Source organism: Passer montanus, unplaced genomic scaffold, assembly GCF_014805655.1.
Source record: "Passer montanus isolate IOZ18808 unplaced genomic scaffold, ASM1480565v1 scaffold37, whole genome shotgun sequence".
Classification (NCBI taxonomy): Eukaryota; Metazoa; Chordata; class Aves; order Passeriformes; family Passeridae; genus Passer; species Passer montanus.
The window spans coordinates 1,310,398-1,374,593 of NW_024368485.1; the positions used below are offsets into that span (position 1 = coordinate 1,310,398).

Here is a 64,196-nt window from a genome sequence, read left to right on the forward strand (position 1 = left end):
GTTGTTATGTCTCTGTAAATTGAGAACATAGCAGGGGAAAAAAACCAACCTGAATCACCAGAGGCAGTGGTAATGGGATATAATTTTTCAAAACCCTCATTGTTACGTTACTGACAAAAATACCAAAGGTTGAGCATCAGAGCTATCACAGCTTTGCCTTGCTTTTATTAGTATATTTAAATGATCTTTTCTGTGGCTGCAATTGTGCTGTGTTTCATGAGTTTGATCCTTGAAGTATGTTTATCCTTTTTAGTTCTTGAGGGAGGAAAACCAAGCATCCACTTCTTGTGGAGAGGGAGGAAAAAAAAAATAAGGCTTAGGTCAGCAGACTGGATTGGTGTCACTGTGCATTGAGCTTAAGAACTTGGGATGTGAAAGAATGAACACGTTCCATCTGGGCAGAAGAATGATGTCTGCTAGGGTTCAGTTTGCTATGGTTTTTGAGCTTTTTGTATGATCTCATCACTGGAGGAGGAAAGTATATTCTCCCATAAGAATAATCTTATACTTATGATTCATTACTACTGTGGTTTTTTGTGTGAGCCTTTTGAGTGCCAGACCTCCCCCCACTCTTCCACCCCAAATAAAAACCAGCCACCCTGTCGTTGGCTTTATATGGTATTGCTGTAGGTGGACTTACCCAGAATAATGGCTGGCTTTAACAATCAGAGCCTTACATCTTTGTCTGGAGAATAACTCCTCCTAACATATATTTATCCAGCTATTTGTCAAGCTTTACATTTTGGGAAGAGAGCTTTGTACACTTTGTCTCCTAAGGTTTGGTAAGCACTTTTTTGCATGAATGCTCCCTCGTAAGAATTTTCTGCTTTCTGCAAATAATTTTATATACTTAGTTTAGTAAGTTTACCTAGGAACATACAATTTCTCAGATTTTCTTTGTTAATATTTCACTGTAGTTCCCCAACACACTGCCCTAATAATCTAGCAATCAGTTCTTGGAGCAGCTGTGCATTTTGGCAGTAGCATGTGAAGCTGGAGATGCTCAATCTCCCGCATCCCCTAATCAACTCGCATATTGAAAAGGTGCAGGCTAATCCAAGTCTGATGGTTTTTGGAACCATTACACCCCACCAGGAAGAGAAAAATTTGTAGATAGGCAAGTAAACCCAGTAGGATGCTTTTGAAGGCCTAATGACATGGCAAAGAGATGAAGACCCATTTTCTTTTCTCTTGCGACATAGCTGGAGACAATTTGTTTGTTTTCCACCAGTGTAAGGTAATATGTAAAAAATCTGCTTTTGTGATCAGACCAAAGTGATTCTGGTGCAGTGAATGAAGGAAGCCATCCTAGCTCAGGTCATGTAAGGGACACACGTGTCACAGCAAACCCTGGGGACTGTCAGGAGCTCATGTATAAATACTGAGATGGGTGAAGACCTGTTCCCTAATACAAATAAAACAGGGAACTGTTGTAAGGGTGAAAAGCAAGAAGTATTATAAATTATACCATTCTTATTCACTTGACTCTTGTTCTTTTGCACTGAAGTTGATATGTATTTGTAGAATACAAGAGGCTGGTTCAGGTTCTAGTAACAGTGTGTATGCTAAAGTCAGAATTTTCCTAGAAAAAAGTGGATATTTGGAAAAACACCTTAAACTGTATTTTTTGTTAGATCTGTCCAAGATAGTCATGGGCTGAGAGTGTGGATTTTTGATTTGGTGTAACCCTTTGAAGTGAATAGATTTCTAGTATGCTTTTTTTTTTTTGCATTTTTAAGTACTTTATGGTGTCTAATTATACTATATTCAGATGCTAAACTATCAAATTGCCATTGAAGAGCAGAACTAAAGATTCTTTTCACTAAAGCTCATGCCTCCATGCTTTTCTTTTTTTCTTCATTTTAGAGAACTTATTACTAAGAGAGAGTAATTGAATAAATCACCCTTTCACCTGATAATTACTGAACCCTGGAAATAGGTTAGCATCCTGTGATGGTTTAATTTTTTTCTGATAGGGATCTTTTTTCTTTCATTTTTCTATCTTACTGTTGCAGTCTGATAAACAAAGTGCTGTGTGATAGGAACTGTTGGCAGGAGGGGAGCATGTCACCTTCAAATTGATACCTGGATATGAAAATTGCACGCTTGGAACACTGAAATTTTAGTTACAGGACTTGTATGAAATGAAGGCAGAAGGTTTATTATGTAGTGATTGAAAAGGTCAGCTGGAAATTGTTTGTAGTTGTCATTTTTAAAACTTTGTGAATCATCTCATATTTTTATATGAATAAGCCTAATTCCCTGTTATGAAAATTGTTTTATTTTAAATGGACCATGAAGTATCTGAGATCTGGACTTGGTTAATACTTCCAGTTACAAGACATGGCCTGAGAAGTGGAACTAAAAATAGTTTAGCAGTTGTTAAAGAAAAGCTAGAAATTCAATTCAAGGTCATCTTATTTGCACTTGTGAAGAGTGCCACTTGAATACTGAATAGTTCTAAAATGAATAGGTTTTTCTACTTTATTTCTTTATTTTTTTAGTATGTTCAATAAAATAATGTAAAAAGTTTTATAACCTTAGGCTGAATAAGAGCACCTGCAATTTGGTGGTCTGTCCTGTGAAGTCTCCTGCTCACTGCACCATTACTCAGTGACTCTCTGGTTCTACCTTTGTTGTAATTGGAACATTTTAGCTTAGAATCATAGTCTCACTTTTTAATAGAATATTTTTTTTTTTTTTGTAATCTGTCTGGCACATGACTGAGTAGAAGTTACTTTTTGGCAAGAACTCTGTGAACCACATGGCTCTGCTTCCAAATCAGTATCTAGGCCTGTCACCTATGGTTTATCATGCCTCTGATTGATCCAAATTGAAATATAGCAAAAATTTATTATGGGTTCAGAAGTTTTCCAAGTTTACAGTCAGGCATTTTAGAAAAACCACATTACTGTTTGTCATGTACTTTGTGAACTGTACAGAATGTTTCTAGGTTTGAACTTTAAGATGTGTGCCAAAAATATCTAAAAATAAAGAAATCCAGTAGGTTCTTGCACTGTCCTCAAGTGAGTGAACCATATTTCACTGTGGCATGTATTTAATGGGACTGCAAAATGCCTAAAAGCTGTACCAAAATTTATTTTCTTTGCATTTAATCTTCCTGGTTCCAATGTGCTCCTTCCAGTCTAAGCTATAAACTGTGCTTAGAAAAGAAGCACTTTAGTCATGTATATTATCACTTTAATATCCCTAAATTGAACTAGAAAAAAGGTGGTCTAATTAGAGGTTGTAATGCCATTCTGATCTAGTTGTTGAATAGGTGATGGGGTTAGAACACATGCATTTTTAAAATTAAGAACCTATTTCCTCATTTGATCATGAATCTTCCGTGTGCATGAGAGACACGATCTCAGTATTCTCTTCTCCATGAGCCCTGAAGAGCATCCCAGTATTGAGCACTTTTATAATTGTTAGAATGCCATGGAAAGTGTGATAGAAATTGATTCTGTTTTCTCAAAAATGTCAGTATTGAAAATTAACAAAACAGCTGGATTTACTTCAGAATTTTCTTGTGTTAGGGGATGTGAATAAGATACTGGGAAATTCAGCATGGTGTTTGGAAAAAAACTCCAACAAACACACACACCCCTTCCCAAACCAATCAACCAATAAAAATCACAAAAAACCCAAGATGGGTGGGGGAGGCATCCTTTCCCTCTTTCATCAAATATGAAAAATATTCCTTTACTTTCCTATGAAGGATGCATGTCTGCTCAGCCTTCTCAGTGTTCCAACTGGCAGGCCACATTCCTTGCAAGCCAGGCATCATGTGCTTTCTATAATGTTGGGTGTGCTGGAGTGGTATGTTCACAGAATCCGACTTACTGATAAGAAATCATTCCTTTCTATTTTTGTTTCCTGTCTGCATCTGGATATTACCCCCAAAGACAACCTGCATGGTATCACCCTTTCCTCTCCTAATAAATAGTCTGTTTCTGGCATGGTCTGATTTCATGTGTTTCTTATATGATGAAATTCATGATATGCTCCTTTTTAACTTCAGGCTGTAGCTCAGCTTCCAGCTGACTGGCATAATCAGGATTAGCTGCCAAAAACAATCTCCTGATTAATTTGCACTTTCTGGTGATCAGTAGAACCTTTACTCAGGGAGAAAATGTTACATCTGGGTGTTAACTGTTGTAAAATGTGTCAAAACCAAAATGTGTTTCATTTAGGAGCTGATGAAATTTTTGTGCTGAACTTTATTCTGTGTTTGTTTTCTTGTCTGTGTGTTAAAAGGTACAAGGGCCTTCCAATTCTCATCTCCTGTAGGAGTAATTTCCACTGGGAAGTGTAGATTGTATGAAGCTAGTGCAACTCCAGATTCTTTGCTCTTTGGTCTTTGCAGAAAGCTTTGTTTATGGTTATGGCATTTAATGAAAATTCATGGCTGGTGGTGAGGAAAAGGAGGGGGAAAAAAACTGTAAGGGGAAAAAGTGCAAAAAGAAATAGTGAATACCTTCTTGATCTCTTTTATTAGTTGTTAGGCCTGTCTGTCTGGACCACAGCTTTTCAGAATGAACTCATGTAAGCAAAATCTCAAAGTCCTTGTGGTTTTATATTCAGAAAGGTGGAGTTTCAGCAAGTTGCAAGGACTATTGCTTTAACATTTTAAATTTAAGAAAAAGACCTTAACCAGAAAGATGGTGCTTTGCCACAAGTAATTTTATTTTCTTCTCCACTTTGTATATCAACAGTGAACAGAGTATCTGCCAAGCACGAGCTGCTGTAATGGTCTACGATGATGCCAACAAGAAATGGGTACCAGCTGGAGGATCAACTGGATTCAGCAGAGTTCACATATATCATCACACAGGCAACAACACATTCAGAGTAGTGGGCAGGAAGATTCAGGATCATCAGGTGAGGAAATCTCTGAAAATCTAGAATATTAAGTCTTCAGCAAAATTATGGGACTAATTTTAAAAGAATCACTTTTTTAACTGAAGTAGCAGAACTTTTATTGCTTTTTCCCTGTGAACTAAGCACTTTGCATACCCCCAAAGCAATAGTCCTTTTGCCATTCCTTCCTACAGGTATCTGTTTATAAAGGCTAGTGGTGTACATAGAAGTCATCTGGTTTTTTTTAAGGCAAAGTGGCAACCTGGAAGCTTCTCTTCCCCCACTCTGCACTGTGAGCTGCAGCCTGTGTAGACACCAGCAGTTCTTTTAGCTCTTCCTACCTCATGGAAACTTGGATGCGTGATGTCTCATTTCCCCAGGTCATTTTGTTCAAAAAACCTTCTCATGTTTGCACTTTAAGAGAGTGCAAAGGGAGTAACAGGGATTACATCTTTATTTCCTTGATGAAGTTACTTTATCATGATTAAATGTCAAATTAGCACTCTGTAAATGTGCTCTGTCATATGATACTTGGGATGGGGTTAAAATGTAATCTTTTCTTTGAGGAAAGCTTCTTATATTTATTTCCCTCCTTCCCAGCATTTAATAGAATTCTTTTGGTCTGTTTTTGGTCATTTATTACACACCTGAAGGCTATACTGGTAATCTCCTGTGTGATTTGTTACTAAATATTTACTCCAAGTAATAAATGGTCTCTGTGCATTCATCTGAGAGGCAATCTGGGGTTTTTTTTGTCCCATTATTCAGCAGAAAAAGGTGAGAGGATGTAGTTATCCAAGTGCAATGGGATCCTGTTAGTGGATGGCTTGTAGTAAATGGTTGTCCTAATAGCTCAAATTTTCATCTTTTGTGTGAGCCACAACAATCTTGCAAAATGATACCCTGTGATCCATGGTACAAATCCAGTAAACTGCTGCTGAAAGCCCTGCAAGCCAAGGGGTGCAGCAGCCACAGGGAGAAGGTGATATAACTTGGTTAAAAAAGAAACCCAACAAGTACCCTGTGAAATTCATGGGAAAATGAGTTTCTGATTTTCTGGTGCATGTTTTCACATCAAGCAGTCTGCTGCTGGAAGTCAGAGCTGTGGATGTTACTGCATTGCTGTTAGGAAACATGGCTGCATCTTTTGAAGTGAGAACACTTAAACTGCAAAAGTTGCTACAAAATATCTCATTAGTCCCCTTGTGTATTCCCACCACTGATTACAGACAGTGTTGGAATTAAAATTGTGAAATGGTTTTGTGCTTTCAGCCTTGTGTTTCACGGATTATAGGTCGTGAATTAACCCGTGTGGTGGAGGAATAAAATCTACACAAAGCTGAAACTTCTGCTGGAACAGCACTTTTAAACATAAGTAATTTTTTTTTTTTTAAATGATTGTAGGTGGTAATAAATTGTGCCATTCCAAAAGGGCTGAAGTACAATCAGGCTACACAGACCTTCCACCAGTGGCGTGATGCTAGGCAAGTGTATGGTCTGAATTTTGGCAGCAAAGAAGATGCCAATGTCTTCGCAAGTGCCATGATGCATGCCTTAGAAGTATTAAATTCACAGGAAGCTGGTAAGAGTCTCTTCACTATTTTTTCCCCTAAGATTGTTCAAATAGAGAAAAATTCAAATGTTTATGTGTAAATGCCTATAAGTCTTGTTTCTAATCATAAATAAGCCTCTAGGTGTTTTAATTATTTGGATGTTTTGTCTAACTAATTACTGCTTCTTAACAGTGCTTCTCAACTCAGCTGACATCTCTGTAATTGCACTTCCTAGCAAGTAAATCAATTTACATATTTCTATATTAGATACAGAAACTGCTGGCTTTGCCTTTTTTTTTTTTTTTTTTAAGGAAGCAAAACAAAAAGACCTGCCCAAGAAGCATGTACCTTGTAAGGAGGATACTTTTCAGGATTTCTAGAGACACCCATGTTCCTATTATGTGTTGGTATTTTTGCTTCTCATTGGTTACTGGTTTATTATAAAATTACTGCTGGCTTTGCCTTTTTTTTTTTTTAAGGAAACAAAACAAAAAGACCTGCCCAAGAAGCGTGTACCTTGTAAGGAGGATACTTTTCAGGATTTCAAAAAGACCTGCCCAAGAAGCATGTACCTTGTAAGGAGGATACTTTTCAGGATTTCTAGAGACACCCAGGTTCCTATTATGTGTTGGTATTTTTGCTTCTCATTGGTTACTGGTTTATTATAAAATTGTGAAGGTTTTTTTCCTATAAACTTTGGAATTCAGGTAATCTTCTCTGGCAGTTTTTACCATGCGGAGTCTTCTAGCTCAGGGACCTTGAATCCAGGGTTAACATTCAGATGAGCATCAATGTAGACACCAGGTTTATAATTTCATTTGTTTGAAGATCAGGGTGACAGGCTTTAAAACAGTGGTGGAAAAATTCCTGGCTTTCAGTCTTCTGCTGATATCTGTAACAGGTTCTAGGTAGGCTCTACAGCAAATTGATCAGTGTAACACTGTGACACACACAGAGGGAGTTTCTTTTAAAAGACTAAGAGTCTTTTGTGTTCTTGTAACCAAATAGAATTCTTTTGTCCTCATTAAACTTTAAAGATTGCCTGTGTAACAAGAGATAGTGCTTGTGTGCCAGTTTTCTTTCTCTTGTGTAGAAGAGAGGCTGTAGATAACTATACTAGGGCTGTCTCTACTACAGCAAAAAAGGTGGTTTTATCAAGTTGGTGTTTTTTCTGGTTGTCCTTTCAAGACTTACCTTTTGAAACTAATATGTCTAGGTTGTGGCTGATACATTCTGCAGTGCTTACATTGTTAGACAACATAGGAGGCCAAAATAGAAATGGTAGCTAGAGTTAGCTGTGATTCCCAGTCCCCTACCTCTCAGCTGGGTGTTTTCCCTTCTACATCCCTCAGTTCTGCTTTCCCAAAGGGTTACTAAACTGTAAACTTTTTATGCATTCTGACTGTTCATCACCTGTCTCCCAACCAGTATTTGGGAACATATGAAGTGTTGGTTTGTACTCTTGTTGAAAAGCCCTGATTGATGATAATTACCACAGATTTGAGGGGTTCAAATTCTTTCCCATTACCTGTACTTGAAGAATTTGTGTTTCAGTGTGTATATATGCATATACATACCTTTGTAGTTCAGTTTAACTCCTCATAACCCTGAGCCTGAGCTGTTAGAGAGGCTGAAATTACATAAGCAGGCATAGCATTGCTCATTTTTTTGTTAGGCAGTGTGTCCTTTTTAAATTTTGTGGCTTGTAATTTGTCTAATGACTTGTTCTCCTGCTACTTTATGCAAGGTGTTTGTGGGCTGCTGCATTATTCTATTGTTCAGTAGTAGAAACTTCATTAATGAACAGAGATGCCACTTCAGTTTGTAAAGACTTGGATAAAACTAAAATTTTATGACTGTAAATTTCATAACTGTGTGTGACTTACCACAGCCTGGTTGCTGACTACAGTGCTGTTGTCCTCTGGTTTGTTCTCAACAATTCTGACATGGACACGAATTAATGTTTGTGACTGTGTTTGAAAGTGACTCGGTTAACCTTTAAGTTTTTCTCTGAATTACAGCATTGTCACTTTGTTTCTCCTTGTTGTGAATTTAATTTGGTGGTAGCAGCAGGCACAAGTCAAAATGCATTAATTAGCTGCATCACAAGCTAATGGTGAGCACAGGAGGTAATTGTTCTTCCCTGGCTCCTGTCAGCCAAGGGGTGTGGTGGTTTAAGATGAGCTGTCACCTGTGCCACAGACAGATAGGTGCTCCAGCTTCCATCAAGATGAAATAAAACCAAAAATAAAACCAAACCTTCACATTATCAGCGTTGTTTCAGCAGATGAGCAGTTTTGCAGTGCTGCCTCTAAAACAATTCCTAATAAGGCTCATGGAATTGCTCTCTCAGCCTCATATCACTTCCAGACAATGTTTAAAGAGAAGTGTTCATAATGTTTCTGTTAGACTACTGTCAACAAGTGTTCCCAAGTTTTATCAACTTGGAATTTTGTCACTGTCTGATCTAGATATTACTGAATTTTCCTGACCTGTTTCAGTGTAAGAGGTATCTTTCTGAACATGCTGCATCAATAATGGAAATAGGTTGCTAAGTGGCTTGCAGTTTAGAAGCAAACTAATTGTGCTCCTTGCTCAAAGCTCAGTGAATTTTGTTTCTGTGTAGTTGGTATAATTTCCTAAAGGTGCAGCTAGAAATGAATCCTTGGTGTTAGTTTCCTCCCTCCCACCCGCCAGCATCTCAGAAATAGATGAATATTTACTTAGACAGGTCACTGGCGCTGAGGTTCTAATATTAGCTCTTCATTTTAGGAAATGGATTGCAACTGCCTCTCTTCTATAAACAAATTACTCTTTCTGAAAAGGTGTTGGGAGGGTATGTGTCATAAAATAACCTTGCACTGATATATGATGATCAATACATTATATATGGTTAATTTTGTTTCTTTCAATGTATCTGCTTGGGTTTTAAAAATTTCTAACCCATGTTGTCTTCATTGGTATTTTGATGATACTGCTTCAAAAATCTGTGCTTGAAGATGACAACTTGTCTTAGTTAAATAAATTGCTGTGTTTCCTAGTGTATCCAAAATGGCATACAGAACCTCCAACTCAAATAAAATTAAAGAGTTCCTACATAGATAGCTTCCGTTTTATTATAGAATTGCATCCAGTTAAAGTTAGATTCTTGCAGTATCCTTATTTTCTGCTGTGCTTTCTCATTTTGGCAATTTCTTTTATTAGCTTGCTTATTTTATGTTGTATTTTATTCATAAAAGGAAAGCAGTTTCAATGTTAGCTGAGCATACTATTCAGAAATTCATAAAGCTGCAGATGAATTTTAAATTTTATGCAAGGGTTCACAGAAATCTAAACGACTTCTGAGAGATATTAAAGATTAAGTTGTGTACATCTTCTTGGTTTGCAAGTCAGCTGTTGGGTAGGGCTCTCTCACTCTTTTTAAAATTAAATCATGGTCTCCTTCTCTTGCATATATTTGAAAAATGTCATTGATCTTTTAGTTGGCATCCTCAGCTGTTCTGCTGGCTGCTGGCAAAATTGGAGGTTGTTTAATTTAGGATCTCCCTCTAGTGGATCTGCTGGAGCTGAGGCACTGCTGAGCTCACAGGGATGGGCTTTTTGTCCTTCTGATGAGTTCAGAATGCAGTGTGAAAGTCTCTGAGGTTAAGAGTAAAGGCTTTACTGCAAGTGGCAGCTTTCTGCTCCACAAGCAGTGCAGGTTTGTCTCAGAGGGCTGGGAAGCAATGGATGCCTGATCAGTGAAACTGCTGCAAATGCTCTGCAGATGTAGGACTTTATCCCCCCTGAGTTATAGGACTGGTTAAATGAATGTGCTAACTTCTCAAATGGTTGAACTCTGTTTATTTAAATGAATGTCAAAGTATTTTAGCTGTGTTCTGGTTTGAATGATTGCATTAGCAAACCCTATTTTCCTGCAGGCTAGTTGGGCAGATTGTAGGCAACCAGTAAATGCAGAAGAGTAGGACAACACAGGCCTGCATTTTGTCCTGGAATTTAAAAGAATTAAATACTGCAGATACTGTCCCATACTGTTTCAGAAATGCATTAAAAGTCAACCAAGGTTTTATTCCCAGCCCTCATTTGGGAAAATTTTGGAAGACTTACTACTCATTACATTAAATAACTGTTTGACATGGTCAAAAGTGACACCTTCATCAAATGACAAGTGCATGTCATCAAGTTTAAGAGGTCAAATGAAGAGGATTTCTGGCTCTAAGGCTGTGTGCAGTGTGTTCAGATATTCAGTAATTGTCTTGTCTGGAGATGACAGCTTGCTGCAAAGGTTTTGCATTGCATTACAAAGAAAATTTTCATATCTGCATTAAGTAGGGCTCATTGTTGCAATCAAAGTGGTTCTGGAATGAGAGAAGAGCTTCAATGAAGGGAAATCAGACAGCTGAGAATTCTCTGATGTGTGAGACAATGGATTATTTCTTTGAAGGAATAAGGTCACGTAAGGGAAGCTTGTGTTGGGAGGAACAAAGGAGCATCATATTCAGCTTTGCTGCAAAAAGCACCTTCCAGTTCAGCTGGAATCCGTGTTTCTTTGTGTGGCATCTGTCTTCAACCTCAGGAAAGCCTTGCTAAGAGAATAGGAAACTAAGTGTGGGATTTCTAGGTGTGTGATTTGCACCTGGGGAGGTCCTTGGAGTTGTTTGTTGCAGAAGATGAAAGCGGCAGAAGAACTGAACGAAGGATGTCACAACAGTAAATAAGTCTATTTTCATTCTTTCTAATAGAATTGCATAGATGTAAGATTTATGATGGTTTTTGTGCTAATCTGTAGCAGTTATATATTGGTTCTTGAAAAGATTTTGGAATGTTCTGGATATAAAGGCAAGGTCATGAAGGGCTTCAGTGAATCTGTTCCAGTATTGCCTTAGATCACAATTTAATTCATAGGAAAATTGGGAGTAAAAAAAAAAGAACCAAAAGGCTTTTTTTTTATTTCCAAGGTCTCATTATTTTATTCTTCTGACCTTGGAGGGGAAAAAGCCCCTGTGGTTCAAGTTTTTTGATTTCCTCTTGAATGAGTAACTCTAGAAGTTAGGTTGTCCAGTTATTAAATAAACAAATCTTTATTCACAGCTGTACATTAATGTGCAGTCCTTTCTCTTCCAGCAGAGATAGGTAATTAAATCCTTGCTGATAGGGGAATGCACTCAAATAATGGATTGAATAATTTAATATCTTTGGGAAATACAAACTGAAACGAAAATTTGGGTTGCCTAATTGGAATATATAGAGAGACTACAGGAGACTGAAATGAGAAAAGTATATGTGGAGCTTGGGGGGTGCTTTTCTTTGTCCTGTTTTGGTTCATGTCATGCTAAAACTTGTTTTGGGAGAATAAAAATTCTACAGCAGTGAAGTAATGATGCTATACCTGTACTTTCAGCAAGCCTCTGGAACAGGCTGTCAGCACTCCCTGTCAGAACAGGAGTAACATGATGGTATTTTTATTACCTGTGTTGTCAAGAGTTGGATATCATCTCTGGTCTTGCTAACAAGATTTTTCCCTTCCTTTTAAATGTGGGATTGATTAAATAATTTTTTTAGGTCATTACTAGGTGTTTATAATAGCTAATACTGATTAGGTAATCCTGATTTATGTGCCAAAATGCTGACCCTGCAGGAAATAAAAAACCTGTTGATTGGGCAGAGTACTTCCTCTTTATGGTAATTGCAGATAAGATTATTGAAAGCATCATCAGTGTTAGTTGTGGTGTTTGGAAGTGAAGGGGAAAGTTGCTAAGTTTTCAGAGTCATACAGACTTTCAAGGGGCCTGTATGGTGTTTCCTTTTTCTTTTTTTTTTTTTAATCATGTAAAAGCATTAAATTATAGGTGAACAACCTATGCATGGCAAATACAAATAGAAGTACATTAATTTATGGATAAAGTTTTGTTTAATAAATATAGAGGAATGTCAGCATGTTTTACAGTTCAGGGTTTATAGTGTTGTCTTTAAAAATATTATCAGTAGAAGTTGTAGATAGATTAAATCTGCCTTTTGGGAGCAGGGTGTTTTCATAAAAGTCATGAAGATAGTTGTGAAATATACCTTGGTTAGGCTCATTTCTTTAGTATTATCCCCCAGCAGTGACAGTCATCACCTATAACATTGCTATTTAAACAAATTTTAACCCAGCTAAGGGTGGATGGGGAGCTCTAAATATCCCACAGTGGATGGTATTGATAGATTTAACTTCAATAGTTGCTCCTTTATGTTTGTGGCACTGTATTTTCATTCACAGCTGTAGTTCCCTGCTGGTGAAGCTGTGTCCCTGGGCATGAGAGGATGGCAGAGGGACACTGGAAGCTGCTGATGTCCCCCAGCACGCTGGGGCTGAGCCAAGCCTGGCTCCCAGGTTATCAGAGCCTGGTTCCCAAGGCACTGCTGGCACTGATAGGAGGCTTACCTCTACTTCAATTCATGTGTGTTTTAATGAATGGTTTTGTTGTTCTTGCTGCCTTTTATTGCCTTGATCAAGTTAAAAGAGCTTGTGGATTGAAGTGGAAAGTGTTTGGTTTTAAATCTGGAGTGATGAGTGAATTAACTCAGCTGAAGGTAGCTGTGAGTGAGGAAGTAGGTGTTGGAAGGGAGGGGAAGCCTTGGCTGGGAGATGATTCACCCAGACAGAAATACTAGAGAAAATTTCATCACTAGTTAATGCCCTAGTTTTTGGCCATCATGGTCTTGCATAAAAACCCATAACACATGTCCAGGGCTTGAGGAGTGTCACATTCATATTTTCTGAAAAATCCCTTTGCCCAAGATTTTTCTCCTGGGAAGCTGAGAAGCTTCAGATAAAAAGGAAAACAATAATTACCTGATTTGCTTCTCTTGTCTTTTGCTCCTTTGGAATGTGTTTGGAGATTGTTTACCCACAGGGGATTGTTTCACTGGATTCTGGTGTGAGTTGTTTTGACTCTTTGGCCAACTGGGGCCAAGCTGTGTCGAGACCCTGGAGAGAGACACAAGTTTCTTTGTTATCTTTTTAGCCTTCTGTAAGTATCCTTTCTGTATTCTCTAGTATGGTTTAGTTTAGTATTCTTTAATATAATATAGTATGTTAAAAAATTAATTAGCCTTCTGAGAACATGGTCAGATTAATCATTCCTGCCTTCATTGGGGCACCCCACAACTACAATAGAGGAGTGGCGTGGTTTTGGTTCTGCTCAAGGCTGGTTGGCAAATCAAACCAGCCTTTGTTCTGGCATGGCCTGGAGCAGGACAGGCTCTGAATGGGGGAAGGAGCTGGAGACGCTTCAAAGAGGGATACCACAGTTGTTGTTCTTACTGCTTCCTGCACAGATCTCTGAAAAGCCTGCTTTCCATTCATTCAGAAAACCTTTAACCATGTAGTAAAACATATTTTTTTTTTTTTGCTAAGTTCTTATATACCCTAATAGAAATACATCTTTTTGGCTGTAGCTTTGAACTCTTGCCTGGGGTGTGGGCTTTGTTTAGTAGGAGTATTCAAACTGTCCTCAAAGAAAATATTTTCTAAAGATTATAATTAGTCAGGTCACTTATGTTTATATCATATAAATGTATAAATAAATTTGCTGTCCACTTTCAGTCTTTGAAAAGACTTCTAAAAGACAAGTCACACTTTGATTTGGATATCAGACTGTATAATTGGAACACTGCTTAGTTTTGGCACTAACATACTGAGAAGTGAAGGAGTAGAATTTCTCAGTTATTGAGTTGTTTATATGAGCTTTTTCTCTGGGGAGAAAATTGAGATCTTCACCTCAAACTAAAAATCTTATGTGTGATAGTTGACCAGCTTTAGTAGATTTATTCAAAAATTAGGGCTTGTCTTTTATTGCTGTACTCTGAAGTACGGTAATTGCAGGTGGGAGGTTTTCTGTGTGGTTTTGCCTTCTTGATTTAGGGCATGTGAGGTTCTGAGGAAGATTTCACATGATTTGGCTGCCCCTGGTCCCCCCAAACCCCTTTTCATCCATCCTTGTGTTGCCAGCTCCCAAGTGAGCCTGTCCAGCCAAAAGAAAACCCCCACTGGGGCTCAGTGTCTAATTTGCAGGACATGTGTTGTGCCAATCTTGCAGCTGATGCTTGGGGTTTTTTAGGGCTACAAGAATGTGATATTTTCAATATCAGCCAGTGTCAACACTGATAACATACAATGCAGCTGGCATGAGAAGAAGTGGGGTAGGGTGTGGTGTGACACTCCAAAACAGACGAGGTAACTGAAAGAGTGAAGCAACAGAGGAACAAAAGGCATTGAGGGGGGAAAACCATGTGTTTGCTTCCCTAGCTTGCCAGTTATGCTTTCATAGGGTTGTGCAACTGAAAATGGTTTGGTTTTTGAATAGAGATACAAAGTAACCAGTCAATTAGGGCTAAAAAAAAATTAAGGAGTTTGATAAACTATAACTCTGGTTGTGGTTTAAAAGGGCAATGTTGGGGATGCTTGATATGGTTCAAGCAGTCCCCAGCAGTCTGATGTTGATATTCTGATGTTGATGCCAGCATAATTGTCTGTGTGTCTGCATGAAGAACCAGGTCTGTCTGTCATCTAGCTGGTGGAAATGCTTAATGCAGGCTTTTTTCCCTGAGATTTTTAATGTGTTAGATTTCCAGTCCATCTCTCACCACACAGTTGCCTGAACTGTCATAGAGGAAGGGTGATGCAAAGGTGAGAATAAGCTGAAAAACAGAAAGCACTGAAACTGGAATGGCTGCTGAACAAATTAGTATAAAATTATATCCTCTGTCTGTCAGAATGTGCTGCCGAGTGCACCATCTGTGCTTTTTTAGAAAAAGAGAGATGTTAGGTTTTCTTTAAAACTCAGAATGAATAGACCATTCAGCCTCATCTCTCACTTGGCTTATATTGGCTTCTGAAGATAAAGTGATCCTGTAGAAGGATCAGAGTTCTTTTCCAGGCAGTATCTGAATATTTCTCATGGGGGTTGATCTTTCTGAGGTATCTAAAAGTGTTCAGAAACATCTGAGAGAGGTTTTTATTAGCTAGTTCCTGTTTATTTAATATACCACCTGTTCTGCTACCCAGACAGTTGTATTTTATTAATAAAGTGGTAGTCTTGCCTTGCTGTAATAAACCTTCTAGGATAAAACATACTTTTCCACCTGGCATGTACCTTTAACGGTGTAATGTTCATTAGCAGGGTGGCTGCAGAGGGAAATTTCATGAAAAAACAGGAGAGATGAGTTGGGAGCTGAACTTCCCATTCTTGAAAGCCTTTGGTACACTCAGGTTGCATTTCCTTGAGTCAAAAATGTGTAAGAAGTACTGGAGTCACCAGGTTAATTGCCAGCAGGTGATTTTGTTCTGTCTCCTGTGTGCATAGCTGTGAAAGAAGCCCATCACTGAGTGGGCTGGCCAAATAAAGCTGGCTTGGCTTGCTTATATTTCCCTTGTGCAGAATTGATGGATAACATGGTTTTCTGAAGGATAGTGCTCTGGAACAAAGTTTGAGGCTACAAGAATAGGTTTTCTCACAGCTGGATGTGTTGGAATAGCCAGTGCAGGTGAAGCTTGGTGTTTACTTTCTGGGGGTGATGGCTAAAGAATGACTAAGGTGGAAGGGTTGGAGAGTGGTGGTCTGCATGCTACTGCAGCATGATAATACTTTCTTCAAAAAGCCCTGTTAAATACTCTTAAAGATTAAATTGGCTGAAGCTTGAACTTTCCAATTCTACTGCATTTTCAGCACGAAATAGTTCTGGTTGGTATATGGACACATTGTGGCCATTTCTTTTTATTTCTGTTCTTCATTATTAATCCACCTACCACAACTCAGGCTACCAATAATGTTAAATTTCACTCCTTGGACTGCAAAGCTTTTTTGACTGTCTTTAACTTCCTTAAGCTAAGTTGATTTTTAAGGCAATCAATTAATTTTCAGGTCAGCGTGTTTCATTCTGAGGAATAGGATGGGAATTTCATTCCGTGTCTGATACTTCAAGTGTTGCTTGCAGTTTGCAGCTCAAGCTGTGAGCCTTGACTTACTCCAAGTGCTCTGCTGGGCATGGCAAGCAGCAGTGCTGGTGTTTATAGCACCTTTCACTGCTGCTGGATTGTGTCTGCTTGTGAAAGGCCATGAAAGGCTGCAGCCTGGTGCAGGCAGCAAATAGCCCAGCTGCCTGCGAGCTGCAGTCATGGCTTCATGGGCATTCAAGCTTTCCACCTGTCACACAGGGGAGAGGAGAGGACGACGTGTGTCTTATGGAAGTTTTAAAGCAGAAGAGTTTTCCAGATGAGCCATGTGGAAGATGTTTCTGCTTAATGATCATTTAACAAACTGCAATAATTAATAGGTTTTTTTTTTTGCATTTAAAACACTATAGGTTCTATACCTGGGGGTGTCTCTTGGAGATATTTCAAGCAATAATAGTGCATCCCAAGCAACATTAAGGCATTAGGTATAAGGGCCTAATGCTTGCTGAAAGAATAACTAAGGAAGACACCACCTCAGTAGTGCACTGTCTGCTTTCATCCTCCACAATTAAGTCCCATTACTTTTTGTAATTGTAAGGTACATAGATAGTGTACACTTTTATGATTTTCATGATTAAAGATCACAGTGGACACAATACTGTGGCATTCTGAGGAAATGAACCTTTTTGTAGGGCTTTTAAGACACTTGTTGGCTGTGTCTCAACAAGTTGCCTGTCCTTGATGTGTCAGTGTATCACACATGGTCTTTTTATGGGTTTGGGTGACTTTCACAAATTCAGATAGCAAAAAATTTTGTATTTTGATATTTGAGATGGGGAAGATCTCATTACAACTCCATAACTCTAGTTTGATGAAATATCAGTGGGAAATCACTGCTCTGCTCTTGGACATTTTCAAAACTTGATGTTTTAATTGATTTTAATTCTTGTTTCTTAAAAATTCCATAAACTTGAGCATATTTATAGTCTAAGTAATTTCCTGGATTACTGCCTGACAGCAGCAATGCATCCATTAGGTCTCCTGTATTCTGTTCCACACTTTGTTATTCTTCACTTGTTTTTACACAGTTTTGTGCTGTAAATACATTTGTGATTAAAATGGTAAAGCTTTTTTTGTTTCTGGAATACAGATCTCACTTAGACAATTACATGAAAGTTGTATGGTTCAGAATTTCCCATTAGTAAAGGCTGAAGATGATTGTGCATGAACTTCCCTTTTGCACTCTTCTGCTTAGCAGAATTCACAGTTTGCACATTTGTTATATGCCCCCATTCCTTTGGACACAATACTTATCTATGCAAAAAAGGTCTTTGATCCAAGCTGATGACCTGAAATCTGAGTAAATTTTGGTGTGAGCTGTAGAAACATGCTTTATCTTCCTTCTCTCAGTATGGTGGTATGGTTCTGATGGTTTTTCTCCTGTTCTTTTGTTTTTTTTCCTTTTTCTATTTTCTCCCCCTTTTCCAGTGTTCTATTTAGGTGAGTGTTTTAATTTTTTGAGCATTTCCTGCTCCTCCAAGGGTATTTGTTCATTGTTTTAAGAAAAAAATCAGACTTGGAGTGCTTTTCAAAGCTTTTGTCAAATTCCATCGTAGAGAAAGTTTGTTTTGCATTTTTGTGAGACCTTTCCATCCATGTGAAATAAATTCATTCTGCAGATGCGTGAGGTAACATTGTACATGTGTGAGGTTGCAGTTTTTATTTGCTGCGTTATGTTGTTGAGCTTGTTTGGCTTAAAAAGCAAAAGTGAGCAGTTCTTAAAAAGTTGTGTGATGGCTGGCTTTTTTCTTTGATTTTGTGCTTTTTTATTTTTTTGCATGGTAAAAATTCAAACTATTAATTTAGGATCTGTCTTTACTCTTAGGTCCTACATTGCCTCGACAGAATTCACAGCTTCCCTCTCAAGTACAAAATGGTCCATCACAAGAAGAAATGGAAATCCAGAGAAGGTATGGTACTAAAAGTCAACAGCTGTTCAGTTCAAGGAAGTGACAACTCTTAATGAGGAGAAAATAAATGCTAAGGACTTCTAATTCCTCTCCTGCATGAGGGCAGCATTTGTATGTGCACAGTTTTCAGTGCCACTCTGTACAAACTTTGTTGCTGGATCCCTTGTTCGTGCTCTCCACCCATTCAAACAATGCAGTTGGAATTGGCATGCCAGGAAAGAGTTGAAGATCAGAGGGGAAGCCCTGGGAGATTTCACTGTTGTCATTTTCAGCCACCTAATTAATTTTCCAGTGACTGTTGTGTGTTCAGTTTTTGACGCTGAAAAAAGCAGCAAGCGAGGAAGGAAGTTTCAGAAGCAGAGAACTGAGTCATCAGGAATGGCAGGGCTTTTGTCCTGAGTGTGGTTGTGCTAGATCAGAACATTCTATTGGGAATCTTGTTTGCCTTTACACTGTATTCTTCAGCAAAAAACCTTCATTTTCTGCTTTTAGTGTATAAATTGATGGAGCCTTTAGCAGTTTAATTTTCAGCTGGAGCACTGCTGGTTATACCTGTGCTGCTCTCAGTGACAGGTCTGTGTTCCTCTGGCCAGTTGGTGCTTCCTCCAAGTTTAGCTCATGCAATTTCTATCCCTGTGGGATATTTTTTCAGACCTGTAGCATTTTGGACATACAGAGTTTTTCCCCATTCCTTTTAGTTATCATTATGTATTGATGAAGTGCCCAATTTCTACAAACTCTGTGGTTTCCATATTCCCACTTTTGTTTCGTGGCAGTGTGGGGTGATGCTGTGGGGTGAGTGTCTGGGTTATGGGTGTATGACATGGCAAAGGCTTGCAGGACAGTGCTGTCACACTGGGCTAAGAGAAAACAGTGAGACCTTGGGCTGTCCCAAGCACAGTGCCTGTGGTGCAATCCTGGATTATTTTACCATCAAAATACTCCCAGGAGATTAGCTGTTCCCTTCCTGAAGGGATGCTGGGAATGATTTAGGTCACATGCAGGACAGATACAGGGAGCAGGAGCCTTGAATAAATGGGAGGTGGTCCAGACTGATGGTGTAAATGCACCTAATAGCTTTTTTGTGGTGACTGGAAGAATGCTTAAACATGTTGGGTCTAATTAGCACTGAAGCTTTTTCTATTTTGCTGTTCAGCATTTAGTGTGTTTATGAAAAGGTCAGCAGAATCAAATTGCCAATTTAGGAATAATTCATCTGATAAACAAGCTATATATGTTGAACAAAGGGTTGCCATCAAAATTAGCATCATACTTGTCTGTCTTTTTTCTTCTGTGTCTTCTTCAATCTGAGCAGAAATCACTTTATCTGAAAGTTACCTTGTTTAAAAACAAATAGCAAGAACCTCATTACAAATCTGTCTGTTTGATGTGTTTATGTGCAAGTTTGCTGTCATGATAAAAGTCTTTTATGTCATTTCTTTTGACAGACTTTTAAAAAGCTTTTTTTCTTTCAATATTTTTTTCTGTCCTACATTAGTGATTTTTAGTATTTTTATTTGCTGTCTGTTCCTTTAGAAAGCTGCATTATCTTGAAATTTATAATGCTGAAATACTTTTGAGAGAAGCATTGTAGAGTGGCATCTCCTCAGAATAAATGCTGCCCTATATTAAGAGCTCTGAAAGTCTCTTGAAATTTTTGGTATGTGAAGGACATCCTATCAGATGGCATTCTTATGGCTTGACTTTTTTGATCAGTGTGCTCAACTTGTTTCCATTTAATGCACTGTTCTCTTTGAAGTCTGGTTCTGGGTTTGTTTTGTTTTTCCCTGAAACAAGGATGGAGCACTGGAATGAGTGTTTTACTCATGCTGCTAGACAGATTGTCCGTGGAAAGACTATTGCTGTGTCATTAAGCTTAAGAAGAACATGTAATTTTGTTAAAACATTTCACAAATGCCTCTTCAGTCTCATTACTCCTGTAACTACATGGTAATAATGAAGTTCAATTAACTCTAAGCTACAACTTCTCTTCTGTAGTAACTGTCTTGCAGCTTTCAGACTCTAAGAACAAGAGTTACTACCATAATGTAGAGAGTAGTAAATAGTTGGGAAGAAAAGGTTGAAGTATATATTACTTTTAACATATCTCCAAGTGACATTTCCAATCTCAGTAAAGGGTAAAAGCAGTGTGGGCAGACTTGAATCCTGTGGGGAGCAGTAAGACTACAGGGAATGCAAGAAATGGGAATAAATGTTACTGCGTGGGAAGGAACATGGGGTTTGTGATGGATCAGGAGAAAGGCTTTGCCAAGTCTATGGCTTGTGGAATGTGTGTCTGTTGGGTGGGGGTTTTCTTTAAAGTGTGGCTTGATCATAGTTGTCTTTGAGTTCTGCTCTCCTATCCCTCTTAGGTGTGCCTGGATTTAGTAGTGTGTAACTGACTCCTGTGTTGAGTGCAGGAAAATGGTTTTTAAATTATTCTAAGCTGGAGAAAAATATCTGCTTGCATGAAAATTAAAGGGACCCTGTGGAGGTTTAGTCTAACCCTCTGCTCAGAGAAGGACTAATTTCAAAGTTAAATTATGTGGCTTGGAGCTTCAGGGTTTTCCTAGGCAGAAATAGAAACATTTCTTCAGAAGTATTTTGCCAAAGGACTGACCAGTGAAGAGTGGCATAATAAAGAGAGCTCTTCAACGGGTCTGATGTTTTCCTTTGCTTTCATAACCAGTGTTCAGGAATCTTGGGAGAATTGGGAATTGAAGAGTGAAATTAGTTCATTGCCAGCAGAAGTACATTATTTTGGTTCAGAGATTTTTTTCTCTATTTTAGAAAGGATTTAGATGCCCTTACATTTTGGGTAAAACCACTTAGTTTATTTTGCTGCAGAGCCCCATACTTGAATATTTGTGTTGCTTGCTGGGCAGTGATACAGTTTCTAAGGCTGCTAGAACCAGATGTGCCATCTGAAACACTGAGGTTTTTATAAGGCCAAGGTTACACATGAGGTGTAATGAAGTAATTTTTTCTGGTGAATTGATAACTTTGTTACTGTCTTTTAAGAAACCTTAACACATGGTGGATGCTTTTTCCCTCTCAGGGAGTACTTGAAGCTAGCTGTAATTTTCCTTAATTTGCACTCACTTCAGTACAGTAATAGCAAGCTCTAAAACACTCCAGCTCCCATTTTTGATCCTCAAAACTGAAGGGGTATTTTGTTCTGTGGGCTGTTTTTCATTTTGTCAGAGTGGTGGCCAGGCAGTGTTTATAAATTCCACTGATTGATAATGAGCCATCTTCAGTTGACATACATATTTGTTAATAACTGCAGGGTTACCTAATGCCAGAGACCATTTTAAAATACAAGATTAGTTCATGGCATGCCTGTGTGTGCTACTCGTGCATGTAAATTTACCTTCTCTCCCAGCCGTGGTAAATACATTGTCAGGAATATGAGTCACTGAGTTGGTATCTAATATGACACTTGGGAATTTAATGAGTTAATGTTTATAAATAACTTCAAAATGGTCACTGCTTCATAAATAAAGAGCTCCAGGAACAGAGGAACTGTACAGATAGTAAGGAATGATGAGGGTGTACAAGCCCCCTACTGTCCTTCAGGGACGTCATGGACCAAAACTGGACCGAATTCTTTCGTAAGTACCCAAAATTGTTACAGGTTTGCAAAATGCAACAGCAGGATATTAGGAGGGATTGTAATTATTAAATACTTTATTTGCTTTGGTTTAGTTTGGTTTGTGGTGATACTGTTACAGAAAACACAGGGTATGCCTGTGATAGAATTTAGTATTGATATGGTGTGGGTTTTGTAACATCCTGTGGAAGGATTCTTAGTTTTAGTACAAGTTCAGAGACTGTCAAATGTAGCAGTTTCTTAGTAGGTAAGAGATTTGAAGGCAAGATTTTTGTTTTACAGATTAAAACAATTTTTTCTGAATTTTGCTAATCTTATTCTTTAACTACAGTAATTGTTTTCCCCCTTGTAAATTAGTAATTATTACATACTCCTGAGCTGTTTTGAAAACAAGTGTAGAAATGCTGAGAAAAAACCCTGCAATTCAGTGTCAATGTAGCTATTGTAGTTTAAAGGAATAAAAGTTTGCCCATGGCTGTGTGTCCCTGGTAGCCTTGTTTCTACTGATTTCCCACAGCCTGTAATTTTTCCCTAGTTAGTGGCCAGATGTACAGCTTGCAGTTCTCCTTTGCTTCTGAAATCATGCCATTTATCCAACAGCTTCTTTCAAGGAAATAGGATTTCTTTAAAAGGCATATGGATTGATTAGATTATAACTGAACACACAGCTCTAATCTGAGATACAGATGAATATGATGGAGTTGTTGGCTTTTTGGTTTAGGGTTTGAGAAGTCAGTAGAATTCACTCATATGATTGTATTGTTTGTAGTTGGGCACAGACGTGGTTTAGATGGAATGTAAAGGGTTTTTTTCTTCTTCTTTTTTTCCAAATTTTTTTAGCTTGTCTCATTTTCTTTCCATTTGTAGTAAAGTTTCTAAAGGGTTTGGTTTTTTTTTTTCTTCTTTTTTTTCCAAATTTTTTTAGCTTGTCTCATTTTCTTTCCATTTGTAGTAAAGTTTTCAGAGACTTACCTGGCAAAGTGGGTAGGTGTAATGGGTGCTCTGTGGTTACAGCCTAATTGTAGATGCTGGTAACATTAATCTGTTGAGAAGACCACTCCTCCATTAAGCAGTATTCTGATGACATCAGCAGAATTGCTTTGAAATCATTCAGTTCTGTGAGCTTTTTTCTGTTTAATGCAAAACATGAAATTGGAGTTGAAAGTTATTCTACATTTTTCCAGATTTTTGGTTATTGTGGTTCCCTTTTAAAAAGTGTGTTCCAGTTGTACTCACTGGAATACACTACTGAGAAGGGAGTTGCCAGTGAAAGTAGGTTTTTCTACTGCTGAGATTCTTCTTTTTTTCTAAAATTCCATGAGTACAGGTGTCTTTCTGTGATCTAGCTTCTGCCAGGAAGGCTCATGTTTTGTTAGTTTGAGATAATATATTGAAAAGATGGAGATGAGGAAAATTAGGCTTAATGAGGTTTGATCCAAGAGCATTAATAGATCCCTTAGTCTGTTAGAATTTCTCTATCTAATACATTTCAGATTTCTAGTTGTCACTTCATGTCTTTATCATAGTGGCTGGCTACTAATTTTTGTTTGACTGATAAAACCTAGTCCTTGCTACTTCCAGCTAATGCATTTTTACCTTACAACATAAAAGCTTCTTCTTAAACCTTAAATCCCTTTTGATCAAGGAGATGAAAGCCTGCTAATTTGACTTTGGTAACAGATAAAACATTGGACAGTAAACTGGACCCAGACAGTATTTTCTTCACAAAAACAAAAAGGCTGTTCCTGGGCTTTGGTGAAGCATTTGACAGATACCAAGAGGGAATTTTCAGTTAATGTGGAAGAGATGAGGATTGCTGTGGAAGTGTGAGGAGCACAAGAACAGGCATCAGTGCACCGATGGGACCTGTAGCAATCAAATTTATTTTGGTGTTTTGCTGAACAAAGCAAGTCCTTGCTGCTGATGTGAGTTGTGATATGTGAGAATGAAGGAGAACAGGAGGGGCTGGATGATATTGCAGATTTTGATGGTCAGAACAGAATGAGATCATAGTAAGTGTCCTGTTTTTAGAGGGGAGGACCACCAACCTGTAGACCACATTAGTGTACAGGGAAAATCAAATGGACATAGGAAGTGTTACATGCAATGGTGACTGATCAAGAGAAAGCTGCCTGAACACTGGAAATAGCTGTAAAGACGTAGATTTGTGCAGTGTTTCAAAATCATGATAAATGCAGTTAATTACATGCCTTCATCATTTCACCTTGTGTGAAGTGTTGATACAAACCATAATTTGAACCAGTCTCACCTCTCAGTGCTGCTGAAAGAACCAAAGGTCCAGAGCACAGTTGAGTGTGGCAGAATTTGTCAGTTCCACAGCATATACATAAGCTCACTTCACAAGCCTCTCTCCTTCAGCAGTCAGACCTGGCAGATCTTCTGAGTCCCTGTGTCTTGCTCATTGTACCCAGCTGACTGAGTCTTGTCTGGGTTTCTCTGACACCATGTGCATTATGCTCAGGTAGAAACTGTCCTGACTGCCAAGCACTTGACAGAAAATAAAGCTGACTTGGTAAGACATTTAGAGCAGGAGTTTAGTTTAGATAATGCAAAGTGAGGTTTATGCAGCTAAGATTGCTTGGGAAGATGCAAAGAGGTTAAATATTGATCATTTCTGCTGAGCTTATGTTATTGCTGCATCCTGTACTTCTTATTTATGAAGATTCTCAGTCTCTGTGGAGACTGCCTGTGTTTGATGTCAATACAGATTGCATATTTCCAAGATGTTGATGTATTTTCTCTTTGTGCATGAATTATGAAATTTGGGGGGTGGTGTGTGTTCATTCCATGGTATGTAATGTGTAGGCACTGAGATATTGTAAATATTCACTAGATTTGCGTGACCATGCAGGAGAGTGAGCTCTGTGATAAATGCTGAATTTTGGAGTGGTGAATAAATTTTTAATATTAAAGATGGAAGAGCAAGTTTAATGCTGGTGATCCATTTTGATTACTCAGATAAGTCCCTGCAAATTTGAAGGGCCGTAACAGACACACTTTCCTGAACTTGTGCAGAAGATGATCAGAGGATTAAACTGTTAAAAATTAAGCTAAGTTCAAAATAACATGTCAAAGCACTTTTTTTTCCCCTGTAATAGTTTCAACAGGGCTAAAGTAGATTGGCTGTGCCTGCATCTACTTCTGTGCATGTCCAGAGAGAGTTCCTGGTGATCACAAGGTAGAGGAGAGCGTGCTTCAGATGGAGCTGAGGTCAGCCTGCATCTGGTGCTGCTGCTCAGCAGACATTGTGTAGCCTGTCTGCAGCCAGCTGCTCTGTTTGCTGCAGTGACTCAGTGGTGGGAGGAGGAGAACCATCATGTGAGATGTATTCTAGTAAGTAGTGACTGTTGGATTAGATAATGCTATCTGTGCCCACATGCTGGGGCTAACAGCATTTGAGAATAAAACTCCAAACATTGCTGTCTTGTTTGTTGCTCTGCAGTTGGAGGCAGGCTTAGAGGAGCTCAGGGCAGCTCCAAAAGCCTGGGTACACTGAGGCCCCACATTGAACAACTCAGTTGGTTTGGATTGGTGAGCCCAGCTTTAATCGTAGCTGATGTGATGCATTTACTTTTAGAATTTAGCATAGTAGTTATTCCTAGATTTCTTGTCTTTAAAACTTAAAAAAAACACCTAGTGAAGCACAGAAAGAAATATGCATACACTGTTGAGTACTTTCTTAGAACCACATTTGGTTTCTTATACTGAATGCCTTAATAGTAACTTTCAGAACAATAAGTACAGAATATTACTGCAATATTTGAAGCCAGCAGTAGTCTGGCAGACTTCATGCTGCCTTCTGGGTGTCATCCTTATGTCTCTCTTCTGACAGACTTTGTCATTTTAGAAGAAGTAACAGCACAAGCAGGAAACTATTTTTCAAAAAAAGAAAAAAAACACACCATGTGGGACACAAAAAATCTCCCTTCAATTGTATGTTTTTAAGTCCACGTTGTTTTTTAATAACTCAAGTGATGGTTTTTGATGTCTTCTTTCAATACACATATTGAATTTTGTTTTTTCTCCCTCGTTTGCCTTGTTTTTGTATCTTTAAGCAGACAAAACAGGGATAGTGTTCATATTGATCTTTGAGTGATTTGATGCCCTGCTTTGACACACAGTTTTTCTGCCAGGAAAGAATGAAATATGAAATTGCTGTGTTCATAAATGACAACTAACAGCTGTCAAATATTATGAATTATCTGCCTCCAGCTGACCTCTTCATTCAATGCAGCAATTACTTCAGTCAGGTCTGTTCCTCAAGATATTTTGTTTTCTGCAGGCTTTGTCTTGGATCTTTGTTTTCTACAGTGAGTTTTAAAATTAAATACTTCAAACAAGTTTCTGTTCATCTTGGAATGTCTGTCAGCTCAGTGCCTCCTGAATTTGGAAGTGGTACAAAGATGCCTTTGTACTGTTCATGGAAATACCTCTGTTTTTCATGTATCTGGCTTGGTGACAAGAAGCCTTCCAGGTTCGTGGCTGAACTCTGTTATTCAGGTTGATATATGGGCTCCTCAGTGCAGTTTCCTATCATCTTTTTAGGAAAAAATGTAATGGCTTGATCTCACAGCCAAGAGCAAAGCAAGCTGGTGTTAGAATCCTGAAGATTTATGTGAATGTACAGCACAACTTCCACTTGAGGAAGCAAGGTGACCTGCCAGAGCAGGCAGCCCATTGCTTTTGCAAACTGTTTCAGCTCTGGATTTGTTAATCATAGTTTTTTTTTTTTCTCTTGGTGCCCTTGTGACAGAAGCTCTGGGTTTTGATACAATTGGAGTTTCTTCATGTTTCAAGGCATCCTTGCTCTGGTGGAAGGAGTGTTTCCACAAATCCAGTAACTCTGCTGCAGGTGACAAATATATGGAGGCTTAGATGTGGAAAGTGTCTCAGGAAAGGACAGTTTCCCTCTGGCTGTTAAGTCTGCTCTCAAACAGAATATTGCAGTCTTACCAGTAAACACTGGTGTTTCTTAATCTAGTTGAGATCTTTGTCTTCTCTTCAACCTGTATGGTAATGGCCATATTTTAAGAGAATTAACTGAGGGCTCCATTCTTTTGATTGACTATGTAGAGGTCTTCAGTAAAAGGCCCAGAGGATTTCAGTCATTCACCTTCAGGAGCAGAAGTTAAAAAACCCATCTGTTCCCTTCCCCCTCCCCAGTACAGATCAAAAATAATGGATAGTATTAATTTGAGATAGCTTCCTTCACACACACTGGGTTTTGAATGAGGTGATGCTACTTGCTAAATGGAAAGTGATTTCAGTGTGCATGTGGTGCTGGCTCATTTCATATAATAACAGGAGCTGAGACAACAGGACTGCTTAATTGTTATTCCTTTTTATGATCAAGAGCAAGCCAGGAAGGCTTTGTGTGTACCTGGCTAAGTAAATTAGCTGCAATTCTGTTTTGCAGTTGTCGTGTTGGAGAAATTCTAAACACTGTCACCATCACAGAATGTGGGGGGATTTTATTCAGCAGGGATGCAGCAGTGTGTGCTTAATTCTGCTCATTGCATTTTTTTCTCCCATGTGTTATTTCAAGAATGTAGTCATGCTCCTGCTGCTTGGCTGCCCAAAGAACTGCAGGATTAATGCTCATATTAAGTCACGAGTTAGTATTGTAAATATGATTATTTCTTTATCCTCAGACAGTATCTCCCAGTATCTCCTTAACAGGACAAAAGTATAAGGGGAAGAGGGGAAATAATTTTAAAAGCTAGTGCAGTATTAAAGTAAGTTAATTTAAAAACAGCACCACTAAAAAAAACAAACCAAGAGCCTTTCCCAAAACACCCCAAAGTGAAGTTTCCCAAAATGCTTTTGACATGAAGCTAATTAAAATCCACAAAGAAAGTGTCATGAACAGTCACTGTGATAAAGCTACGAGCTATTCTGAGATTCTGAAGTTCCTCTGAATCTAAACATGAGTAACAGTAGCTTGTGTGAGACTGACATGTACAGTTCTGCAGCAGGCTCAGCTATTTCATGTAAATTAGCTGCTAGATTGAGTAAGTCACAGTTCCAAAATAGTTAGAATAATCACTTTGTCTTTGCATAACAAGCATTTCACTATGAGACAGCTCTCTGGGCATTTTTGAGTATCTCTTTAGCTTTTTCAGAAGTTGTCCTGATGGCCAGATGTACTTTCTAAGACTGAAGGATTTTCAGGTATTGCTTTCACAGGGGTCGTGAGTTACCAGTCTTGACATTCAGATGTACTTTAATTGATGTGTGATGACTCTTCTTAATCTGCTAATGCTTTTGTCTAATATAATTTTAAAAATACCATTATACTGTCTAATGCTAGCTAAACCAAACCAGAGGGATTTAATGCCTTTTTTTTAAGATAATCCAATGTGGTTTTGATCTTTTTTAGCTACAACTGTAACACTTGCTAAGATCTAGTGTGTAGCTTATATGGAATTCTTCCTTGCTTATTAAGTTGTGTTAAAGCAACTTGATTGCATTACTGGCATACTGATCTTCTGACCTGTGCACCTTTTGGTTTGCTATTCAGAAGGTTTATTAAAATTGTTAAAATGGCAGCAGAAGTGTAGTGAGTTATGAGGTGTGGTTTTTTGGTCGGGTTTTTTTGTTTGCTTGTTGTTTTGGCTTCTTTTTTTTCTTCTTTGTTGACAAAGGGATGCTTCAGTGACATGTGATGAGAAAGTATTCTCAACAATGGTGTATTTAATCTCATATGTATAAGATATGCTTGCAAGGTATTTTGCTGCCCTCTCTTGGTAGAGCTTTTGTACTGTAAGCAAAGTGCTTAACTTTGTTCCTGGCAAAAAATTCTGGGTTTATTCCTTTTATTTTCTGAAGAAATGGGAAATGGGGATTCTTTTACCAAAAGAAAAAAAAAAGAGAAGAAATGTTAAATACTGCCTTACTCAATATTTACTAAATAATGAGTACTTTGTTATTCAAGTCCTGTGTGGATAAAAGTGGTTATTTCACTGTCTTTCATCTCAATCTTATTTAGCCAATGTAATTTGATAGTGTTCATTGCCAGTTGAAATAATTTTTGCTTCAGACTAAATTTAAACATTTTGTTATGGCACAAACCCTTCTGAGCCAGGCCAAACACCTGGGATGCTTCCCTCTGCTGCTCTCCCATCCTCTGGGCATTCCTTGGTTCAACAGCTTCTGCATGATGGAGTTTCTGTTTTCTAAATGATTTCCCATGGTTGTTGGGTGTTTTTTTTCCCCCTGTGGGCTTTTTTCCTGCTCTTTCTTTGAATCACTTTGGCAAGGAGTTCCACAGTTCATCTGCCTGGTGTGCAGGGCTGCTCTTTTCTTTGGAGCTCTGCCCTCTTTATTTGCATGGACTCTTCCCTCCCAGCTGTAGTGAAGGGGTGTCCCCATCACATGTCCCCAGTGGGTGTGACATCCCGCTCAGGACTTCATACAGCTCCAGTTGTCTTTCCCAGAATGCAGAATTACAGCTTTCTAAATTATTTTTAAATGGAAGGTGTTGGGTACATTTGGTAAGAGTTTTCTGCTGCTCTTCGAATCTTTTCAGTTCTGCTGTTCTCCCTGTTTTGAGGTGGGATGCAGGGATGCAGGGTGGTGCTATTTCTGTCCTGCTCCATAGTCTTTTCTGCTTGTCTAGCATCTGGTTGAGGTTTTTGGACAGGACACTTCAATGAATGGATGTTGTTGTAGAGCTGCCTGTTGTAACCCTTACATCTCACTCCTGGGTCCATAGGCAGCCCAAAGTCCAGCCCTTTGTAAATTCATTTAGCAGATATTTCCATCTCTCTGCCCTGCTTCACTGCAGTTGAGTTTTATTTGCCAATTTTATTCACAGGTTAGTTGGAATTAGAAGATCCATCAGTAATTCTTCATGATCAGCCATCATCCTTGCTGCCCTAAATAAGTAAATATTATTAAGGAGCTTTATGATGAGCACCTTGCTGTTTCCTTTACAGGTTGCTTATGGAAATATGAAATTATGGCAGAGCTCTTGGTATGGCTTATTGCAAACAGCCTTGGCAGTGCTGCCCTTGTGTGAGGAGTGACCTATATTGAGCTTCTATTTCTGTGAAGAAATGAAGAACTTAAGCAAAATAAATTTTCTGGCAGTTGCTTGATGTGTTGTTAAACCCAGGGAATTGATACCTTCCAGTATTATAAACTAAATATCAACATGAAATGTTTATGGTCCCAAATGCCATATCTACATTTTAGGTTTAGGATGAACAGAGTGTACATTTCTGGGTAGAATATGCTCATTTCTGGCAAATGAATGCAAAAGAATGACGAAAATAAACAAAGCTGCTTTGGAGTCTGTCAGTGTTGTCTTCTGCTCTGAACAGTCTTTTAGATACAAACATGTGCATCCACCTCTCCTTTATGAAAAAAGAAAAAGAATTCTAACATGACCAAGCTGAAGTTAGCCTGGATGAAAACCCTGTTTCCCTCTAGTAATAGGTTTTATCTGAGGGGAAGAAAGAGCACATAGTCAAATTAGTTTTGCACAGAACAAGCAAAACTGTAACATAAAAAATATTTTTAATACTTCTTGGAGGTATTAAATTTATATTTCTGTGGTTTGTATTATAGTCATTATATTGTATTATATTAACATTTATAGAACTCTTCTGCTGGTTCCAAATATGTATGGGTCAATCACCAGACATTTTAGTAGACTTGAGATGTTAAAAGTCAGCCCTTTAACAAGCTGGATTGCAGCTCTGGTTTCACAGTGACTCCTCTTACAGCTTTGGTTTATGGCTGAGGGAAGAAATGGTAAAGGAGCAGAACTGGTTTTATGTTTCTGATGAGTTAAGTAGTGAAAAAAGTCCTTTTGTTGTGCATAACAGGATCTTATTTGGTTATAGAAATAATGAAATTTCGAAATTTATAATTTTTTTGTCTGTAAAGTAAAAACAATGGCTGAAAATCTGATGGAGTTCAATAACAATAGTTCATGGCCTGGAGTTTGCAGTGATACTGGTATTTTCTGGGCATGAAAAGGAGTGAAACTGCTGAAGTTCTCTTCCTTTTCAGAATTCTGTTCTTATGACTCTACATATACAGCAATGACTGTCCAAATTAAATTGTCCAGTGACATAGTATAGAAAACACACATCTGGTAGCTTGAGGTGTCAAAATTCAGGTCTCCTCTGCTTTGTAGTTAAGAGCTGGCTGTGCTTTGTGTTTGTTGAGATGCTGTCATCAGTTTGCCTCTGAAACATGGCAGAAAAAATGGCTCTGTACTTTTACTTTGTCAACAAGATTTTCTTTGACTGTTATGTTTTTGTTTTGTTTTGTTTTTTTTTAAACAAGGATGAAATAGAGAACAACAACTAGGAACATTTTCAGTGTTGTGTACTGACAGGAACATACTGGCCACAGCTGGGAGGAGGATCAGCCTAATTTTTGTTTCAACACTGAGTTATCCCCAAGAGATGAAAAAGCTTTGAAAATCAAGAAGCTGTATTTTAATCAAATGGGAAGATAAATCTTTTTAAAAGCCCTAAAAAACCCTAAAGAAAATATAGAACAAGTTGAGAAGAAAGGATCAGACAGGTGGTATATAGCTTTTCCCCCTGCTTTTTTTTTTTTTTTTCTTTCTTTCTTTCTTTCTTTCTTTCTTCAGGAAAGTTCTTTCAGCCAACCCAGTGGCTCTGGCAGAGAATTTTGCAAGATTTCTTCTTACCCTTAGGGTATTTCCACTGCCTGGCTTTTACTTGTTTTCCTCCTCTTCACATCTTCCCCCTCTCTGCTTTGCTTTGCAAAGCCTCCCATGAGCTGGAAGCCCTGCCAGCTCCCTGCAGTGTTTCCTTGGCTGCTGCACCCTGGATTTTTTTGACCATGTCCATTTTTCCTGTGCCTTCAGGGTGTTCTCGTGTTGTTGCCAGTTCAGCTGTGTGTGTGTGTCTGTTAAGATGCAAGTGGGGATGGACACGTGTGCATTTTAATGCTTCTGTAAAGTATGGATAAATTCTGCCTGACTAGTTAATCCAAAAAACATAATTTATTTGAGGTGTTTTTTTTTAATGAGTAATTGTGTTACTGCTATTTCACTGTACTTCTATTCACTGCTTTGAGTATAAAATACCTTGCAAAGAACAAATGTAACTCCATATCCCAAACTAGGAAGATTGTATCAGTTAGTAAATTAGCAGCATCAGCTTTCTATTCTTACCTCTTGAAGTCTGTCTCTCAGAATGTTCAATTAGTTAAGAGGAAATCAGATATGTGATTCTTTTCACTGTAAACATAATAAAACTATTATCCCGCTCAGAAAAGTGGCGTGTTAGGATTAAGACTTCCAGGTAGGTACAAATGCTGTGCTTTTGTTCTCGCTGCTGCCAGGATTGTTGATTAGTTCATCTCCTTGTCCTTTGAGCAGTTGCCTGATGTTTTTGGTTTTCCCTTTGCAGCTTAGTCTCTTTCCTTTTCTCACCATTGCAGACAGTTGCAAGAGCAACAGAGGCAGAAGGAGCTGGAACGGGAGAGACTGGATCGTGAACGGATGGAACGGGAGAGGCTGGAGAGAGAGAGGCTGGAAAGGGAAAGACTGGAAAGAGAGCGCCTGGAGCAGGAGCAGCTGGAGAGAGAACGGCAGGAAAGGGAACGGCAAGAGCGCCTGGAAAGGGAGAGACAAGAGAAGGAGAGGCAGGACCGCGAGAGACTGGAACGGCTCGAACGGGAGAGGCAAGAAAGAGAACGGCAAGAACAGTTGGAAAGGGAACAGTTGGAATGGGAAAGAGAGAGAAGAATTTCAAATGCTGGTAAGAATTTCAAAACCCGAGCGTGTTCTGCCACCAGACTGCTCTTTATGTTGTTTGGGTGATGGAGTGTGAGAGAACCAACAAATGGCAGTGTGTGCAGCTGTGTAGCAACAGGCAGTATTTCAGGCTTTGTTTTGCTGGAATTCCCTTTTTTATGGCAAGAAGTCCAAGATATTTGACTTTCCTGTCATAATTTTCCATTAATTCTGAAATAAATTTTTTGCATTCTTTGCTCACTCCGTTGCCATACTCTCTGATAGCGTGGAAGAACTTGAATCATTTTGGGCACCTCCAACATTGGTTGAAGTGTGATGAATTAAACTTTTTAAATACCTCATTGTTTGCTCTGTTCAACAAATGTATTGTCAGTACATAAGTTGGGGAAAAAAAACCCTAAAAGGTATCAGGTTGAGTGTGTTAGCATAGAAGGTATGTTGCTATATAAGGCAAAGTAATAGTGTGAGAAGTGCTTTTCAGTCTGAAGTCTTGCTTAATCTATCATTGTAGTAACATTTCAGTGAAATGTGTTGTATGTGTTTGTAGATAAGATAATGCACTGCCTGTGGAAATGTATCCAGTGATAACTGAAAGCTTTCTCATTTTGGTAATATAATGGAACATTAGTCAAGTGCTTGGTTGTTCTTCAGTCTCAAACTCAATTTACATAAGTCAGCTCATGGTGAAAGTCAAGGAATACTATGTAAGTCATTTCAGAGCAGAGGATTTTATCGGTAGTTTTATTCCCAGTACTTTCAATATTTGCTATGCAGATTTTTCTGGGGAATAGAGAGATGACACTTGCTGCCTATGGTAGGAGTTGTATTAGTGGAGTTGAAACAAATGTTAAGATCAATACATTTGCTTGCCGTTTGCAACCAAACAAGAAGATAAAAGCTGGTAAAAGATTGATTGTTCAACCCTATAAGTAACCCATCTCACAGATGGGTTTGAGAAACTTTCTCTAGAACGTACTTGTAAATTCAAATGTTGGCACAAAAAGAGTTGATAAAATTTAAGAGCAGCTGTTGATAATATGTAAAACTTTCCTAACAGTATTTTCACTTGTGCCTAATCCTCTGGTACTAACTGTAGTCTACATTTTTACATTTTGTTTGAATGCTGGTTTTGTTGCTTCATTAGCTCCCTTTTTCTCTTTCTCCTTTTTTTATCCTGCCTTTGCTGCTGCTTTCCATCTTCTGTCCAGCTCCATCTTTCGACAACTCCCCGTATAGCACTCCACTTCCTGAATACTCCAGTTGCCAGCCTCCTTCAGCACCTCCTCCATCATATGCAAAAGCAGTCTCAGCGCCAATGGCCGAGGCCACACCGGAGTACGCTGTAGTGACTTCTGCACCACCGACTTCCACTCCCCCTACACCGCCTCTAAGGCACTCTGCATCACGTTTTGCTACATCCCTAGGCTCGGCTTTCCACCCCGTCCTCCCCCATTACGCAACGGTTCCTCGTCCGCTCAACAAGAGCTCCCGGCCCCCTTCTCCGGTCGGTGCCGCGGCCACTCTGCCTCCCAGCACCAAGCCCGCGGCCTGGGCCGCGCCCAGTTTCGCCCCCCTGCCCCCGTCTCCTCCAGTCATGATAAGCAGCCCACCAGGCAAAGCCACCGGCCCGAGACCCGTCCTCCCGGTGTCGGCTTCCAACGCGGCGACCCAGCCGTCCACGTCTCCCACGGCTCCTAACGGGCTTCCTGAAAACCTGGCTTATCCGGTTCCTTCACCTTCTACCTCAGGTCCAACGCCGCCTCCGCCACCTCCTCCCCCCCCACTGCCTTCCTTTCCGCCTCTGTCACTCTCTGGGCCTCAAGCTTCTCCTTCTCCCAACTCCCCGAATGCCTCGACTCCCTCATCCAAGCCTAGTGTTCTCCCTTCTCCCTCTGCAGCTACCCCTGCCTCTGTTGAGAACTCTCTAAACTCTGTGCTGGGAGACTCCTCTGCTTCTGAGCCAGTCTTGCAGGCAGCCTCTCAGCCGGTTGAAGCTCCGAGCCAGCAGGGTAAGGCTTTCTGTTATTGCTACTAATGCACTAAGCATGGGGGTCAGAGCCCTGACTGCCCCAGGCACGAGCACAGTGCTTCCCAGGCTGCACTGATCCCAGTGCCAAACGCAGCTGGGGTAAGGGAATGGAAGAGCTCCGTGCCCAGGAGCCCATGTTCTGTGGCCTGTCATGAGTAAAATTCTGATTTCCTAAGAACTCGCCTTTTGAGAGCAGAGTTGGTCAAATTCTTGCTTGGTGAACCCTGCACTGTTGGTTTGTTTGGGAAGTGGTGTTACCACTTCATGAGTTCGTAGATCATTAGTTTCCTAATGGCAGCCAACATAGAGGAGCACATGTGTGGCTTTGGACATGCAAATGACCTTCTCTAAGGAATAATTCAAATTTAGTAAGTAATGTGTGACACCTACAGCACTTCTTTCTGGGCAGTGGCTGTATTTTGATATATTGCTGTGTGCACATACATGTATCTACACACATATATATGTGTGTAGATACAGAGAGACAGGTCTTTAGGTCTTTCTGCAGTACTTTACCAGTGTAGCTAAGAAGACTTTGGACAAAAAGTTTGAATAAGCAGGTGATAAGCCTTAATGAACACTCCACCAATATGATAGATTTTACATGGTAATACACGTCTTTGTTAACCTGGATCCTCTTTTTACATTGATTTAGCAGATTTAGGTAGATTTAATACATATAGGTCTTTGTACAGAACTCTGCAGTAGCTCCAAAGGTGTGGGCAGAGGGCTCCTGGGGGATAGGCAGCCTGGTACAAGCCATGCAGAATGGACCCTGTTTATATCCTCCTGTCTGAAATGAGGGTCTGGGCTGCTTTGGGATGGAGTGTAAATAGAGTGAATGGCCTCACTTCCAGTATGGAATAAAAGTGTGCACTCAGACACTGAGTGATGCCAAGAGGGTTTAACAGGCTTTTGAATTTCTGCAGTGGTTAGCACAGTAGGAAACTAGGAAGACTCGTATGCGAAATTCCTGCCTTTAGAGATTAAGGTAGTTGTGCAGTATTTTTTCTGCCTTAAGGTGGTTTTGGTGAGGCAGAGGTAGGATTAGTGGAGGTGTGGAGCTGTTGTTTACGTCAAGATTTCTTAAACTCTTCCAATAATAATAATAATAATGCAGTGATCATCAGAATATTCTTTTTTCAAAGTACACTTTATATTTGGATAACAATGTGAATTTAAATAAGTAAAATAGTGATAGATAAAAAATAGAAGGGCTTCTTCCCATTAGCTTGAAATATGTCAGTCTTCTAACTCACTAATTACTGCTTGTATTAAATTATAAAAGTTGATTGCTGGAATTCTTTTAAAGGAAAGATTTACATACAGCTTAGAAATTAGCATTGGCACTCGAACAGATCAGGGGTTCAGGTGTTTGGGTGATGTGTTAGTGCTTGTTAATGCAGTGAGACGCTGTTCAGCACCGTGAGCACACCCTGTTCCTCCTGCTGCGATGCTCATGCCTGACTTCACTCTCTGCCTGTTTCCTGGTGTAAAGCTGTTCTTGGTTGCAGCACAGAACCTGACTGGAGGGGTTTCATGTACACATCTCTGGAACTGTCTGATTTCTCACAGGATACTGTGTAATTTTTTGAGTACATTGGATAAGAATGCTTCTGTCCTGCTGAAATGCAGTGTTTTCTTGCCCAGTATCTTACCAGTTTTAATGTCTCATACACTGAGCAACAGAGCCACCCTTTCAATGGAAGCGAGACCTTTGTTTTCTAAATCCTTAACGCCCTCTGTTTGTTTTCTCTCTGACACTAGGTGCTGTCCAAGGACCACCTGCACCTCCTCCTCCACCTCCCCTGCCCCCTGGCCCAGCTCAGTCTTCGGTAGCAGCCCCACCTCCTCCTGGCCCTCCGCCACCTCCTCCGCTCCCGCCTTCGGGGCCTCCCCCGCCGCCGCCGCCGCCTCCTCCGCTGCCCAGCCAGGCCCCTCCCGTTCCCCTGCCGCCTCCGGCTCCCCCCCTGCCAGCCTCTGGATTTTCAGCGGGATTCGTGTCCGAGGATAATCGCCCTTTAACTGGACTAGCAGCTGCGCTTGCTGGAGCCAAACTTAGGAAAGTCTCACGGGTAAATATAACTCTGGTTTCTTTTTCCCGGTCCTGTCCCCGCTTCTAACCTTTGTTCAAGGTCGACAGCAGGATCCAAGCCATTAGGGGTAGGCTTAATTCATGAAGAAAAATGCATTACAGGATGTGCTGTCAGCCCGTGCCCTTCTTTATGCACTTGTGCCTTTCTTGCACGTGAACTTTGCTGGTTTCATGAAGTCAGCTCTCGTTCTGTTGGCACATCTGCTGTCTTTTTGTGTGCTCTGAAGGGTGAAGACTCCTCCAGTTCGAGTGGAGGAGGAGGAGGCTCTGCTTCATCCAAAACAGACGGTGGCCGTGGAAATGGACCCCTTCCCTTGGGAGGCAGTGGGTTGATGGAGGAAATGAGTGCCCTGCTGGCCAGGAGGTGAGGAGCTGGTCCTGCTCTGCTCCAGCTGCTTAGTCATCACCCAGGTGGGGTTTGGGGTGCCTGCCTGCAGCTGGCTGAGGCTCAGGTGGAGAGCAGCTCGTGGTTGCTTTGGGAAGCTGATCATGTTTCATCAATAGCCATTTTTATTTGAGTGTAATCCAGTACTTCTGTGTAAGCCTTTGTGCAGCAGTAAGGGAGGGCATGCAGACTTCAAATTGCACAGTTGCTTTGGCAGGAGGGCTTTGTTTTTAAAGGTGTTTTGAAAGTACTTCTTAAAACACTTAATTTTCATGAGGCTGTATAAGTCTTTAATTGCAGTAAACAACATTCTTCCATCTTAAAGCCACGATGAGCTTGGTAACTTCTGTCTCTGCTTACAGGAGAAGAATTGCTGAAAAGGGATCAACAGAACCAGAGCAGAAAGAAGATAAAGCTGTGAGTTGAGAAATTTTATCTGATTCACATTACTCAATACAGGGATTATCAGAGAGATTCCAGTGGTGTACAAGAGATTATTAATACTTTACTGTATAAATATACATATAACCACTACTCTGTGAAGTGCTTGCTCATTTTCTGTATAGAGTTGAGCAGAACCATTTTATATATATACACATATATAAAAACTGAAATGTTTAAACAGTTGACATGGATTCTTGTGAATCTAACAGATTATAAAGATTATTTTTCTCTTTCCCTTCTCTCTCCCTATTCCCTCTCTTCTCCATTTTAATCAGGAAGAATCAGAGTCTTCATCTTCTAAGGTTTCTTCAACAAGCACACCTGGTAAGTAGCTCAGGTTTGTGAATGCTGGGACTCTGTAATGCTAAAATCTAGTGACAAGTCTCTGTCAGCTCTGCTGGATTTTGGAGCCTGCCTCTTCTGCCATGATTACAGTAGGGGTTTTGCTATAGAATGGATTCTGGTTCAGAAGACGATGGATAAAAAGAGCAAAAGTGAATAAAGAATATAAATGCAGAGTGTTGAAATTTCTTGCCCATGATCCCTCTGCTGAAGAGGCAGTGTTTGGAGCTGTGTAGCCAACACCTCTGCTGCAGTCAGTAAGGAAAACTTACACATTCTGCAGCTGGCCAAGAGGTACTGTCAGCATGCATATGTATTCATACTGTAAATTATTGTCTGTCAAGAGACACTCAAGACTTTCTTTTCCTGTCCTGTAGTAGTACCTTGCTGTACCCTCAGTTTCCCTGGCCACCTCTCAGTACATACCTGCAAAAAGGGGGGCTGTGCCATGTAACCCTGCAGTCTGTCATCTCAAAAGGCAGTGGAAGCAGAAAGGAAGTAACTGGATAATGAATAGACCAGCTTTCAGTCTGTTCCAGCTTCCTCTGCTGATTGCTTGCCCATGTGTGCACTTTTCCTCTAGATGATTCAACCACTTGATGATGTGCAAACCTTAATATTGAAAACAACTGCTGTAGTGAGCAAAACCCAGGTGACACCTGGCTGGGGAATAGAAAAAGGAGTGCTAGGAGTTGTGTGTCCAGGTGGAAATAACTGGCAAATTTGGTGCTGAGATTCAGGCACTCATCTACAGAAGTCAGACTGCAAGGACATAAATGACATCACACAAATCAAGATTTTCACACACACACACCCCTTTTTTTCCTCTTCTTTTAAGAGAGTCTGCTTCATTCTGTTAAACAGCTTAGGAAAATGATTGCTTTTGGAACACTTCTGATAATATAGGCCCAAATAGAAGGAAATTAAAACCAGTGGAAGTGGTTCATTTAATTGATGATGATAAGAAGCCTCATCAAACCTGTTAAAAATGTAAAATGCATTCAGAATTTGGCCATTCCCTTCCAGTTCAGAAATTTTCTCTGTTTCTGGCTGTGAGATGCTCTGGTAATGCTGAGCCTCACCACTGGAACAGGTCTTTAAAGTGTTTTAAGAGGAATGCTTGGCATCCTTGAGCAAACTGCAGCCATAGCAGAAGTTTCTCAGTTTTGCAGATATAGCTAAAATCCTGCTAAAATAACTCTTAAGGCAGGACAAGTCCTGAAGATTGGTGTATAAAACTAAGTTTAAGGCTTATTACTAGTATAAATAACCTGTACTTGGCTGGGTTACAGGCTGTGCTGGCAGACTTCTGCAATTTAGATATTCTCAGTATCCAGCTGCATCCCAGGGAATTTTCTGGTCAATAAGAGACTCTGAAAGGGCCTTTCTGCCTCTCTGCTTGCCCAGCTTAGCAGAGCTAAGCAATATGAAAGAAAGGGAGAAAAGAATACTCCTTTAGCTTAGAAACCTATTCCTCAAGTATTTGCAGCTGACTGGTTACAGAATTCCATGTTTCACAACTGAAGCCATCCAATACCTATAAATAAATCCAATGTCTATAAAGTGTAGGCAGACCTTCTCCCAGCTGGATAAAGAACTAAATGGCATTTACAGTGTCTCGGTGACCAGTGAGACTTCAAGATGCTCTCACTTGTTGCATTCACAGATGAATGCAACAAGAGGTAACTTAATGTGAAAGGGCTAAAGCAATGTAGTAAAAAGAGCAAAACACCAAGCAGCCGACTTGAGTTGTCAGATGCTTGAAATTCTCTCACATAAATGACACAGTGGATAGAAAAAGACAGTTTTTCATCTCCTCACTCTGTTTTCCAGAACTAACAAGAAAGCCTTGGGAAAGGACAAATACAGTGAATGGAAGCAAGTCACCTGTTATTTCCAGGTACTCCCCTTTTGTGCCAGCTGTTTTTTCATTACATTGGTTCTCGTTGCACATGCTGCTGAAGATACTGGACTGGAATAGTAAAGATCATCTTTAGGGGTTTAAAATTGCTGCTGTGAAACTGCTTTTAGCAGTTTCAAGTAGGAATGAAGAGTTACTTTTGGAGAATGCTAATAAGAGAAATTTTTTACAGTAAAAAGCAAAAGTTTTACCCAAAAAAGTTTCTTTTAACAATTGCTGGTGTATAACCTGAATTAATAATGTCTATATTTGCCTACAGCAATGTTTAATTTTTTATTTGAAGTCTGAAATTTCCTGCAAAGTGAAACCAAATTCAGTGCTGCAGTTCACATGTTCAGTAGTAAATCTAGAGAATAGCTGTTCTTTCTATTTCTCTGCCACTCACAGAATGCCTTTGTGGATATTTAAGTTTTCTTGGTAAGATTTGATTCTGCGACAATTTTCAGTAGCTCTTGTACCAACCTAAGAAAGTCCATCCTAAAGAAGTATAGAAATGTTTTACATCCTTCAGTGCATCAGCCAGTCTTTGGTAACTTGTCAGCTGGAACTCTGTTAGGCAGGGAGTGTTTTGGAAGGCATTTTCAGTAAGTGAAATGGCTGCTTTAGCAAGTTTTTGGAGGTGTATTTAATTGTAATGTATTTTAAGCAAAAGGCTTGTGGCTCATTTAGCATTCCTGTGTATTGTGTGCACTGAGGTTAAAGGGTTCTGACCCCTGATAATCTGAGGAAGTTACCTGAATTTCTTGAGAGAAAACACGAGAACATGTTCAACTTGGGAATGCTGGGTTTGAAATTACTTGAATTCCCATTAAAATCTGGCTGTTGGAAAGAGCTGTAGAAGATTGGGTGATCAGAGTATTAAAAACAATTGTTCTCTGAGTGGCCTCACTTGTAGTTGAGGTTGCCCTTGAGGTCTTCCATTCTAAAATGCAACACTAAACACTCTCAGTGTCTTTCTCTCCTTTAGAATAAATCCAGGGGTTTGAGGTGCCTGCAGCCTTGCTTCTGGTTGCTTGCTTTGTTTTTTGTCAAGCAGCAGGTGCCATTGATGGTGATGTTCTCTCTGCTGCTCTGTCAGTGTAATAAAATACTGCAACACCTTTGGCCTTGGCTTTTCCTGCCCTCTCCCCCCTCCTCCCAGGAGGTCTGACCTGCTTTAACCAAGGTCTCTTGTGCTGCTACTTTGATCTGCTTCAAAATGTGCCATTGAGGGGGAACTTGTCACAGAAATAATTGGTGTAAGGAATCCTAAAGTGCATTTTAGAGTTCAAATTGTGTGAGACAATTGCTGGCCCTTCGGCTGTAGATACTTTGCTCAAATTGCTTATCCATAGGGTAAAGGGATTAATAAGTAGGGCAACTCTGGGTATCTGACTCTTTTGGGGAGTTGGGGTGTTCTGAACTCTTGATTCTCCTACCTGCCCCTACAGCAGTAGGTTTTTGTAAACTGTTTCATACTTCCAGTTTCTCTGATCTTTTTCCAGCTGGTGAAACTCAGAGGTTGCTGTAAGAGATATCTTACAAAACAAAAATGTTTTCTGACCTAGAGGAGTACAGAGGATTTTAAAGATATCTCTTAGATTTATTGGGGCACTCTCTCCATCAAGCTTTTGTCTTCATTCATCCAGTGGAAAATGCAGATAGAATTTACCTTGATGTGAGCTTCCCTGGGTATATACTCTAATCCAAAATAAGAATTCTGTGTTTATTTAACATCAGTATTCTTTCCCAGTGCTGTCATAACCTGCTGGAAGGTGCCATAGCACATACTTTAGGCCTGCTGATACAATTTTCTAGTCAGTGTTGACGGTTTGCTCTGCCAGGATGAGGAAACTTTCACAGAAAGAGAAGCTGTTAGAAGAAGTCTCTCTTGAATATCCTTGTATTTTTCTTAACTCTGCATTTGCTAACTTGCCAAGTCTCTCTCAGCAAGCAGCTTGTTAAACTAGCTTTGTTTAGGCAAGGGGAGCTGCAGTTTGGAACACTAACACTGTGTTTGCCAGGAGGCGATTTCTTTCACCTGGTAGGGCTGGAGAGCTGCTCCTGACCTCTGCAGGGAGGATGTGAGTCACTTACAGGGATTAAGCAAAGCACACTTAAGGAACTGGCAAGTCAGCAAAATTTTCTCTTCAGAGCTTCCACAGAGGTAGGGGATGCAGCTGTTGTTATTCAGAGTGAATATTGAGTATTTTAAAACAAGTTAGTGTCCTGTCTAAAATCAAGCTTTTGCTTTTTGGAGCAAACAGAAAAGGCTTAAGCTGTGGGCTTTTAGTATTTCCTGAATATGCAAGTAGAACTCTTGAATCTGCTGAAATCACATGGTGTTTAAGGTGCTGAAACTGAACAAAATGAAGACCTATAATAGCTTTTAAAGGTAGTGTTTCTCCCCCTAATAGACGGGAATCTCCATGGAAAAATCTGCTTGCTTCTGAAAACAGGTTCTATGATTCATTAAACAGGTATCATCCTGTTGGGATTTGAGACTTCCTAATAACCCCTCTGACCAGTTCAGGGTTGGACTTTTTCTACATGGGTTGGTAATCACCACATGCACCACCAGGTTCCTCCTCCACATTTTGTTTGTCCAGTTGAGCCCACTTTTGCACTGGTTAAAAGCAGATGCTGTCAAAGGCAAATTGAGATGGCTTAAGAACCAGGTATGAATTCATATAAAATACTGGTTTTCTGGCAGTCTCCACCTGCAAAGGTACAAATTCCTCTTGAATATGCCAGGATTTAGTGGACCATTTGCAGTGTTTTAGGAAGCAGGTTTTCAAAACTGTAAGTTTAGATACAGAGGAACAGGAATTCATTTTCTAAGTGTGTTTTCACATCTGCTTTTTGTTTCAAGACTTTGTAAACATAAATTAATGTTTCTACATGGAACATATTCACAAGTTGGTTAACATCACATATATTTTTTGCTGGAGATCTTAAGTTTCCCTCTCTAGTGGTCATAAAGTACTGACATTGAAACCCTTCAAGCTTTGAGAGCTTTCCAGAGGTAAATGTGTTCCAGAACCCCTCAGAATTACTGAGTCAAATTCCAGCTGTGTTTCTCATGAAGGCACTCATTGTGGTGATTACTTAATCTTTTTGTATGAAAAGTTCCCCTTTTAGCTACTTATCTTGGGTGGTGTATTCTGCATGTTGGCATGAATAAGATCTTTCCTTTGCATGCTTGGTTGAAGCTGTGTCAGGGACTGTCAGGCTTGCCTCCCTGTCCTGTTAGGCAATGCTATGAAAAACCACACGGGAGAGCTCTTTAGCCACCTTGGGATCCCATGGCTGGGATGTTTTTATTCACTTAATTCCAGTAGTTAAGGTTTGCCTAAATGACTGCTGCATTCAGGCTGAAAAAAAGGAAAAAAAAATAGGATAACTTAGGGAGGAACACAGCTAGATTGTCCTGAGATTAGAAATTATCTATTTTGCTAATTCTGGTGTTTCAGTGTTTGAATTAAGAATGTCTTGCATTTTGGAAGGAAAAAGGGAGCACATTGTCAAGATTGAGGGGCAGTGTTCATAAAGAAGCTTTCCTGTGGAGATTTTTAACAGGTAGAAGCAGTAGTTATGGTGGGTAAAACTGACTTCTTGTTCTAAAGATATGAAGAAAAAGAAGCAGTCAGTTTGTGTAGATACTTTCTTAGAAGTCACCTTATTAACACATTAAACTCATAAGTAATTTTTACAAAATATTAAAGTATATTATTGGTTGGGTTTTTCCATTAAGGCAGGCACTAGGTGTCTGTTACCAGTTGCCAGGAGCTGCATTTAAGAGGATTTTTTTCAGTCATGTTGGATGAATGCTGTCATGCCATAGTGTATGGGAACAGCTACAGTCAATGGAAATGATCAGAAACTATACATGAAGTATCTGAAAAAGTCAGCTGTTCTGCCTGGAGTAGGTCAGGGCTCACAATTTCAGGTGCAAACTGCAAATAACTCTTTAAATACCAGATACCTGATGAAACAGCAATGGCCAAAGATCTCAGCTGATGAATGTTTTTGAGTAAGGAATTCTTCCATACTGAACTAAGCACTGTAACATGTAAAAAGTTCTGTAAAAAATCCTAAACTGTGGTTTGCTTTCATAGCATTAGTGCACACAGTAGGTTCTCTGGTGGTTGCAAGGTGAATTCTATTTTCCAGCTTCTTTTACTATCAAGTTACTCAATATTTCATCTTCTGTCTTACTCGGTGGATTGTGTGTTTAATTTTGGTGTGTTTCAAGAATAGTAATTAGCAATTTCTCTCTGGGAACTGACATTTAAACTGTGTGGACTTAAGTCTTTACAGCTGTGACAGTTGAGGTTTGTGATCCCTAGAGAAGTATGTGTGCACTCTTTTTTGTTTTGATGTGTGCACTCTTTTTTGTTGGAGCCACACTTTGAGTGGTGTTCTTCAGTTAGCAAGTCAGAACATAGTCCTGTCAGATTGGAAAAGCCAAGACAATCTAGTGTGAGGTTCATTCAGCTCTTACTGAACAAAAGCAGCAGAATGGGATAATTTCCTTATGGATAAACTCCTGTCTTGTAAGGGAAGATGCATGAAAGCTCAACGTAGTGATTTTGTAAAACAAACTAAGAAATAGTCTTTTTTTCATTCCTGTCCACCTTGGTGGCAGTAAATCTGTCTGCACCCCCTTGTGACAAGTGCAGAAAAATGCAGTGCTGAATGAATTTCTCCTATGAGGAATTTTGAAGGCACACATTGAGTGAGAGTATTTTGTTCAGAGATGCCACATGCAAGGGTAATGAGCTAGGACCCAGCTTAGTCTACTTTATACTCTGTCCTCCCTTAAAATTAGCATACTGTGATAATTCTAAACATCAGGGAAACCCCTTGAGATGAATTGTCAGGAATTTTATCAACAGCTTCTTTTTGGCTTGAAGTTTTATAGGTAAGGGTGGGAGAATGCTAGCCAGGATGTAAAATGTATTTAAGAACAGCAGAGCATTCCTCCCTCTTGGGAGAGCTCTTTTGGTGCTCATGCTGTGAACATCCAGGCTCTGTCTCTGCTCACAGCTCTATTAAGTCCACAAGTCTGAATTATCCCTGAAATGAAAGATGGGATCAGGAAAGAGAAGTGGGAAGGCAGGAAAAATCCCTTCTCTTGGAATCTGTGTTAAAAATGCAAGGTGATCTGGGTAAGCAAGTTTTTGATGTCTAAAAGAGAGTATTTCATAAGAAACATTAAATATGACATAGTCCAAAACATTAGAACTGCCTCTCAAGTATCACCTGATAAATCTTGCTGCTGTTACAGTATTTGCTTTCAGTAGTTTTAGAAAGCAACTGATGGAATAAATGAGGTTGCAGAGGAGTTGGATAACATTGCTTAGGTCTGTCAACTGTTGAAAATCCCCAGGGTGATTGCTCAGCATTCATATAGTCAGCATCAACGTGCAGTCATTAGTTAGGGAGTGCTGCCTTGGGAGACCCTCTTTTGAATGAGCAAGGAGTTACAAAAGGAAACTGCTTGACATTTGAGGGCATTCAGCTTTTCATGCCCATTATGAAGAAATCAGAAACCACTGACAGTGAAATCTGTCTGCTGCTTTGAAAGTTCTTGTTTTGAACTAATAACTCTTATGGTAATTAATATTTCCAGTGTGTGGAAAACATTCTTGGGTGTTGCTTTCTATTCTGTGTGGTATTTTGGGTCTGCTTGATTTTTCCCATCCTCCCACTCCCCACATTTTTTGTTTTCCATTCTGATTTTTAACTATGTTTTTGTTAGACAAATGTCAGCAATTTTAATGGGGGAATCTCTTATGTATCCTGTAATAATGAGCAACCAGTAACTCATGGATGTGTGTTTGTGCTGCAGACCAAAATCTACACCAACGGGACAGCCCAGTGCCAACGGAGTACAGTCAGAAGGTCTAGATTATGACAGATTGAAGCAGGTATGTGCATAATGCTTTAAAAAAGGTTGCTGTGGAACTGGATATAAGGACTTGCAGCTGTCCAAAACCAACTTTTAACTGTTTTGTTAGCCAGTTGCAAAGTTAATGATTTAGTAAATACTAGTCTTTAGTTTTGCCCAGGCATGTGTCGGAGCATAGGAGCTGGAGCTGTAGGATGGAGGCTTGGACAGCCCTGTTAGATTCTCCCAAAGTTCCTGCTCTTGCATTAGGCAGCACACACAGGATGGTGTTGACATTATAGGTGGAACTGGGAATTCAGTTTGCCTGGAAAACCTTTCCTTCTCTGTATCCAAACAAACAGCAAGCTCTTGAGGCAGCCCTAGCAGAACAAGTACCACCATGTTTTAATGTCACATGTAACCACCCGTGGTCACAAGTTTGGTGGTGGAAGAGCACCCAGGGATGCTGTCTTTGTGCAGCCCTCCAATTCAAGAGCAGAGGAATCCTGTGGGAGTTATGGAGTTGGAGGTGAAGGATCTCCAGGTCGTGTTTGGATCAATCATCCCCAAGTGGGGGGAGAGATTCTGGTGCAGGCTGCAGCTCAGTGGGTAATTCTAGAGCCACTTCTACTTTGGTAGCAACTTTTAGTTGCTTCTAGACCATGTCCCCACGTGGTGGTTGGCTTTAGGTTGGTTTATGGATCAGTTTTGGTTGGTTCTGGATTGGGTCCTGGCTCAGCAGTTCTAGAGTGGCTTCTGGCCTGGTGAGTGGTTCCGGAGGAGCTTGGAGGAAAGGATGGAAAAAACAGTAAGCAGGGACAGCACTTCACTCTTATCTTCATTCTATCACATTCCTCTGGGACTGGGACCTTGATACCTTGATTATCTTCCCCCCACCCTTTGGAATAGTTCCTTGGCTTGTGGTGTTTAGTGAGCTCCTTTCTTTGATTCCACATCACATTTCACCCGTAGCAAAACTTTCTCATTCTTATCCCTCCTCCTCTCACAAATTCTACGGGAATCAATCTGTGGCACTTCCAGGGACTGGTTTTTCTGCATTGTACCTGCACCAATAATGTTCTAGGGATGCCTTAGGTTTTGAGGATTAACTTGGAAGCTGAGGGGTTGGTTATGATTCTCAAAAGGGTTAAGGATTAATGGGAAGAATTGTAGTGGGATAATTCTGGATTTCTCTCCACAGAAATTTACAGGTGGCAAAAGTGATCTGTTTGCTAATCTGTTATTTATGCTCTGACACATTTTAGGACATTTTAGATGAAATGAGGAAGGAGTTAACGAAGTTAAAGGAAGAACTCATTGATGGTAAGTATTGCCCTGCTCACTGCTGCTGCCCAGTTTTAGAGTAGCTGCAGGTGCTTTAAAATGTAAATACAATGTCTTGGTAGCCTGAGAGTGATTTATTGGTAAAAGTAGCTTTGTTCTTTGTCTGGTGGCAAACCACTGGACCTGTTCCAGCTGATGTGCTTCGGGGATTTCTCTCCTGGGGGTTTTGTTTTAGTAGAACATTGACACCAATGTGTCTTTAATGTGATGCTCTATTTGAGTCATTTGAACTTGTCCTTAGTGTCACGTGGTGGTAGATGGGTTATTTTTAAATAATCCAGAGCTGCTGAGGTATGTATTTCAAAACTAATAATATTCAGAAGAGAGTTGTATTTGTAATGAAAGAATTGTAATGAAAGCTTCCAGCTTTCAGTTACCTCTTTGATCTGTAACATAAGAGTCAAAGAAAAGAAGACTCACAGTTTTCATTTTTATTTTAACATAATCTATTTTCCTGTGTAGCCTTCTGTACTTAAGGGAAATCATTGAGAAAACATAACCTAAAGGGTCACCTGTCAGAATTAAGCAAAACTGTGTATTATTTACTAGCTTGCTGGGCCTTTTATTCTTTTTGGTTTTGTGGCATGTACTAAAACAGTATGGGGAGGAAAAAAAATTATATTAATCTAATATCACTGCTGATAAAATATTGAATGTCATCAACTGATGTTGCAGAAAGAACTGGCTGGTTTGGGACTAAGGAGAATGTCATGCTTTTCCCTATCTTTTGTTTGTGTTGTGTCATGGCCTTTTAGACCAGTAGAGTGCAAACAGGGCCCTGAGGCTGTTCTTAAATAAAAAAAAATTAAAATAAATGAGCCCATACTTACACTCTTTGAAAATCCCAGTGGTGGTGTTTCCCACAGGCTTGCTGGAGGTGGGAACTAAAAATTAAGATTCAAAATAAATTTTACAGGAAGAAAAAAGGTAGTGCCTTGTTGATAATGCCACTTGTGTGAAGCCACACGGGGCTGCCTTAGGTGTTGGCTCTTCATGTTGTGGGAGCAGGGTGAGCCTGCTCTGAGGGGTCAGTTGTGTGCTCCAGCTTGCTGCCCTGTAAAGAATGCTTTATTTGATGTGCTAACCCTGTCTCTGTCTCTCTGCAGCTATCAGGCAGGAGCTCAGCAAGTCCAATACTGCATAGAAAGACTCGTACTAAGCCGATGTGACTCTTTAACTTGATATAAAACTGACTACGTTTTGTGAGCTGTTAGAAGAAAACGGAGACAGACAGACAGACACTTGGAAGGAGGGAGAAACAACCTATTCTGAAAAGCTTCAGACACATCACTCTGGTGATAATGCTATTCCCCTCCTAGTTTGCAGCTTTTTTCTGACCTTTACAGCAGGGTGGAAAAGACTCCTAAAGTTACTGTAATGATTATGCAGAAATTCCTACATCTATCAGACAAGATCACAGTGCTTTGAAGTCTACTCATGTCAAGATAAAATTGCACATGTTTCAGAATTTGTTGTTAAGACAAAAAAAAAAACCAACAGGGAAAAGCTTGGGAAGGCTTTTCAGAGAGGTTTTCTTTATTAATGAAGGAGATAGCAAGTTATACTGTTGTACTTCAAATGTATCTCAGGTTTGTCTTCCTATCATATCTGATATTTCCATGAGTCATTTAAAAGATCAGATGTGTAGAAGTTCGGTTCACAAGACAAGGAGCAATTAGAGACACGTGCTTTTAAAGGGCAATATTTGTAAGTAAGGGTGACCTAGACGGTGATGGCATATCAAGATTTTGGAATTTTATGATAGGAAGCCTCTCTAGTTAGCCTTCATGCAATTTTCTAGGAAAATGAAAAATAAAAAAAAAAGCAAATACAGTCCAGAGTTTAAAGATGTAGATGCCTTCCTACATTGTTACGATGCTTTACCAAATCTAAGACTTCGACATAAAGCGAATCAGCAGTCAAATGTAAATCATTAGTATGTTGTAGATTTACAGTAGATTTTGGGGCTTTTTTTAGATTTATGCATGTGGACATTTTGTAATGTAACACAACACAGCCAGCTTTTTAATTAAAAGAAAAATTGCATGTCACAGAGTAGCCTTTTCATTTGTAAGGCTTAATTTATGCCCAGGAAGATGTGGGAAGAGGGAGGGGGAAGGTGACACATTTTTATTACTTTCTACACTTTTTCTTCATCTTACATGCATGTGTAATAATGAGGAAAACATGACTTTTATCAGTAACCATGTTAATGGAACCAGGTACTTGATCCTTTTGTATCTTTTTTCAGTTTTCTATTTGAAATTCAGTAATAACTTCCAATAATGGTTCTGAAACTCCCAGGTGAACCGAACTCGTTTCTCGGTGAGAGAAAAACGTTGTAGGCATCTGGCTGAGGATGCCCTGTGTAAGTGCATTGTCCTTCACCTTTTCACCATGACCCTCTGCTTCACTCTTTTCTGAGACTCTTTTTTTTTGGTTGTTTGATGAAACAGAACAGCAGGAGTTACCTGAGAACGATCAGGTCACAGTAAATGGCCCCTTCTCCTCCTAATTTATCTGCCACCCTCCTTTCCAAAAAAAACTCAAAGCCAACAAAAAACCCCCCACAGCTCCACACCAGAAAACCCTGAAAAATAGCAATGGTATGCTATTGGTTTTGTTCAACAATTTGAGAATCATTTTTAGGGGAGGTGATACCTCTCTTTTTCCATAAGATTTTCAATCTTATGAGTGTAAATTTTTTATTTTTTTTAAAATTTTGTTTTTTAATGTGGTAAAGTTCAGTGGAATAGAAATTCCACAGATTGGCTTTGTAGTGCTTTGGACAAAGAATATGGATCAAAATCTTCCCTTTTCCTTGCACTGTCCATTTTTCCAAGCCTTGATTGCTTTGGAATCTGTGCTGATCCAGAAGAAAAGTTTACTTACAACTTGTGGAGAGATGTGCTTACGAGTACAGGCAGCTCCATTCGTGGCACAGATGCTTTCAGTGACAGACTGTCTAGAGTGCTGAACACCAAAGCAAACAGCACTTCACAGCTTCAGAAAGGCTTCAATAGGAAATCTTATTCCCATTCAAACATTGCCTGATCTTACAGGGTCAGATTCTAAGGGAAGATGACAGTGGAAATATTGCCTAACTCCTTTTTTTTTTTTTTAGTAAAGAGGAGAAATAACATCACTTTTCTGCATGCATTTATTGAAGGCATTAAAAAGAAAAAATCCATAGTAAGCTTGTCAAGTACTGTTTTTCTCAAAACAAGAGGAGGCATTTTCATCTTTGTTGATGTAGCTTTTTGTTTTACACAGACTTTTTGAGCAGTGAGGATGTTTACCCTTGTCAGAAATCACGTTTGATTCTTTTCTAGGAGGGTTCAGGAGTTACCTAGTGGAATAGCATGGATGGCTATAAGTGGTCCAAAATTACAGGCTGAACTTCTAGATTGTGCAAGGAACTGGCTTATGCACTAAACGTTTTGTGCCTTGGTCTACAATTAACATGATTTCTGTTTAAAAGAAAAAGGAACAGATGTTGTCTTTTTTGTGCTGCTTCTACATACATACTTTCTGTAATCCCAACCTGCAGAACTGGTTCTTTCCAGGAAATTGGATTGAATTAAAGATTACTGTAGACATTTCCTGACCTACTGACAGTTGCACCGTTTCCAGAGATTTCAGTATTGAAAATGAACTGCAGAAGCTACGATTACTTTGCTGACTAAGTCCTTTAAAAACCATATTGTGGTGGTTCTGTGCTTTTGTACAACGGATGTCTTAAGCTGAGGGCAGTTTAAGGGATCCTTCCTAATGCCAGGAGGGCGTTGCTTTCCTCAACACTGTGATCTGACCTGTGATAAACCTGCACTATAGACGAGTGGCTACCGAGTCAACCGCAAACCAACTGAATGTAAAACCCTTAGTGCTGGTGCTGAAATCTCTTCAGACAGTCACAATGATTTCCAGTTCCTTGTTTTAAAGTTACCAAGTGTCAATCAAAGACTGAAGCTGTTCACTAATGAATGTTGACTTTTCATGCATTTAGGTTTACCTTCTTTTTAGTTTCTCAGTTCATTCTCTGCTATTTTTATCATATTGTGTCATTTTAAATTTCTTACATGCTAACGTTTTGTTTGAGCGAATGAAATAAAATTGCAATATATACACGTTGCCACCATTTATTTCTGGAACCTCATAGAAGACTCTCTGATATTTACTATTCAAAGTCCCCAAATTTTTAATGACTGATCATTCCTTACTCCTTGATTCCACCTCCTTTCTGTTTCTCCATCAGAAAATCCAGTAGAGACAGTGAAGACTTAACCTTATAAAGAATGTAACTGCAGGGACTGTGTACATTCATGGACGGTGACTGCTGTACATAAATTAAAATTAATTTCAAATGTATGATGTGATTTACATTCTCACATGGCACATACATACTTTGGTCTCTGTATCCACGGAGAACATGGAGGGGAGAGGGAAATAATTGCAGCCAGTCTGGCTTCTTCTCTTGCTGCTTTTGTGTTCATGACTTATTTTCAATACTGGTAATAAAGCAATGATCTACTGTGGCAGATCATTAGAGGTTTCTGTGCACTAAGGACAGTTTGCTCAATTTATCTTACAGCACAATACTGAGCAGAGCTGTTCAAATGTCCTTAGCTTGGCATCCTTGACATCACTGCTGCTGTTGTTTGGCAAACCTTGGTCCCAGTGTAAAGTTTGGCACCAACCTTAGTGAGTTATAAAGGTTTGGGGTTTTTAAATAAAATTATCTCTAGAATTTAAAATTGTCTGCTGTTCTTGGGGCAGTGTTTAGGCACCAAGTGTAAACATTTCTGATTAGATGTCCTAACAGTGTTACCAGCTCAGTCCATTGGTGTCAAGAGATGGATGGTAGCTGCTTTTTAAAGTTGTGTATTAAAAGGGAGGGAGATTGTCTGTGGTTGATCCAAGTGGGGATTGCCATGGGCTCTTCTTCTCAAAATGTTTAACGGAGCCCAGTTCCAGTGCTGAATATTACTTGCCAATGTCTTTTACATCTAGTCATACAGAGAAAATGCAAAATCAAGAAGATTCCCTCAGTAGGTGAGCAAGATGGGAAGCAAGAAAAATTTTCCCCAAACTGTTTTTTTTTACCAAAGATTTAACAATTCCTTTTGAAGCTGTAAAATTTTCTTGATTCTGTAGGCTGTTGCTGGGCAGGATGTGATGGAGAGAAGGTACAAAGGGAAAAGTTGGTGATTTTGGAGGAACTGGGGCCAGTTCAAAGCTTTTGAAGAACAGGCTAAAGATCACTTAAATTGTTTGTCTTAAGGGATGGTTTTGGGAAATGAGGCTTCTTTTGCACGCTGTTTGGGGGTCTTAAGAGAGAGAGAAGTTGTGTGTTAAATCAGTGCTGTCACAACATGCATTTGCATGTTCAGAAGAGCATGATTTTAAGTCAGCCTCTTTGAGGGCCTACCAGGAGTTAATGTTTATTTGAACACTGTGGAAATGGTCACCTGAGACTCTTGAAATTGATACATCAGGATATATATTCAATTCAGTCTAGGTTTATAATAATTAAAAATGTGTACAATAGAAATGGATGTAATTTTCCAAGATATGGCAGAGGAGGGGTGGTTCTGGGTGTTGGAAAAGCTCAGGCAAACCTTACAGTCTGCAGGATACCTGGTGATCAAAATCTTCATTGCTCAGGGCCTTCCTTGGGTAGTTGGTTGTCACAGTGATGCTGAAAGTGAAGGAGCTTTGGAAACTGTCTCCCTTTTACAACTGGATCCCAGCTGAATTCTGTCATTTTATAACTGTGTTTTCTAACGTTTGCATTGTAGAGCTCTGTGTCCTGGATCTCAGTGAGTATTATTCTCATGTCCTGCTGGTAAATTGTTCAGTGGAGGAGATGTGGAGCAGCTGCTGCAGCTGGCTGTGCTGCTGCTCTGGCTGTGGCAGCTGCAAGCTGACATCTCTGAGATGTTTAATTTTGCCATCATTGTTACCCAGTGATGAGCACCACCTTCTCCTCCCTTCTCAGCCTGTTTTAGAGCTGTCACCTGTGTGACAATTTCACTTCTCTTTGTGACTGCAGGTCTCTCCCTCAGCTGCTCAGGCACAGTAGAGTTGGAAGGGATCTCCCATCATCCCTTGATGTTTACCATCTTTAATGTGACTTTTTATCACCAAACAGCTGGAGCCACTTAAGTCCCCAGCTATTCCCTGAACAACATCAACTCAGCAAAGTTGTCTGTGCTAATGTGCTGCAAGTGTGCTGAACTGCTTTTCCTTGCAGAGTCTGGGAATTGTCCTGCTGACACAGGCAGAGGGGGAAAAAATAGTGAGGAAGTGGGTACAGAAAGAGAACGTGTAGGGAGTTCTGGAAGTGTTCAGGCCTGCTGCAGGGAAGGATGCTGCTGGAGTGAACAGGGCTGCAGGAGGGTGGAAAACACAAACAGCTTTTAAACCTACTCTGGATGCTGGTGGAATCCATCAGTTGAGATAGTCGGGCTTTCTGGGCAGTCTGAAGGCTGCTTGTCCATCACTAGGGCTAGGAAGTTAAAAAATTACCTCTGTGTTGAAGGTAAATTTTCTACTACTTGGCATTTTTTCCCCAGTTCTGTTATTGTGAAACCCATTAGACCCCACATAGCTCAGTGAGCCCTGTGATGCTGCAGAACCAGCCCCAAAAGCCCTCCTGAGGAAAAGGGGGTGCAGACACACTCATTTATAAATGCCTCCTGACTGGATCGTGGGGTGTCTGTCACTGCCAGGAAGCTTTGTGGTTGGAGAAGGTGAGAAACAGAATTTTCTGTGGATTTTAGGCTGAAATCTTTCATTCTGCCAGTGCCAGGCCAATTCTGCTTCAAAGGTGAGCATCAAAAACCAGCTCAGTTTTTAATCTTTGCTCCACTGACGGGAAAAGCTCTGCTTGGCTCTCAGTGCCACAGGCTGGCACTGCAGTGCAGGAAGCTGAGAGGGGTCCAGGGAGTCCAGTGCTGATGGAGCTGCTTTATCAAGGAGTTTTTGGGGTAAGTGAAAAATCCTTGCCCGTGTTCAGAGTGAGTGAAGACAGAAATGCAGCCAGTGCTTGGATTCTCAGAGGTGAGAACCTTTTACAGCCTACTCTTACTTTCCTTCTTATGGGAGTGTGTCAGTCACAGAGCCAGTTTGTGTTCCACCTCCCAAAAGTGACTTGTGGTAGGAGCTGGGCACTCAGAAAACTGAGATGGGCTGTTCTGTGAGCTCATGAAGGGAGGAGGAGGTGACCACCATGCCCAGGGGCAGTGGGACACTGAGGAGTTCAGTCCTGCTGGGCACTGGAGTTCGGGAGATGGAGGGGCAGTGCCTGCTGAATTCTTTGTCTCAGAGGATAAGTGCAGCCAGCCATGGATGCAGGTTCAGGCTTTGCTTGTCAGCAGGCCTTGGTCCAGCAGAGAAAGGAAATCCACTTCTTGTCACCTTTTTTCTTCTGTTTTCACCCTAAAGCCTGTTATTAAAGAGATGAGTGAGACTCAGCAAAGCTGGAGATTGGGGTATCCCCTAACCTGGGGAGTGCTGGAGACATTTTTGGAGGCAGCTTTGCTGAGTGAGGTCTTAAAATTCCCTTTGGTTGTTCTGTTCCACGGGGGGAAACAAAAATCCTTCAGAGATTTAAACACTCTTCTCAGGTACTCTGGAGTCAGGAGAGCTTTTGTGGAGCTGTGGTGGCAAATTTACCCCAAATCTTCACAAGGTCACATGCCCACACAGATCTCAGAGTACAAGGAAGGGGAACACACTGCGTACCAGTGCCAGCTTTCAAGTACTCTTTAAAATAATTACTTTTAAAAGTTAAATAAAAGCATTCTTTGAGGGCTTTTACAAAATCACTTGCAAGCTGAAAACGTGGCAGTTCTGCAATTTATTGGTTGGCTTAGGGCTGGAATTGGGTAAATAGGTAGAGAAGTCACAAGTCCACAGCAGTGGTAGGCAAATGAGAGGACTCCACAAGAGAGGGGTTTTGGCAGCCAAAAATGCAAATTCCTTCCTTGAGAATGAAGGAGTGGAGTTGCAAAAGGCTTCAAAGACGTGGCAGACTTAGCATGGTCAAAACAATTAATGTTGATTGGAGCATCTGGGTTTTGTGTGTTCCCAAGCATTGTGTGTGAGGAAAGCCAGAGGAGAAGAAGAGAAGGGGAATGAGCACTTTAAAATGACTGCAATTTCTTGCTGCATTACTTTTCACTTTTTTGCCTTTATTTTTTCATTAGAGGTGAACTGCATAACCATAATCATGCCTTTGACATATGTGACTAGCACAAGGAGATGAGTTCAGGTGGGAGGCAGAGCCTGGCAGGGGCATGGCTGGGGGGCTGAGCACTGCAGGGTCCAGCACAGCCTGGCCCTGAAGCCCTGAGCACCACCAGGAAATCTGGGCAGCTCCGTTGTGCAATAATTGCATTTTATGTATCTGCTGAAGGACAGCTCCATGGCCATGGAGTCATTGCCCTTCCTCAGTGTCAGCCTGCAACCTTTAGAGCAAATAAGTCAATAAAAAGACCAAATTTACCTTCTATGTTACTCTAAAAGCAAAAGGGTTTGTGATTTGTTTACTGGACCTAAATCATGAAGGTTTCCCTGTATAACGCTCACCTGTCAGGAAGAAAAACATCGCACATGTTCAAGCCCTGAGTATTCTCAGCTTCTCTGAAGTCAGTGCTAGTTTGGGGTTTTTTAGTCTGAAATGTTCCCAGCTATCAGATGTAGTTGTCTTGTAGTTACCACAATCTAGTAAATACTGCCCAGCATTTTAAATGCATCTATGAAAAATATTTTACTGAGTTTCAGTAGCACTAAATTTGCAACAGGTAAGGGAAACTCCTTTTTAGCGAGAGGGTCTTCACCAGAATTTCTGAAATGGCCACAGGTCTGCTTTAAAGGGAATGAAAATAAAAATGCTCCCATTACAAAGTTTTCTCAGAGGGGATTTTTAATGTCATTGCCAAGGCTAATGCTCCCAGAGGAAAACTTCACTGAAGTGCTGCACAGATGCATCACAGCCAGACTGAGATTCTCTATTGCAAACTGGCTTAGAAACAATCCTTTTGTATTTTGTAAACTTCATATAGATTTCATGTTCCAGTTAATTTCAGTTCTTCCTCTTGAAAATACCCCTTGGAGCTGAAAGCATCACTGTTAATGGAACTGTTTTCTTCTGAATCTGGAGAACAATTTCCAAGGTGATTTTAGTCTTAAAACAGCTTCAGAAGAGGCAGGGCGTGACTGTTCAGACTGTTCATGGTCTTTTAAACCTTAAATTCATCTTTAAAGGTAGGCACATGGATGTGGATCCATGTTTTTCCTCCAGGCTTCCTAACTCTTCTCCCTTAGCACCCTCTCACTTGCCTGTTGAGAAAGTTTTTGTGTTGTGCCTCCCTTGTTTCCCTCGGGGTTTGTTTCTCTCTCCATTAGTAGTATACTACTATCAATTATTAAACTGCTCTTATCTCAGCCCACGAGTTCATGGTTTTTTACTTTTTTTTCTCCTGATTCTCCTCCCCATTCCACTGGGGGAGGTATGAGCAAGCAGCTGTGTGGCACTTGGTTGGCAGCTGGGGTTAAACCAGGACACTCGGCCCAGGTGATCTGGGTTATTGGCTGTCAGGAATTAGGCTTAGGCTCCAGAAGACCTGCTCCTCCCTGGGAGTTCACTTTACAAGCAATCCTGTGTTAGTGGTGTGCTCATCCTCTTCCCTCCACAAGAGGATCTTCTCCAGTTGTTATCCAAAACCAGCGATGCTGGAATGAATGGCAAAATAGTCTGTCTGGAGCTATGGAGGGCAGGAGGCAGGACTGTGCTGCTTGGCATAAAGCTCTTTGCCATCTTTGCCATTGGACAAGCAGGAAAAATACCTGGCAAGCCTCAGGGCACAGCAGCACAAACACCCAAGTACTTCAGCACCAAGGATACAATTTAAAAATAAAATCCTCTGGAATACCCCTCAGGAATGCTCAGGCTGGAGTGTTGTTCAGATGATTGTGTATGGAGAAGTAAATTCTTGCTGGGAGGTGGCAGCAAATGGCAGGGTGGTTCCCCTCCAGACACAATGCCCAGGATTGTGCTGTGTCATGGGAAAGGTGTAAAACAGCTGGAGCTGAGGAAGAAGAAAAACAAGGTCTGTGGGAACCAAGGAATAAATTGTAATGTGTGTGTGATTACACTCCACCAGCTTTGGGAAAAGTACAATGGTCCCATTAGGAGAAAATGTTCTGTGCATGATCCCTGTTCCCAAACACACGAGAGTCTGTTTAAAGTGAAAAACTGATCAAAAATCTTTCCAAGGTCTCAGGATAAAATGGGATTGATGAGATGGCAGTCTGTGTGGAATACAGAGACAAAAGGATCACTGACAGTGTTGGACCAAGACAGGAATAAGGAAAATGTGATCCTTTTTTTTTTTTCTTACAAGAAATTATTAATATCACTGTATCACTGTAGCTTCTCTCTTATGGTGTGCTTTTCACAGAAAATAGTGGAAGTGCAGGGAATTTCCCTGCATGACCCATCCATACCCACATTTCTATTGCATTTGTCCAAAGAAAATCCATGCAAGAACACAAAGTAGATTGTGGCACTAGAGAGATTTTGATTAGAGGATCTGATTCTTTTGGTCTCATTCAAAAGCAAAGCCTTGCTTGTGTGAGGACTACAATTTAAAAGGAATTTTCCATGCTCAGGTTAAATATTCCTTGCAAACTGCATAGGGGATATCACAAGAAACTCATGGTATTTCCACTCCTTGCATCAGCATCTGTTATTTTCTTAGACTAGCAAAGCAATTTAATTCTTTATAGGCTTTTAATCCATAAATCTGAACTCCTACTTAAGCCAATGATTAAAAATTTCCACTTATTTCAAGTGCAAAAAGGATGCAGAAGAGAGAACTCTGTCTGTGGACTCTGTGTCTTTAGTCTGCTTTGCCTGTGGACCAAAATTCATATTGAGCATGCACAGATACTGTGTCGTGTTAAAACAAAAAGTGGTGATGGTAGGGCAGCACTGAACAGCAATAGTTGCTGGGGGAAAAAGATCAATCTGCATCTGCTGCTCCAGTTCTGCCAAATATGCAGGTGGTGCAAGTTAGAGATGGTTCTGCTCAAGTGCATTCATTCTTCTAAGGGATTTTATTAAATGATTCCTCTGTTTCCATTGTTTTTCTCCAGTGACTGAGTGGCTCTTGACCTCAGCTCTTGGTGTTACATTCAGGCAGAATTTTCTGAAGGGCAAAAATAACAATCTTTCAAATTGTTATTTGATATATATCAAATATATCTTTGATATATATATATATCAAGTATATCTTTCAAACCCAGTAAAAATATGTGCATTTTACCTTCCGGCACAAACCTGAGCGTGACACTTCTACATTTCTGAGGGGCTGAGCCCAAAACCTGCTGCTGAAATTTCAAGAGAAAAAAGAAAGAAAAAGAAATGTTTCTGTGGTTTGAGTTATTTCCTGCCATGAGGCAACATCTTTGTGTGCCACAAACACACAGCTAATCAAAGCTAGCAGAAAATTGTCTTGTGAGCTCCTAACCCTGCCCCTGTTTCCAGAACAGAGATGTACAGGTGGCACCAGCCCGTGGCCAGTGGAGTTTGAGGCTGGCAGGGCAAAAAGGCTCTGGGGAGTTGGTAAGGTGAGGGTTGCTGCTGACAGGAAATATCATTTGTGAGGTGAATGTTGGTGCTGCTACACAGTGGGGTGTGCTGGGGGTTGCACCCTGCTGCAGGACAGGTGCCATCTTCATCTGCCTAAAAGTCTGCTCTGACCATGGAGAGATGGAGGAGTAACTCAGGAGAGGTGCTGAGGGAGAAGGGAATTTTCTTCTCCTGTGGCTGGAAGAAAGCCTCTTGGGAACAGGAAAAAGTCACGAGCTATAGATGCCAGGGGTCATGCTGGTAGCCCTAAAGGAAACCTACAGCTCCAGGAGGGACTGGCACCATCTCAGCTTTCCCATCTTGGTTAGGTCTCCAACTCTACACTGCCCAGCCTGGACAAAGCACTGGAGAGAAAGAGCACCTCAGAGGATGAAAGTTTTGCCCCTCTCAGACTGTGGCTTGACACCAGGGACCTTAAGAAGAGCCTTTGGGCTCTTTATGCCAAGGGATTTGTTCCAGTTCCCTGGCTGCTGTGCTGCTGGTGGGTGTTCTGGGTGCTGTTGGAAGGAGGTTTTCATCATTTAACTTGAGATCAGGGGGAATACAAAGGAAAAGAGGTTCCTTACACAAGGAGTGGATCCTGTGGATGCACCTGCAGAGAAATTCCCTTCTGAAAAATCCAGGAGCCTGGGGTAGAATCTTCTGCTGGGAGGTGAGTGTATCTCTCCTGTGTCCCTCTCAACCTCCTTCAGAAACTGGTAGGCTCCCTCAGTTCAGAGGGTGTCCAGGAACTGTGTGGACACCTTGTTTAAGGGTCCATCTTGCTCCTATTCCCCTTTCTAAGGTGGGTTTTCTCACCTTCCTGTGCTCACCACCACTCCCCTCAGCAGCAGTGATCCCTTCACTCTGCAATTTGCAGGTCCACCTCCACATCACCCAGCCTTTATCACAGCACGTGGCCCACCACACCTGATCCCCCACCACACCACAGCCACACGAAAATGTTTTTCATTTAAAAACAAAGCCAAGGTGCTGCTGCAGCTGGGGCAGGCTGGGGTGTGGTGATTCCTGCCTGGCTGCTGCCTGGATAAGTCACAGGCCACCACTGCCAAGCCCCACACAGCATTTTGAGCCTTATCAAGGCTTCTCAGGCTGCTGAGCTGGCAGCAGGCAGGAGTGTTGCAGCAGCTGGGCTGCTCCTGTCCGTGTCTGTCTCCAGAGAATGTAGGCCAAGAAAAGCAGATGGGTTCTTCCAGCACTCTCCCACAACCTCTTCAGGGACAGACGTGCATTGTCTGGACAGTTTGCTGGCAACAGCGCTGCTCTTTGCTGCTCTGAGCAGTGCCAGGATGTGCAGAGACTGGGAGCTCCAGCAGGAAAATGCTCCAGCAGAGGTGGAGCCTGACCTTCCCCAGAGGTGCTGCTGGTGCCTGCTGATTGCTGCATTTCCATGTGTGTGCCTGGCCAGCTCTCTTGTATCAAGAACCAACAGTTCACAGTGAAAGTTCAGAAAGAAGCTAACAAAAACCCCAAACCCTCTCCTAGCCCCTTCCTTAAGGAAGGAGCTGAGAGACAGAGTGGCATCCTTGGGATGTCCTGTGCAGGAGCAGGAGCTGGACTCGGTGATCCTGATGGATACCTTCCAACTCAGCTTATTCCATGGTTCTGTGAGCACCGGGCTGCCTGAGCACCAGCAGGTCTCCGAGGATTTGGGCAGCACAAACTGTAGGCAGGATGCTCCAAGTGTGGCTGGTTTTTGAGGTTTTTGTGGTGTCCCTCACTGTCCATCTGGCATCTGCCAGAGGGGGTTAAATGCAGTGACCAGCATCTGTCATGTCCAGCCTCTCTTTGCCATGCTGTGGTTTCTGCACCAACCCCAGAACTCAGTCCCCTGAGAGGGGGGACAGTGAAACAGGACTTAGGTGGTTTTTCCCAATCACCAGCTTTTGATTTAAGCAATTCTGGAAAGCTGCTGGGTAGGCACCGTGACCTACCAAGTAACAACAAGTCCTAATCTTGACTGTTTTATGTATTTTACAACAAATTCCCTGCAGTGGCATCTGCTGGCAAAGTTAACAACTGCAGAGTTTGCAGTGATGTGATGCAGGGTGGGACTGCTGGGTGTCAGCACAGGCAGTAAGGAATGTTCTGCTGACCTATTTAAAATATCATTTCAAGGACAGCCAAAGCCCCGAGTGAGCAGGCCTGACCTCACAGGTGACCTTGTTTTGAGATTAAGGTTAGAGGAGGCCTTGGGTTTGTTCCAGCTGAAATTTCCCTGCAATCCACTTTATGAGTTTGATCCTTTGCTTTAAATATCATGGAACAAAACCCATTGATTCTTATTTACTTTAAGGATTTGCTTTCCTTGAATCAATGTCAGTCCTAGAACATCTCAGCCCAGCTGAAGTCACTTTTCTTTGATGTCTGTCACAAATGAAAAATGGCAGATGTGTTTCCCCAGCCAGGCTGGTTAATTTCAATGTTCTTCACTGGGATACTGTCCAAGGAAGGAATGTGTCCCAGGACAGCAGCAATGCAAGGAGGAGGAGGGACTGAAGGGTCCTGAGCACTCTCCAGCTGTGGGAGTTTCCCTGGCACTCATCCAGATGTGTGCAGCCCCTCTGAGGTCAGCTTGGGTGGATGTGTGGAAGAGAGAATAGACGTCACAAAAATCACACTGGAATTAAGATTGCTGTGAAAACCCATCAAACACCGTGCAGGCTCAGGGAACTGTCCTTCACCACTAGGGACAGACCTCATCTTAAATGCTGAAAGAGGTCACTTTGGTGACAAATATTCAGTGATTTGAACTAAACAAGAAAAACTCTGCTTCATTCACCTGGCATCAACTGAGTCTCACACATTATGTGAAAGAGCACAGCATCTGCTTTTAAAGCAGAAGGGACTCACTGTTCTCCAGGTGATGTAAAAAGACGCATTTGATGCATTCAGTTCAGTTAACACACCTCTTCATATGTAAAATCACTGGTAAATGAGAAACAATTGTGATAGAAGCTTTAAATCCTTGTAGCTCATTTCATTGTATAATTCATAGCAGCAGTCTGGTACTGCTGTCTTTGAAGACCCAAATTATATGTTTGGTTTCAAGCTGCATATTTTGTTTAAAACAGCACTAAATGTATTTTAAATAATAAGTAATTATTATAGTAGTAAATACGTAATTACAAAAAAAAAAAAAAAGGGGGGGCGGGGGGGGGAAACAATCATCTGAAATGCATGTTTTTCCCCTGGGAAAATTTTAATTTGGCATAGTAGACCTGCACAGATGCTCTTTGGGTTCAGTGTTTCAGATCTCTGTAGAAGATATCTACCTATGTTTTATAATTATATAGCGAAACACAAAATTGGCTAGATGGGCCCACTGCTGTACTGATAACAATACAATTTACCCTTTTTTCTGCAGAGTTTCAAGAGCCATTTCTACATGTAACTTATCCTCTACAGCAGGAAACAAGAGAGAAATGGCACAGCAAAGCACTGCTGGACCTTTATGAAGCCTACTGTGCTCTGCAAGCCAAATTGTTTTTGGTGTTGTTTCAGAGCTGCAACAGCGCAAACCCAGCACAACTCAGATTATTTTAATAGAGAGCAATTTTTGTCTGAGCAGTGCCAGAGGTTTTCATTAAGACAACTCAACAGGACCGATGCTCTGATACAGTATGGGAGCACTACAACAGGACCTGTTTGGGAAGAGAAAAACAAAAGGAATAAAGCAGCTTAACGCCAACCTAAATAATCCAATATATTCCTTTTTAAAAACTCTTGCCCTGCCATCTGGGGGGTGGAATCCCGACAGATCACTGAAACCTCTTTCGCTCGGAAAGCCGCTCGCTGAGCACAGGAAACACCGGGGCCGAGGGACCGGCGCTCTCATGGGCCACAGCACCAAAAGACTCCAATAAAAACCTGAGCAACACCCTTGGCAGCTTTCCCCACACCTTCCAGGTGCCACCAGCTTGTCCTGGGGCCAGCAAGGGGCTGGCAGCACGGCTGCAGAGCTCGGCCTGCGCTCAGGTCCTTCCCTGCCCTGCCCTTGGGCCGGCCCCTCCTGCAAAAATCTCCAGCCCTGAGCTCCCTCTGAAGCTCTGCCGCAGTTTCCACACTCGCCTCTCTTTGGCTCTGCAGTAGTAAAGGCTTCCTTGCTTCCTTCCCCATCCGAGGGCTGAGTTCCCGCAGCCCGGTGGGAAAATGGATGGGGAGTCCTGGAGGTGCAGCTGGAGCTAACCTCAGCTTGGCTGTGCTTTGGGTCCTGTTTCTGGGGAGGCCCTGCCCTGGTTATTCGAATTATAGGAGTTTGAATACGTGACACTGTTTATTTTGGGGAAGGGGAGGGAAGCAAGCAGTAAATGACCATACTAGAGGTGTACCTGCACCCAGAAAATCACAGGAACTAGCCTCTGTTCCTGTTTTCTAAGGCAGGTTCTAGAACTGATGCTGCTCTGCTGCATGATTGTCTAAAAGTATCCCACTGTAAATGGGATACAATAAAACCTGGCAGGCTCTGGGGCTTGGCATAAAATGCTGTATCTCATCCCAAAATCAAAACGTGCACAAGTTGCTACCAAGTGCAGTTGATGAGGCCAGAGGTGTAATGTCAAAAGGATGTTACTGCTTTTTCATGTGTAGCTTCCTGTTTGTTAAAACTTTAAATTTTCTGAACACTGTTAATGCTTTAAAAATCTCTAGAAATATGTATTTCAATAATCAAAATTTAAATCATCATTCTGTCCCCTGAGTCTAAGGTTTAATCAGAATGATTCCTGCATTTTTGCCTAGCAACACAAAAACCTTCTAGAGAAAAATTTACTCCTGAATATTTTCAGGACTTTATATAAATCCACATTTAAAAATATTTCTAGTGCAGCTGAGGTCTGAAGTGATCTGTCTCAATTCCATATGTGAAGCAGTGGGGTGTGTATGTGTTTAGTTGGAGTCTGAGTTGGAGCTAGCCCTGAATGTACAGATTACAGCTGAGATCGAGCTTGAATTAAAAGAAATGCCAGTTTGATTCCCTCCTATCTGAACTGATCTTCCTCCTCCTCCAAGCACATTTCAATAACCCTCTTGTTATCTTCCTCCGAGCTCCCGTATGCCATTATTGTTCTTATCTATACGTTCCCTTGATTATGGCAGTGGCCTCTGAGCCTGTCATGGCTGTGGCTGCTTCATAATGCCTGCAATTATTGCTCCGTGGGCTGCCAGAGCCACTAATGATGCTGTGCTGGCTGTTGGTGCTGCGGGAGGGGAGGCCAGGGCTGCGTGCTCACCCTGCAGAACGCTCTGGGAAGAGCAATCTGGGTCACAGCGGTGCCGGGCTCTCCTGTGGGGGTTTGCATCGTGGTCACAACAACGGAGTCCCTTGGAGTCTCCTGGGCTTCCAAAAGGTGCAGGTTCTTGTGTGTTTATGCTCCTTTTGATGTGTGTGGCACCCACGAGATCT

At 40.7% G+C, this 64,196-nt stretch overlaps 1 protein-coding gene across 2 annotated transcripts; it reads left to right on the forward strand.

The window, feature by feature from the left end:
- Positions 1-4,716: 4,716 nt before the first annotated feature.
- On the forward strand, positions 4,717-51,501 carry ENAH (ENAH actin regulator). Of its 2 annotated transcripts, XM_039716980.1 has the most exons (14): positions 4,717-4,884; positions 6,268-6,445; positions 17,842-17,853; positions 18,239-18,323; positions 32,386-32,705; positions 33,910-34,710; positions 36,498-36,805; positions 37,053-37,189; positions 37,573-37,627; positions 37,930-37,978; positions 39,830-39,896; positions 45,751-45,829; positions 47,055-47,112; positions 48,240-51,501. In XM_039716980.1, exons 1-14 carry the CDS (start codon positions 4,753-4,755, stop codon positions 48,275-48,277), a joined length of 2,319 nt encoding a protein of 772 aa, XP_039572914.1. In that variant the 5' UTR covers positions 4,717-4,752; the 3' UTR covers positions 48,278-51,501. The 2 variants fall into 2 exon arrangements, with proteins under 2 accessions (XP_039572914.1, XP_039572915.1); XM_039716981.1 differs by lacking the exons at positions 4,717-4,884; positions 6,268-6,445; positions 17,842-17,853; positions 18,239-18,323 and adding exons at positions 21,870-21,937; positions 42,314-42,376.
- Positions 51,502-64,196: the final 12,695 nt, after the last annotated feature.

Bases quoted from the DNA above. Each gene is read 5' to 3' on its own strand.
- ENAH (XM_039716980.1), top strand. From the start codon at position 4,753: ATGGTCTACGATGATGCCAACAAGAAATGGGTACCAGCTGGAGGATCA. The intron at 4,885-6,267 runs GTGAGGAAATCT...AAATGATTGTAG, and splicing joins GGAAGATTCAGGATCATCAG to GTGGTAATAAATTGTGCCAT. The intron at 37,979-39,829 runs GTAAGTAGCTCA...TCTGTTTTCCAG, and splicing joins TTCTTCAACAAGCACACCTG to AACTAACAAGAAAGCCTTGG.